This window comes from Dasypus novemcinctus, chromosome 2 (genome assembly GCF_030445035.2).
Source record: "Dasypus novemcinctus isolate mDasNov1 chromosome 2, mDasNov1.1.hap2, whole genome shotgun sequence".
In the NCBI taxonomy this organism is placed as follows: Eukaryota; Metazoa; Chordata; class Mammalia; order Cingulata; family Dasypodidae; genus Dasypus; species Dasypus novemcinctus.
In genome coordinates this window covers 75,313,426-75,385,028 of record NC_080674.1, presented here as the reverse complement: position 1 = coordinate 75,385,028, position 71,603 = coordinate 75,313,426, and the positions used below count along the sequence as shown (strand labels likewise).

Genomic DNA, 71,603 nt, shown 5'->3' with positions numbered 1-71,603 from the left:
TCCCAGAGCAGGAACCAGCTGGATTTGGCAACCAGCTCCCATGCTCACACTTCCTGAGTAGGATGCTCCATCCTGCTCTCTCTGTGTGTTCTCATCCTACTAAGTACTTTCCTGTCCTTACCTATCCCGTTTTCTTTCTACTTCCCTCTCTCCTGCTGATGTAGAGCTCAGGTTTCTCCTTATGATCCCTTTGAGTTCAGAAATTGCTCACAGCTTCCCCTTCATCATTTCTGTGATTTTCCCCTGAGGCGGACAAGTTCTCTCGTCTCTTCCCTCGGCAGCCCCTCCACCTGTGCTGCACTGGGAAGCAGGAGTTTTCATTGTGCTCCAAGTTTAATGTGATCTGGACCCTGAGCATGGTCTGCTGGGCAGACTGAGAAATCAGGCATCGCATGCTCTGTTCCCAGTTTTGCTATGAGCATTGTGAGGTCCTGGGCAGGTGACTTAATTGTGCTGAAAAATTAATACTGTACTGGGAAATCATTTTGCAATTCAATATTCTTAAAGAACCTTGGGATTTACTGATGAAAATATGACAAATACCAAGGACATGTTTTCTTCCTGTTTTACAAGTCTCTTTTCTTTGCAAAAGCTTTTAAATATGAAATAGAAAAATATTTTTAACTGATCAAATTTTATTGATACATATTAGTTATGCATACGATTCATCCAAAGTGTACAATCAGTGGTATTTGTTATAATCACACAGTTGTGCACTCATCACTTTAATCATTATTAGAGCATTTTAATTATTTCAGTAATAGTATTAATAATTAACAAAAAACAAACAAGAAAATTCTTCACCTCTCAATCTCTCTCTGTTGCCCCTGCTGTACATAGCTGCTATTTCTGGCTATTCTTGCACAGTTACATATTTATTTATTAAGGAGTTTTATTGGGATATATTCCTATACCACATATAACCAATGGCTTTTAGTATAATCACAATGTTGTGCATTCATCATCACAAAAAAATTAAGAATTATTTCATTACTCCAAAAAGAAAATCTCCATACCTCTTAGCATGCCTTCCCTACCCCTACATAACCACTATTCAAATTTCATCTTTATAAATTGATTTATATTTACATTTTATATAAGTGGAATGATACAATGTGTTTCACAATATGTTTAGTTCATAGTAACACAGTCGTAAAATATTTGTTCTTTCCTGTCTGGCTTGCTTCACTCAACATAATGTTCTCCAGGTTTATTCATGTTGTCACATGCTTTACAACTTCATTACTTCTTACAGCTACATAATATTCCATCATGTGAATACACCACAATTTGTTATTCTATTCATCAGTTGATGGACACCTGGGTTGTTTCCAACTTTTGGCAATCATGAATAATGCTGCTATGAACATAGGTGTGCAGATGTCTGTTTGTGTCCCTGCTCTCAGTTCTTCTGGGTATATACCCAGTAGTGGTATTGCAGGGTCATGTGGCAAATCTATATTCAACTTCTTTTGGAACTGCCCCCTCAACAGTGAATAAGCATTCCTATCTCTCCACATCCTCTCCAACATTTATAGTTTTCTGACTTTTAAGTAGCATCCAGTCTAATAGGTATGAAATGATAGATCCTGGCAGTTTTGATTTGCATTTTCCGAATAGCTAGTGATATTAAACATTTTTCATGTGTTTTATTGCCATTTGTATTTCTTCCATGGACAAATGTCTATTCAAGTCTTTTGCCCATTTTTTAATTGGGTCATTTGTCTTTTTATTGTTGAGTTGTAAAATCTCTTTATATATATGGCTACATAATATATATGACTCATCAGACATGTAACTTCCAAATATTTTCTCCCATTGAGTAGGCTGCCTTTTCATTTTTTTAATAAAGTCCTGTGAGGTGCAAAAGTGGTTCATTTGAAGATGTCCCATTTATCTACTTTTTCTTTTGTTGAGTGTGTTTGGGTGTAAGTTTCAAGAAACCACCACCTACCACAAGTTCTTTAAGATGTTTTCCTACATTTGTCTTCTAGTAGTTTTATGGTCCTGGCATTTATATTTAGGTCTTTGATCCATTTTGTAATTTCTTGTGTAGGGAGTGAGATAGGAGTCCTCTTCCATTCTTTTGGTTATAGATATTCAGTTCTCCCAGCACCATTTGTTGAAGAGACTGTTTGTCCTTTTAAACACTTTAGGTTTGTCAAAAACCAGTTGACCATAGAGGTGAGAGTTTATTTTTGGAATCTCAAATCTATTCCACTCATTGTCTATCAGTGGACGTGTCAATCTTTATTCCAGTACCAAGCTATTTTGACCACTGTAGCTTTGTAATATGTTTCAAGTTCAGGCAATGAAATTCCTCCCATGTCACTCTTATTTTTTAGAATGCTTTTTGGCTATTAGAGTGCACTTTCCCTTCCAAATAAATTTGGTAATTGCCTCTTTATTTTAGTAAAGTAGGCTGTTGGAGTTTTGATTGGCATTGCATTGAATCTATAAATCAGTTTGGGTAGGATTAACATCTTTTCAATATTTAGTTTTCCAATCCATGAACACAGAAAGTCTTTCCATTTGTTTAGGTTTTCCTTGATTTCTTTTAGCATCGTTTTGTAGTTTTCTGGGTATAGGGCCTGTACTTTCTTGGTTAAATTGATTCCTAGGTATTTGAGGGGTTTTGTTGCTATTGTAAATGGAATTTTTCCCCTGACTCCCTCCTCAGATTGTTCAAAACTATTGTACAAAAACATTACTGATTTTTGCATACTGATCTTGTATCCTGTCACTTTGCTGAACTCATTTATTAGCTCAAGTAGCTTTGTTGTAAACACTTTGAAACTTTCTAAATGTAGGATCACATCATCTACAAATAGTGAATTTTACTTCCTCTTTTCCTATTTGGATGACTTTAATTTTTTTTTCTTGTCTAATTGCTCTAGCTAGAACTTCTAGCACAATGTCGAATAACAATGGTGACAGTGGGCATCCTTGTCTTGTTCCCAACCTTAGAGGGAACGTTTTCAACCTTTCCCCTTTGAGAGCAATGTGGGCTCTGGGTTTTTCATATATGCTTTTTTCATATTGAGTAATTTTACTTCTATTCCTAGCTTTCAAAGTGTTCTTATCAAGAGAAGATGCTGGATTTTGTCAAATGCCTTTTCTGCATCAATTGAGGCAATCATGTGGGGTTCTTTCTTTCAATTTGTTAATGTGGTGTTTTATACTGATTGCTTGTCTTACATTGAACCAGGCTTGCATATCAGGAATAAATCCCACTTGGTTATGATGTATAAGTTTTTTGATAAGCTGTTGGATTTGATTTTCAAGTATTTTGTTGAGAGTTTTTACATCTATGTTCATTAGAGAGATTGGTCTGTAATTTTCTTTTCTTGTAGTATCTTTCTCTGGCTTTGGTATTAGGGTGATGTTGGCTTTATAAAATGTGTTAGGTAACTTTCCCTCTTCTTCAATTTTTTGGAAGATTTTAAACAGGATTGGTATTAATTATTTTTGAAATGCTTGGTAGGATTTACCTGTGAGCCCTCTAGTCCTGGACTTTTCTTTGTCAGAAGACTTATTTTTTAAAAAATTATTTCTCCCCCCTCATTATGTTTGTGCTATCTGCTTTCTGTGTCCACTCGTTGTGTGTTCTTCTTTGTCTGCATATCTTCTCTCTAGGCAGCACTGGGAACCAATCCTGGGATCTTCTGGAGTGGGAGAGAGGCATTCAAACTCTTGTGCCACATCAGCTCCCTAGTCTGCTATGTCTCCTATTGTCCCTCCCCTGTGTCTCTTTGTGTTGCATCATTGTGCTGCACCATCACTCCACAAAGGCCAGCACTCCATGTGGGCCAGCACTCTGTGTGGGCCAGCACTCCTGCATGGCCCAGCATGCTGCATGGACCAGCACTCCGTGCGGTCCAGCCCACCTCGTGGGCCAACTCTCTGCTCAGGTCAGCTTGCCACGTGGACCAGTTTGCCTTCACTAGGGGGCCCTGGGAATTGAACCCTGGACCTTCAATATGGCAGACAGGAGCCCAAGTGTTTGAGCCACATCCACTTCCTTGTTGGGAGACTTTAAATGACAGATTCAGTCTCTTTAAGTGTGATTGGTTTGTTATGTTCTTGTATATCCTGTAGCATCAGTGTAGCTTGTTTTTGCATTTTTAAAAATGTGTCCATTTCATCTAGGTTGTCTAGTTTGTTGGCATACAGTTTCTGATAATACCCTTTAATGATCCTTTTTCATTTCAGGGGGGTCAGTTATAACTTCCCCCCTTTCATTTCGGACTGTATTTATTTGCATCTTCTCTCTTTTTTTCTTTGTTTGTCTAACTAGGGGTTTGTCAATTTTATTGATCTTCTCAAAGAACCAGCTTTTAAAAAATTTTTCTCTATTTTTTAATTCTCAATTTCATTTATTTCTGCTCTAATCTTTATTATTTCTTTCCTTTTGCTTGCTTTGGGATTGGTATGCTGTTCTTTTTCTAGTTTTTCTAGTTGTTGAGTTAAATCTTTGATTTTAGTTCTTTCTTCTTTTTTAATATAGACATTTTGGGCTAAAAATTTCCCTCTCAAGACTGCCTTTGCTGTCTCTAATGTTTGAATAAATTCTGTTCTCATTTTCATTTGTCTCAATGTATTTATTGATTTCACTTGCAATTTCTTCTTTGACACACTGATTATTTAGGAGTGTGTTGTTTAGCCTCCACAGATTTGCAGATTTACCTCTTTCCTCTCTATTATCAATTTCCAATTTCATTCCATTATGATCTGAGAAGGTACTTTATATAATTTCAATCTTTTTATATTTATTGAGAGCTGAATTGTGCCCTAACCTGTGATCTATCCTGGAGAAAGATCCATGAGCACTTGAGAAGAATGTATATGCTGCTGAGTTTGGATGCAATATTCTGTATGTATCTGTTAGGTCTAACTCATTTATCATATTGTTCAAGTTCTCTATTTCCTTGTTGATCTTCTGTCCAGTTATTGTATCTAATGATGGGAGTGCTGTGTGAAGTCTTTAATGATTATTGTAAAGATGTCTATTTCTATTTCTCCCTTCAGTTTTGCCAGAGTTTGTCTCATGTATTTTGGGGCAACCTGATTAGGCGCATAAATATTTATGTCTATTATGTCCTCCTGGTGGATTGTCCCTTTTATTAATATATATAATGGCCTTCTTATAACTTTCCTGAAATTTAAAGTCTGTTTTGTCCGATATTAGTATAGCTACCCCTGCTCCATGCTTATTTGCATAGAGTGTCTTTTTCCAACCTTTCACTTTCAGCCAGTTTGTACCCCTGGGTCTCAGATGAGTTTCTTATAAGCAGCATATAGATGGCTCTTTTTAAAAAATCCATTCTGTCAGCCTATATCTTTTGATTGGGGGAGTTCAGTCCATTCGCATTCAATGATATTACTGTAAATACATTATTTACTTCCACCATTTAATTCTTTGGTTTTCATATGTTGTATCTTATTTTTGTCTGTCTTTTTACTCTTTTGGTTATTCTTTATGCTATCCTTTCTTCTGTACTCTCCTCCAAGCCTCTTTCTCCTGTCTTTTTCTTTCAGGCTTTAAGGCTTTCTTTACTATTTCCTGTAAAGGTGTATTCTTTTTAATGAACTTGCTTAGTTTCTGTTTGTTTGTGAATATTTTAAACTCACCTTCATATTTTAAGGACAGGTTTGCTGGATAAAGAATTCTTCGCTGGCAGCTTTTCTCTTTCAGTAACTTAATTGTATCATACCAATGTCTTCTCACCTCCATGATTTCTGAAGAGAAATCCACAGTAAGTCTTACTGGGCAGCCCTTGTATATGATGGTTTGCTTCTCCTTTGCTGCTATCAGAAATTTCTCTGGGTAGTATGTGTCTTGGAGTAGGTCTATTTGGATTTATTCTGATTGGAGTACAGTGCACTTCTTGGGCATGTAAATTCATTTGTGAGTTGGGAAATTTTCAGCTATTATTCACTCAAATACTCTTTTTGCCTCTTTCCCTTCTCTTCTTCTCCTTCCAGAATTCCCAGGACGCATACATTGTTGTGTTTAGTGTTGTCATTCAACTCCCTGCATCCCTGCTCAATTTCTCTATTCTTTTCTCTCTTCAATTTCAGCTATTCTGTCTTTGGTATCACTTACTCTTTCTTCAATCATTTTGTGTCTGCTGTTGTATGCCTCTAATGTGTGTGTGTTTTTAAAAGATTTATTTACTTTATTTTTCTTACTTATCCCCCTCCTTCAGATGGTTCTCTTGTCTGCTTATTGTTTGCTTTCCTTCTCAGGAGGCACCAGGAACTGAACCTGGGAATTCCCACATGAGAGGCAAGTGCCTAAAAGCCTGAGCTGCAGCCTCTCCCCACAGGCTGCTGTGTGTGCTGGTTTGTAGCATCTGCTTGTTGTAGCAGGGGTGGCATCTAATTCATTGCAGCAGGGTAGTGTGTGCTTGTCTTCTTTTATGAGGCACTGGGACCTGAACCTGGGACCTCCCATGTGATAGGAGAGTGCTCAACTGGTTGAGTCACATCTGCGTCCCTTGAATGTGTTTTTTTTTCAAATGTGTTTTTGACCTCACCTATTATGTCTTTCATTCCCATGAGCTCTGTTACTTTTACATTCAGGATTTTAAATTCTTCTCTGTGCTTGCTCAGTATCTTCTTGATGTCCTTTATCTCTTTAGCTACATTGTCTTTCAACTCATTAATTTGATTTTGGAATTTATGTGCATCACACTAATTAGTTGTCTCAAATCCTGTGTCTCTTCTGGGGCTTCGATGTATTCCTTTTCTTAGGTCATGTCTTCCATTTTCTTAGTATGGCTTGTAATGTTTTGCTGATGTCTAGGCATCTGATTAGGATGGTAGTTTACTCAGATGCTCAATTTCTCTCTCTTTTGTAGGGATTTAGTAGCAGGAGGCTGTGTGTTACTGCTGCTCTTTGATTCTTGTTTCAACCTGATTCATTAGGACTGTCCCTGTTAGTTGCTCAAAACTGGGCTCTGGGCCCAGTAATGGGTTGCAGATCTGCTTCCTAGGGCCTTGGGGAGAGAGGCTATAAAGGCCAGAAAAAGCCTCTCATTTTACTTTTAAATTTCTCATGGGCACATCCTTCATCTGCCAGCAGATGGCGCTCTTTGGCAGCCCTCTCCATTTCAATGCCTGGTCAGAGGGTGTTTGCTGCAACATAGACCAGATCTGTATGATGGAAGTTCCTGCCTGGAAGCTAAGAGCCTTATAATTCAAACTTTCTCAGAGATTGTTCTCCAGCCTTCACTGGTAGGAAATAACTCCACTCCCCTCTGCATCCTCAACAATCAGTCCCAGTTAGTAAAGAGGGACATTAGAAGGGCTGGATCTCTTTAGCCCTGTGCTGGCTCCCAGGGCAAATAATGGGGTGCCCCACCAGGTATAGAAGGACTCATGGGACACAGCAGACTAGACTTGTGGGTCAAAAGCTGAATCACCCTTAGGCTGTGTCCGTCTCTCTTCCCTTTCCTGGGGCAGTGGATCCCTAGAGCTCTCTTCTCCCTAGCCAGCCCAGGGGCCTTTAGCGTGCGGGAGGGTGCCAGCTGCTGGTTTTAACTCCCGGGTTTGCAGTTGTGATTCTTTTCCTTTGTCGCTCTATCTTCTGCACAGTGTTCAGCCTTCGCCTGGTGCCCTAAACCTTAGAAGATTTTTTTCCAGGCCATTTCTGCCTGTCCTCTAGCTATTTTTCTGAGAGAAAAAAGTCCTATGTCTTTCTAGCCTGCCATCCTACGGGAGTCTTGGGGAAAGATTTTTTTTAAGTAAGGTTAAATGAAAGAGGGAGACTGCATATTGTATCGAACTGAAACACCTTCGAAGCCCAAATCGTCTTGCTTTTTAACTTGCTACTGACATTGGTGGTGTCTCTAGGAAAGCGCAGTGAGAGGCCAAGGGATACCAATTTGTTAGTGGGTGCTAGTATCTAAGTATAGCGCTTCTGGGCCTATTTCCCTCCTCAGGAGAAATGCCGTGGCAATGCTGGGAAGCACAGGGGTGAAAGCGGCTTACAGAGGTCAGAGATGCCTGCGGGGGTGGGGTGGGGGCAATGGGCCACACCCCATTCCCAGAACCTATGGGTACTTCAGCATCTGGTTCCTGGGAGGTCACAGAGGGCTGACTTTTCTGGAAGTTGATGACCTGCCACCAACTAGGTCAGAATCTGAACGACTAAGCTGGAGATTTTGGAGAGCAAAAGCTTAGGGATTCAAAGAGACCAAGTGGCTTGAGTTGGAAACTGGACAGGAGAACCTGGATTTTACAAGACAGATGAGTGAGATAGGCTGGGGTGGGGGTGGGTCTGGATGGAAGGATACCACATTTATTAGAAAACATGTGACTACATAGATAACTAGAGTCACTTAAAAAGGAAAAGATTGGTGTTCTATTAAAATGTTGATGAAAAACTACTATCCATTTATTTAACAAATGTGTACCTTGCAAAATTCTAGGGGTTGAAGATTCGTCAGAGAACAAAATAGACCAAGTCCCTACCCTCATGGAACTTAATGGGAAATATGACTAATAAATAAATATATAAGGTGAGGTAGTGATAAGTGCACTGAAGAAAAATAAAGCAGAGGGATGGGGTGGAGAATTAGGGGATTAAACCAGGAGTTTAGGGACTACTTCATTTCACCAGGAGACAGCTGAGCTTTGAATAAAAAAGGGAGCTGATGATGCGGATATCTAAGGAAAGTGCTCGAGGCAGAAAGACAGTGAGTGCAAAAGTGCTGGTTGGAGAGTGCTTGGTCTGTTTGGAGGAAAACAGGGCGGTCAGTGTGGCTGGAACGAAGATGGGGCCAGATAAACAGGGCCTTGTTGAAGTCGGCCAGTGAAATAGGGAGTCGATAGATGGATGTGGAACCTGGCAAGAAGTCCATGTGGACCTCAAGAACCCCAAGACGGCTGCTGGAGGATCCTCCCCAAGATTCTGCCACTCAGAAGAAGACTTCCTCCAGAAGCCAGGAGAAGCCCCAGACATTCCCCAAGGACTTTATCATTGGGTCCTCCTGGGAGATTGATGGGGGAAATAAGCCATCAAAACAGTAAACAGCTGGAACTCCTCCCCTGCCGTTAGCAAAGGGGTGGGATAATCAACAGTTCAAAAAGGCAGGCACAGGCCTAAGCTCTCTCTCTTGTGTGCTCTCTTGCCTGTGGACCCCTATTCCTGTCCTCTGTGCACCGCTTTTGCATTTTTCCTCTGCCATGTGGCCAGGATTTATAATCTATAATAGGAAATTGTAGTCTGTAAATGAGCCCTCTTTATCACTTTTCAGCCCCTTCCTCTCTACCTGGGACCCCTGATCTGTTATTTTCTCCCATTTCTTGTCCCTCCCTACCTGAATAAATTACTGACCTAATTCACCCGACGTGCTCTTGAAATTCATTTTTGCAGCATAGTCAAGAACCTAGATAGAATCCAGTAACAATGTGGGTAATGGAAATGAGATGGAAGCCACTAGAAGATGCACCTTGTAAACCAGGCAACAAGGACAACAAAAATTCACACCTACTGCCTCCCCATCCTCAGCCTGGGAGGCTCCAGGTTTCCAGGTCCTGCTGTCCTCCTGCTGACCACGTATAACTCTGTGGAAGAGCCTTAAAGGAGCTGAGAAGCTACACCGATTCTTATTAGAAAGAATATGGAGTGACTGTGGAAAGAAGTGAAATCCGTGTATGTCAAAAACAATGCAAAATAATTGACCATGTTTTCTTTTAATTATCAATTTGGGTAATAAGTGCTTACTGAATATATGTGGAATAAATGTAAGAACTTATTCAAATGAATGATTTTGTACAATGTTAACTGGGTACAAATATGTCAGTAATTGACACGTTTGATCAAAGAGAAGTGATCAGGGTGAAGTAAACTTTATCAAATTATAGAATCTCTTTCTTATCCGACATGAGTAAGGAAAGACATAGTAAAAAACATTACTTCAATCTCATATTTCAAAATGTGTAGTCCTGAGAATAAATTTCCCTTACCAATAATCGAAATTTTTCTAAACTATAAAATATATACCATGTTATATAATAATTAGTAAAGTTATAACTTAGAAACAAACTAGTTAAAGCAATGGAAAAGTTCTAAAATTGACTGAGGTGAGGAAAGCTCAACTCTGTGATAAAACTGGGAGCCACTGAATGTATACTTTGGATGGACCATGCAAGGAATGGGACCATATAACATAGTGAATACTGTAGTGGAAAATGAACTCTGGTAATAGTACAAATATGAGAACATTCTCTCATGAATTATGACAAAATGGTGCTAACAACAGGTGGTTTATGGGAAAAATACACCAAATGTAAGTTATGAATTATAGTTAGCAGCAATATTTTGATCATCTTCTTTGATCATTTATAACAAATGATTCACAACAATGTAAGGTGTCGGTACAAGACTCCTGTATGTCATGCATGATTGTTTTGTAAACTCACAATTTCTTTAATTAAAAAAAAATAACAGAGGCTAAAAAAATAAAAAACAAACCATTAAGGTATGTATATCCACTGGAAAAAACCTATTTCTTCTATAGAAGTTCTGGAAAATAACACAAAGCAGCAAGCATAATCACTGGTACAAAACATTTCCTGTACAAAAGGGATTTGGCTTTTGTACTCCCTTTTTGGCTCCCTTAAAAATAATAAGCACTGATTTTTTTTAAGGCTCAAAGTCAATTGAATTTAATAATAGTGCAGTTCCTAATTATGTGAGTTAGCATTAAGGCCCAACACAAAAGACTGATGGCTGACTAATTCTGTCTTTGCAACACAATAGTGAATTTAGATTTCAATAAATTCTGAGACACTGGAATCAGTGGAAAAAAACTACATTCAAAGTTAAAACAGTAAAACTGTTAAGGCCTTAAAGGTTAGTATCTCCATGTTTATCCAGATTTAGTGAGAAGGTTGGCCTTCGTATCACAGCCCTCGTTAGTACCTGGTACAAACAATCACACCATTTCCGTCCTTATCTTAACAGATACTGGTGCCCTCCCTGAGAGGAAATACTCCAGAGGCAAAGAACCAGTGAGTGTGGCTTTCCCAGTGCCCACCACACCTCCCCGCCCACCTGGGAGAGAGCACAGAACACCTGCACCGGCTTGGGGACGAGAGGTTTTAACTGGGCCACATTCCAGAGACACTGGCTCCTCCCACTCAGTTCTGACCCCTAGTGTGAGTGGCTCCACTTGGGTCCACGAGCAGGCGCCCGTGGGGCCAAGGGAGTTCCCGAGGGGAGAGCTGGGAACGTCTCCACCCTGGAGACCCCCAAGCTAGGGTGCAACTTCTGTATCTTTTGTTTCACAGGAAAGTGAGGTGTTTGGCACAGGGTGGGCTTCTCACCAGTTTGGAGCCCCTGCCAGGCTGAGGTCTGCGAAGGTGCAGCTGCTCACCTTAACCCAGGGGTTCTGAAGCAGGGGTCCACAGGGTCCGTGGAAAGATTTCAGGGGGTCCGTGAGCTTGAATTGAAAAAAATCAACTTATTATCTTTTTCTCTCTGACCTCTAAATGAAATCTAGCATTTCCCTCACTTAGGAAGGTAAGCAATAAATTACAGTGGTAGTCATTTCATATCACGTTTCAGTTGTTGCATTTCTAAAAAAGATACATTAGAAACTAATAAATAGTTATAAAACTATCTGCCACAACATTCTGAGAAGGAGTCCGTGGTTTTCACTGAACTGGCAAAGGGGTCCTTGGAAAAAAAAGTTAAGGAGCCCACCTTAACCACACACAGTAGGTGTTCAATAAGCATTTTGTTGTTGTTACTGTTGTATTTTGGTGTAAATGCTGTAAATCTTAACTTCTTATACTTTTCAGGTCAGCACAGAGTATAAGCCCACTCACTTTAAAGGAAGAAATTCAGTCATGACAGGTTTGCATTTCCAGGAACTTTGTTGGGGCTTTAAAGGAATCACGTTTTGCCAAAATGAACTACAAGCCACAGCAATAGGAACGTGACAAAAACTCATGTGGAAGCTTCACTTAGTAAATTATAAAAATACAGGTGTATATCCAAGCAAAGAGAGAGGACATATTTAATGTTTTAAAATTTAAGTTCTGTAGGAAGAAATCTGAAGAAACCCTGGAGCACTGTTCTGCAAGGCAGCAGGTACACTTGAAGAGCAGGTAGTGGCATACCTGAGCAGCAGGAAGTGGTGCACCTGAAGGGCAGGTAGTGGCATACCTGAGCAGCAGGCCCTCTGTATGCCCTTCTTGCGGTGAGCACTCTAGAATGGGCTGGGCTTGTAGAGAATAGGCCACCAACCAATGTTCCTGAGAGTTAAGAGGGACCCAGGAGCAAAGGTGAAGTTCCTGAAACCCTGACAGTTTGCTCACCGTGACCGGGCAGTGTCCGCAGCAGTAGGGAACCTCCAGGGAGACTCGAAGTCCAGGGACGCCCACCTTTCTCCAGAAGAGCTTGTACACAGATTGGTGGGGTAAGTCTCCTAGGCTGCTGTAACAAAACATCACAAACTAGATGGCTTAAAACAACAGAAATTTACTCCCCCACAGTTCTGGAAGCTACAAGTCCAAAGTCAAGGTGTTGGTAGGGCCATGCTTCCTCTGAAACCTGGAGAGGAGACCCCTTCCTTGCAGCTTCTAGTTTGCTGGCAGTCCTTCGTGTTCCTTGGCTTATAGACGCTTTACCCCAATCTCTGCCTACATCTTCCATGGCCTTCTTGGCCTTGTGTCTCTCTCTCTTCCTCTTCTTGTTAGGACACCAGTCATATTGGATTAGGGCCCACCCTACTCACCTCATCTTAACTCGGATACATCTGCAAAGACCTGATTTCCAAATAGAGTCACATTTACAGGAACCAGGGGTTAGGACCTCAACATTTGGGGGGTGGGGTGGGGCACAATTCCACCCATAACAAGTGAAAACAGGGAAAAAAGATATTTTAGTAGAAGGCAGATCCAGAAGTACATTGGACGTGTGACTTTTTTACCTATAAAGAGCTGAAACATAAAAAAGAAACCTCAACTTCTAACCAGTCCTTCTATCCCCCCTCTCTCTTTCAACCAAAGAGCATTTGCTTCTCTCTTCACTGGGAATCTTCTGACAAACTTCTGCCACAGGACAGTGATATAGAGTGGTGGCTCCTCACCTTTTCAGGTGTGACCAAACAATGTTTGAAATAACTAATGCCTTCCCCCCCGACCCTTCCCCCTTTCTGCCAGCAGAATGCAGAAAACAAAGGAAGAATCTCAAAAGTTTAGGATTAAGGGCAAGAGAAAAGTTTGAGCAAATACTTGACATGTAAGTGAAGCTTCTGCACATCCCTCTTTCAAGATCAGAAAAAAAAAATCCCCAGACTCAGTTGGAGGAAGAGCAATGAGTGCATACCCGTGGTTCTCTGGGGCAGGCTCTAGGGGACATTCTGGAAATCTAATGAGGGTTTTTTTAATTGTCCCAGAGATTAAAGGAGTATGACTGGCATCTAGTGGAAGAGGATTCACATATGCGAAATGTCTTACAATGTGGATTGGGACAATCCCAAAAAAAGTGTCCCCCCAAAGGCTTTTGAAATGCATGTATGTGAAAAATGAGTTTATTGTTGTCCGAAACTAAAACCTACCTCTGCTTTTCTTAGAGTAATAATAACTATTTTGACATTCCTGTCTACTGATTCTACATCTGTGTTATTGCTGGGTCAGTTTCAATTGATCGATTTTTCTCCTTATTATGGATGGTATGTTCCTGATTCTTTGCATGCCTTGAAGACATTATGCCGACTGAGATAAGCCAGACACAAAAGGACAAATATTGTCTGATCTTGCTGATATGAAATAATTAGAATAACCAAACTCATGGAGTCAGAATCTAGAATACAGGTTACCGAGGAATGGGGCAGGGATAGGGAATAGCAAGCTGAAGCTCAAAAGGCACAGAGTTTCTACTTAGGATGATGGCAAAGATTTGGTAATGGATGGTGGGTGATGGCAGCACAACATTGTGAACATAATTAACAGCACTGAGTTACATATTTGGTTTTGGTTAAAACGGGAAATTTTAGGTTGTGTATGTGTTACTAGAATAAAAACTAAACAAACAAATAAAAACCATGGAACTGCATAACACCAACAATGGACCAGAAGTTAACCTATGGATTATAGTTAACAGGACAATTACAACTTTCATCAATTGTAACAAATGTATCACACCAATGAAAGGTATTAATAGTAATAATGTAAGTAAGGTATACCCTATATTTTATGTATAAGTGTTCTTTAAGCCCACAATTTCTCTAATTAAAAACAAAACAAAGGAAAATAAATATATATTAAAAAAAGACATGCAAAATAAGCACACACATATAAAACAAATTAAATTTCTAAAGAAAAAAGAGAAAAGACAGGGTATCTGAGAGGGGCAAGAAAGTAGGGATGGCTCAGTACCCATCTAATGAAGTGCAGAAGGGATGGTGGTTATTCCTGTAATAATGAAACTAAGACTAATTATAATTAATACCTAAATGTTACCTCCTGAAAAACTCCTTGTTACTCAAGTGTGGTCCCTTTCTAAGCCAAACTTTACAAATAACCGCCCCCCCCCCCCAACACACACACACAGTGACATGGGACATGACTCCCAGGGATGAGCCTTTTGGCACAGGGGTATTATTATCAAGTGTTAATCAGTGATGCATTTGAAGACAGACCTTGGTCAAAGTGGAGGTGGGTGGGGTGGATATGAAATAGGAGTTTTTATGATTAAGAGATTTCCGAGTGAGTTGGAAGGTCATTCCAGAGGTTATGCTCCTACAGGTCTCAGCCAGAATTCACAAACTCCCACAGTAAATAAAGCCTTGAACAAAAGTGCTCCTGAGGGTCCTAGGGATGTCTGGACACCATAGGCAAACCACATGGCCACATGACATCAACACCCCCTCAGTGGGCTCTATCTGGGAATATATAAAAGAAATGTCCCCAATATATCAAACTAATTTATAAATCCCCCAATATGATTCTTATGCTTCCCTTATTTGGACCTACAATTTTCAGTTTACATGTCAAATATATTTCTGAGAGACTTACAGCCTTTGGATTGTTCCTATGCCAGGTGAACCCTGAAACCCAACAGATAGGCAGCCAACTCTGACTCTCCAGTTCTTCAGGCCTGCCCTGGACAATTACCAAAACAATGATGATGGACCAGCCCCATCCCAAAGCAAGACACTTCCACTCCTCTGCCCCACAATATCTATGTCCCTTCTCAGCCTGAAGCAGTTAGAGCAAACATCATCCCAAATCCCTCAAGACTGAGGAATGAACAAAAATAAAGGGGGAGTGTAACTATGACTAAAGCAGATTTATTGTTATTGTAGTTATTCTCTTTGGTTAACTGAATGACTTGTAATACTGATACAAAAAATGAAATTTTAAATTAAAAAAAGAGAAGGGATGGCGGTTGTCTTGGTGGTGGCACTATGGGCAGACAGTGGGGAGGATCAGATGGGATTCCATTCCAGAACTTTTGCTTCTCAAAAGCACTTTGGAACTTGAACACAACACTGGGGAAAAGCGGGAGGTGAAAGACAGAATCCAATACATGACTTGAATTAAGTTTCCACCAAACCAGCAGATTAGGAACTACTAGGAAAAATTAAGCTCCGTTACAGAAAAATTAAGTTATATTTCTTGTATTTCTCTAAGACCCATCATTACTATCCACTTATAAGGACCCCTTTCAAGATCAAAAGTTTTGCACAACTCCCCTGTCATGGTTGCTGCAATTTTAGTATCAGTTGATTGGAATGAGGCAATACATGCAGACCAAAAGCTACTCTCTATTCAGGAGCTGCTTGCCGGCTGCACAAGCGGATTCGCTGATCAGTGGCCCACAGGTCCTGAAGCAACAGCATAGTGGAAGGACACAGGTTCTGAGCTGAATCCTGCCATTTACTAACTGTGCCTCTCAGGCAAGTTAAAATGCATGGCGGTCCATTTCCTCATCAGCAAAACAGGGATAATGACAGTATCTACTTCACGGGATTGTTGAGAGGATTAAACACACCTGTAAACCATGGCGTGACTATAAATGGACATTACTTCTTATTTACAGGTGTATATGTATTACCTATGAACATAAAAGGGAGCATCAATTTGATTTCTGGGTAGACTCCTTATGCCAGAGTTAATTATTAGACTAGGCAAAAAGAATTTAGGGTAGACTTTTCTGGTAATTCCTAGTTTGTGTAGGATAAGGGTAGTTTTGCGTAGAGGTGAATGGCTTACCACCTAAGCACAGGCCATGAGGATTTGTGCTGGCATGTCAGAATTAATAACCCACTACTTAGTGTGAACCTTTCCCTCCTGGGGGATAGGCCCTAGTTGCCCGTTACACAAGTCTCATCATTCTTAGCTTGGCCTCCTTCTAGCACCAAGAAATACAGACCAATTAATCACCAAGAAACAGAAATAAATGACCTTATCCTTTGGATGATTCACCCTTTGGGTGATTCAACATTTCTTATCTTCAGAGGAAAAGTACAGGGGTGCTAGCTAATTAACATTTGGAATGGTCCATGCTTCAAAGGAGACCTAGGTTATTTGCAAGGTTTACTTTCCATGTGCTTATGGCTGTCCTTGTTGGGAGGTTTAAGGGGAACTTCCTTCTTAAGTGATGCGTTTGAACATGGTCCTATTTCTTGAGGCATCCAATGAAGCCCCAACTAAGCAAAAGAGTCTGGAAATGGGGTTTTCCAGATAACGTAAGGCAAATCATTTGGGTCTACTCCAAGTTGAAAACCTATTTCAAATGCATTGTTTGATGTTCTTGCCTTAGCAAATATCGAGTAATGAACATACTTTAGATGTTTCTTTGCAAAGGAGTGGAAAAAGGCATTCATTCATTTGCAAAATCATTCACTTATTTATTCCACAAATATTTACTGTGTTACTACTGTGTGCTGGGCCAGGGGCTGGACACACAGTGGTGAAAAGAGAGGTTGTCTAATGGAGGCCAAAAAAACCAGTGTGCAGGCTGAAATGCCAGCAAATATGTGATCCTGGGCAAGGAGCTCTCAGATTCTGTTGCTCGTCACTAGCCTGTTAGGGATATTTGAGGATTACAAAATATGAAAGCTAGTTCAGAACTGAAGTCCTCAATGAAGGGTCGTGTCATCCGATGCCTGAGCAACTTGCATTGCTTCATGAAAATCATGCCAAATGGCCCAAACAGTAGATTATTATGAGATGAAGCCATTCCTACAGTGACTGCTATATTTAAAATAACTTAATTTTTATTTTTGTAGTTGAGCTTTTAAAATTCTGAATCTTAATCAAAGTAATAAATGCACATGGATGAGCAAAGAGTGCAAAAGGATAAGAAGAAAGGTGGCACTCAGCGGCCCCTTCCCTCTCCATCTGGCCCCACTCTGCAGAAGCAAGCAGCTTCATCAGATTACCCCACATCTGTCAATGTTGCCCTTGGGCTGTTAATTCTTATTTATCAATTTGAGGCATTACTTACTGATTTGTTGCTTAGGGGGATACCTTTTGCTTCAAAAATAAAATGCCACCAGAGGCACCTTTTCCTATGTTTAGCATCTTTCTTGGTTCAGTGCAGGAAAAATGTTTTATAAGTCATTTTAGTGAGTTGGCATCTAAACAATTGAAGTGTTCTGTGCTTGGAGTCTTCAAGGAGTGAAAAGCAGCATAATATGCTCAGCAAAGCTCTGTGCCTGCTCACTGACAACATCTTTCCCATCTGTAAGCCATTGTCCAATATAAAGATTTCAAATTTTAGAATCTTTGTATCTTGGATTTTTTTTAAATGTCACAATTGATGGATACAGCCAAGAAGTTAAACGCTTTCTTTATTTTCCATTTGCATTTTTTTCTTTCCAGATCCTTCCAGGAGGACACACAGACATTTGGACTGCAGACGTCCAAGTGGGCAGGAGATGCGACCCTCAGCATTTGGGATTTGATCACAGCTGGGGAGACGGTATTTCATTCCATAGTTAAGAAACTATGTCTGAACTAAATTTCAAAAAGCGATTTGATGAGGACAATCCTTTACTTGTAAATTGATGCACCAATCTCTAGTGTGTACATGATGCCAGAAGAATGACAGAATGATCTGGCCAGATACTCAATCAATTCTAGTTAAAAGTATAAAAGTGGATTACAGAAAACAAAACACCCACATAAATTTAGTCAATTGATCCCAGCTTCTCATTTGTCACACCTTCATCAGTCCTGTCAACATGAAGCAAAGTAAACCAAACAATTCATGTCTTCTACTTATCCTGTAAATCTACTGCATATGTGCCCCATATCCAAAACTGGCATCCTAGGGTACAGAAAAGCAGGGTCTAGCTAATCAGGAAAATCAAGAGGCAGGATAACTTTGGATAGAATAGCCAAAAATAGAGCTACGTACAGTAAGGGAAGCATGGAGAGATTGAGAGGAGAGGAATTTTCTTGTTTGTCTATTATTATTATTATTGAAATAATGAAAATACTCTAATAATGATTGAAGTGATGGATGTACAACGACGTAATTATACCAAATACCATTCCTTGTACTCTTTAGATGAATTATATGCTTTATTAATAGGTATCAATAAAGTTGATTTGTTAAAAAAAAAAAAAAAGAAGGCAGTATGCTCAGTGGTTAAGAACTCAGCTGAGGAGGGATAAAAAACAGAGTGCATTAGTCAGCCAAAGGGGTGCTGATGCAAAATATCAGAAGACTGTTGGCTTTTATAAAGGGTATTTATTTGGGTAGAAGCTTACAGTTACCAGGTCCTAAAGAGTCCAACTCAAGGTACCATTAAGAGGTACTTTCTTATCCAAAGTCTGTTGCCATGTGTTGACACAACATGGTGGGCGATGTCTGCGAGGGTTCAGCCTTCCTCCTTCCTCTTAAGGCTCCGTGGTTCCAGCTTCTTCCAAACTCAGCTGTAGGCTGGCATAAGGCTTGTCTCTTTTCGCCGGGCTTGTCTCTTTCCAGGCTCAGCTACTCTGGTCTCCCCACAAGGCCAGCTGTGAACTATCAGCAGAACAGCTTGGCTATCACCCTGGGGCTCCAGCATCAAAAACTCAACTCTCTGTGTTCTCCTTCTCCATGTGTTTATTTCCTTCTCTGTCTTTAATTGAGCGTACGTTTATATAGCCCACAGCTGTAGGCTAGCCATAGGCAGGGACTCAAACCGAGTCACCCTAGTGACATGGTCAAATAAAAGTCCTAATCTTGATTTAATATTGTAAAAGTGAAACTTCTGAATCTAATTCAATCTAATACACCCAGAGGAACAGATCAGTTTATAAACACAATCCAATATCTATTTTTGGAATTCATAAATAATATCAAACTGCTTCACAGAGTTTGGGTTCTGACTGCACCTTAGAACTTTATCCATTGGGTAGCTGTGGACATATAACGCACCCAGCACATGATAAGTCTAAATAAATGCTAGAATGACAGGTTCCAGTCATTAGTAGTAGTAATTGGTCAGACTGTGTGAGCATATAGGCGACCCAGCTGTGCCCTCTGTCTGCCGGTCTCCATGCAGCAGGCATGGTGCTGGACTGGCACGGCTCCAGATCATACTGGACATTACTTATTTGGACTTATCACTTCTAGAGCTACCAAGGCAAGTATAGCTGCTCAAAATGATCCTTGCGTTTATACATCATATTCTTTTCTTCTTGCAATTTGTTGGTCTTGAATTGTCAGAACCCCTATAGTAGTTGATTCTCAGTTGTAGCCAAAAGAGGGCACTATTGCTTTACCCAAATTCTGCACTGTGGTCTCCGGAGCGGAGCATCGTGTCCTGTGCTACAGTATCTCATCCCTGGCTTTCTTTAGGGTCACAGTTTCACTTCTTTGAAGACCAATAGGAAACAACAACAAAACCTTTGTTCTTTGTTCTGTAACAGGATATGTGCAGAAAATATTGGCACTTGACTAATTTTTAAGGTTTCTTTAAGCCATGGAAAATTTGGAATGTAAGAAATAGACAAATAAGACTGACAGTACATTCGAATGAAATTGATTTTTAAAAACTAGAAAAATCAGAGTGTAACTTGTTGTTCCCTCTCATTTGCAGCACTGCAGGTGTCCCAGAAAAGGTGCAGAAGTTGTTCCTGGTCAGGAACCCCGGCCGTTTTCTCCCACTGTGGTGAAACTCAGAACAACTTGAAAACAGGGGTTTCTAATAAGACCTGGGAGTCTGCGGTGCTGATTCTCACCTCCTGCTTCTGCCTGTGAGGTTTGCCTTTCCTTTCTAAGCCATTTTACTATTTCTAACATTCTGGTTTTGATAAGGCAATAATAGGCTTATTTGAAATCCTTGGGTGAAAAATGGCAATTGAAGAGCATTTCAAATCCCAGTAGGTCTGCCTTCTCATGGTTCTCTAGACTAGTTTAATAAGGGTGACAGTAATTGAGCTCCTTTCTTTCCAGGTTTCCCTATATATTCTTCCCATGGTTTCAGAGTTGGAAGGAGACACAGTCAAAATGCAAATACAAGTATGTTGACAGCAAGCCAAGCCTACACCCTGTAAAAATACAGTGGAAGGCTGGAAAAACCTAGTGGGACTAAGGAATATCCCCAGCGCCAAGTATTAATATAATTACTGTAAATAAATATTTGTTGGATGAATGAGATGGACTGACTGATTGAAACCTCAGATAATTGTATGATACAGATGTGTAACTATTTGAATACACAAAATTTTTTAAATGTTACTATTTCCTCCTGATATTTTTATATCTCCAAATATCATCAGATAAAGAGATAGCAAGTCTTTCAACTTTATTGGGGATTTTATAGTGAATGTTTTCTAAAAGTATATGCTAGCGCATATTCTTGCTCATGCTGTGCACTCAAAATCTCAAGGAGAAACTGGGGAGGTTTTCTTTAAGGCAACACACTCATTAGCATCTCTCTTCCCGTTTCATTCTGGTAATGTTAGCTTGCAGCTTCCTGATTTCAGGCTCCTGCCTGAGCTCCACTGTAGGCAGCCAGTAAAGTCTGTGTTCTCAGAGTGCCATAAAATCTTTTAATATTCATTCAAAGTTACAAGCTTTTGGACCACAAAGGTCCCTTCTTCTGGTCCCTTCTTCATGCCCAGACATGCTCAGGGATTTGGCACTGTGCCCTGGAAGTAAAGCGTATAGGCCAAACAAAACCTTCATTTACACGGCTTCGAACAACGGTCGATTCTTTAATGTAATGTAATTACCTAGAAAAAATTAAGAGTTTAGACCCGGGAGCCTTGGAGCATTCAAAAGATTAAGGAAAATGGGGGAAAATATGGTTCAAGATTCCCTGGGCTGTGAAAGGCCACATGCCATCGGGGCCTGGTGTGATTCTGGTAGATGTGAGTGAGCTTTTGCCGAGCGCATCCTCTATGATCTTCAGGGCATGGAAAATAATGGCAGCCTGTATTCGACGTATGCTCTGTTTTGGCTGGGCTGCCTTCTCCTAAATATAGCTGGCTGCTTATTATTTACACGTGTGATTTCTTGAACACTTTCCCATTTGCGGCAGCTTGTGTTGTTTCTTTTAGGTAACGGAAGGTGAAGACTTGTTTTGCCATCATTAACTTAAGACCAATGGTCCTAAGGCAAAACAGAAAGGCAGTATCAGTTAGGGATGGGAGGAGGCAAAGGCAGACACCAGGAATTTGAGCTTTAATTGCACCAAGCTATCACCTTACTGGTTGTGTAAGGAGAGCAGAGAGCCTCAAATAAACACTCCAAGAGAATATGTGAGTGTCCCTTGAACTAGTGCTATCGAGCAGATGTGGAAATAGGAGCTTGATAAGGATTTGAGTCTCTTTCACTTAAACAAGATTGGATGCCTTCAGGGTGATATGGCTGTCGACTCCTTTTACTTAGGAGAGCAACTCTGAAATATCGATGGGGTTGCAGGATACTATTCTCCTTAAACAGCTTACTATTTATAAAAGCAAACATGGTACAGTATTTGCCACAAGCCAGGCACTGTTGTTACCAGATTTTGTCTAGGTTCTTGACTATGTTGCAGAAATGAATTTCATGAGCACATCAGGTGAGTTCGGCCAGTGATTTATTCAGGCAGGGAAGGATGAGAAATGGGAGAAAATAACAGATCATGGGTTCCAGGTAGAGAGGAAGGGGCTTAAAAATAGATGAAGCGGACTGATTTCCAGACTACAATTTCCCGTTATAGAATATAAATCCCCAGGTTTACTTGCGTAGTGATCCAAGGGGGGGAGAATTAGAATGCAGCCAGAATGGGGGCCCAGAGGTGAGAGAGTGTATGCATTCAGGCCTTACGCCTGCTTTTTGAACCATTAATTATTCCAGGGGAGGAGCTCCAGCTGCTTGCTGTTTTGACTGATTACCCCACTTATCAATCCCCCGAGGGTGCCCAATGGTAAAGTCCTTGGGGAATATCTGGGGCTTCTCCTGGCTTCCAGAGGAAGTCTTTGTTCTGCATGGCAGAATCTCGGGGAGGGTCCTCCAGCAGCCGTCTTGGGGTTATTGATGTCTACATGGACTCTCGGCCAGGTTCCAGATCCATCTATTGACTCCCTGTCTTACTAGCCGGCTTCACTGTTCTATGTGCTTTACATATATTAACTTATTGAGTCCTCAGAACAATCCTCTGGTAAAAGTACTGTTATTATTCTCTATTTCAGATTAGGAAATAAAGGCACCAAGACACTTAAGCTAATAAATGTAGAAGCAGGAAGTCAAGCTTGGTTTTAGGGTCTCCACCCTTAATCACTTAATAACTAAAAATAAAGTATTATATAAACATAGAAAGAATAGAACTTAAATGCTTAGTGTCATTGTTTCCAAGTAGTGGGCTTACAGTTGATTTTGTTCTGCTGCTTTTCTGTACTTTCCAAATTTCTACAATGAACTGCTTTTGTCATCAGAGAGAAAATAACAAATGCTGTTTAAAAAGCCTGACCCTCTGTATTTTTTAATGTAACATTTTGTGTGATCTAGGGTATGTATCTTTTAAAAATAAATTTTAAAAATTAATTAAAAAAAAAAAGCCTGACTCTGAACATCTATAACCTCTGCTAAGCTCCACTGTTAGTATCTATGAACTTGTCTTGAAGGACCCTAGAGTGGAAACAACAGAAGCAGCCTAAATTGTTTGACTTGCTAATGACCAAACTTTATGGAATAATATCAGTGAAACTGACTCAAATGTGTCCCTCCACAGTCCCACAAGCAAGCAATAAACTGTCTACCCCTTGAAATGTCACTTGTGGCTCTATCAGGTAATGGCATCTCAAAGGAAGAATGAATTTCTCAACTAAAACAGCCCTTACTAGAGAGTTCAGTACTAACAGTAGAGCTTAGCACATGAAACTTTCCTTTAAAAATCATAATTGTACAGAAGAAATAACCAAAAAACAAAAAACAAAAAACAATTGCATTCAGTACAGATCAGCAATGAACTGGAATTTGAAATTTAAAAAAAAACAATTATATTATAATCCAATTTAATTCTCAAAATGCACATGAGGTGGTAGCGGGTCTTAGTGTCCAGGCTGCTATGACCAACTTACCACACAATGGATTGACTTAACAATAGGAATTAACTAGCTCACCTCTTCAGAGTCTAGAAAGCTTGCTTCCTCCCTGGGCAAGCAGTCATCTGGCTGGCTGGCAATCCTTGGGTTCCTTGGCTTTCCCTGGCTTTCCCATCACATAGTGATATCCTCTCCTTTCTCTTCTGGGTCCTGTTGACTCCAGGCTTCCAGCTCCTTCTTGTGGCTTTCTCCCTGGCCTTCACTATACGGCCTCCGGTAATAAAGTTAAGACCCACCCTGATTCAGTTAGCCACACCTTAACTAAAACTGACATCTTCAAAAGGTCCTATTTAGGATGGGGTCACACCTGCAGGTCAGGATTAGGATTAAGAACATGCTTTTCTGGAGTACATAATTCAACTAATAACAGCATGGAACATTGAGATAGAATGAGAATGCAATTTTAAAACCAAACAATTTGGATAAAATTTTAAGAATACCCTCAGGACCTGTTATGACAGATATGTAGCACGAACAACAATTTAAAAACCTAAATGCAAATGACAAAACCCAAAATTTTGAAAAGTGAACTTCAATTTTTGACTCCTTGTTCTTTCTCACAGAGAAAAAATAACCGACTTGTAAAGTATTGATAGCTACTTACCTTTCTTTTTTCTTTATCCTTCTTTCTTTTTTTCCCACCCCTGAGATGGCTTCCTTGTCTGTTTGCATGTTGTTTTTGCTCATTTTTGTTTTGCTCATTGTTTGTGCTTATTGCCTACTTGTTTTTGTTAGCTGTTTTCGCTGTCTTAAATTTTTTTTTTTTTCCTTTAGGAGGCACTGGGAACCAAACCTGGGACCTCCCATGTGATAGGTGGGCGCTCAAATGCTTGGGCCACATCCATTTCCTTGTCATTCTTTCTTTCCCCCTTTCTCCCCCTCCCCTCCCCTGCTGTTTTTTGCTGTCTTTGTCCAATTGCTGTGTGATCTTCTGTATCTATTTCTCTTCCTGTGTGATCTTCTCATTTTTCTGCTCTAGGATTCACCGGAATTCAATCCTGGGACCTCTGATGTGGAGAGAGGTTCCCTGTCACTTGCGCCACCTCTGTTCCTGATTTTTGCTCTGCTTCACCTTGACTCTCCCCTTCATCTCTCTTTTGTTGCATCATCATCTTGCTGCGTGACTCACTTGCCTGGGCACTGGCTCACCGCATGGGTACTTGGATCACTGTGCGAGCACTGGCTCGCCACGCAGGCATGCTTTCTCTTTCTCTTTTTTACCAGGAGACCCCAAGGATCTAACAGGGTCATCCCATATGGTAGACAGAAGCCCTATCACTTGAGCCACATCTGCTTTCCCCTTGTCTTTCTTGAATAGATACATTAAAAAAATTTTTTCTCTCCTTTTGAAAATAAGAGGATTACTTGCTGGAACTGAGGTCTCATCTTCCTCAGTCGGTACATCTGTGTTAGGTGAAAAGTGGAAGTGGGCACTGTGCTGCACCTCTCAGACCCTCCCTCAGGAGGCAAGGGCGTCCTACCCCCCACCCCGGCTGCTGGGTGCAGCCATCAGTCCTCTTCAGAAGAGCATCCACTGAAGAGCACCTCCTCCCGGGGGCAGCCCACATTCAGTGACACGATGATGCAACCTGTGATAGTTTTAAAAATATTTTATCCCAAAAGGAGAAAATATTATGTTTATAGCCTAATCTATTCCTCTGGGTGTGCTACCTTTATGATATTATTGGATTCATTTGAGAGGCCCTTGATTTGATGACCTGTTAGGGTTGCTGTGAGGGCTTTCTTTGATTCTACCACCTCATAGGGCGTGACCCAGATTGAGTCCCTGCCCTCTTGCTGGGTCTGATATAAAATGGAAACTCACTTGAGAGAGACACTCAGAAAGAGAGGCGCTGTTGTTTTTCATCCTGGGTCCTGGGGAGAGATGAGCCGTTCACCTGATAGTTTGCAGCTGACCTTGGAAAGGGACCAGAATTGAGACTGATCTAGAAAGAAGGCCTGGAAAGAAACGAGCCCTATGTCAGGGGAGAGGAGAGACAAGCCCAGTGCCAGGCTGCAGCCAAGAGGGAGGAAGCGCAGAGGGGAGGGCTGAGCCCTTGCAGAGATCAGCTGCCATCTTGATTCAATACGTGGCATCTGACTGGTAAGAAAGCAGCCTTGAGCTGGGCTCTTTAGGGCCTTGTAACTGCAAGCTTTTACCCCAAATAAATATCCTTTATGAAGCCCACAGATTTCTGGTACTTGGCATCGGCACCCCTTTGGCTGACTAATACACAGCCAAAGGTAGAAAGGGCCAACCTCCTCACCCCAACTGAGAACTTACAGGTCCTGCCAGCTCCAGAGTTCCCAGCGGGATTTGGCTGCATCCAGCCCAACTTCTCTGCCTACGCTGCTTCCCTCCCTCACCTTTCTCCCCACATTTAAGTGGGGCTGGAAGATGTGGTCCCTGGCTGGCATCCATGTCCTAACGCTCATGTGAAGCTGTGGGCGGCGCAAAGCCTTTGGAGGGCAGTTGGCCCCCTCCGTCACACTGACACAGGGCACAGCTTTGAAGCTTACCTCACAAATAACATGAGAGAGGAAAGCCGTGCCTTTGTCCTCATTCCGATTGGAGAAGGGGATCAAAGAACAAAGAGGGTGCTTTGGGAATACTGGCGGGGAACACGTCTGAAATTTGGGTGGGGCTCCAGTGGCCCACAGGAGGCAGGACGGCAGCTGCCGAGTGCCTGCCCCGCTGTTCGGTCTAATCCCGGCGCTGTCCTATCCCTGGTACCATGATTGCACCATGTTAATTAAATCACTCTCATTAATTCAGCCCAAGTGTAAATTAGGAAGAAATGAAGATAAATTAGGTTTGAAGGCAGCTAATACACTTAACCCCATGCTGCTTATTTTGCAGCCTAACAAAATAAGGTTGTTAGGGGAGATAACAAGGCCAAAGCCTTGGGCACAGCTTCTTAACAGCGTTCAAAATGAGACCTTCGTGTGGTGTCACAAGGCAGAGCCAAAGACCAGCTCCCAGAGGCCTCTGGGACTGGCCTAACATCTTGAGTGAGGTGGTGGCCATTGCATAATGGGGGTATCTGTTGCATTTCCTGAGTTTTTTTCATACTCCAGCTCTATTATCTCTATTGTTCAGCTTGATCAGAGGTCTGTCTAGAGATTTCTTCCAGTACAGATACAAGATTGGCTCACTTTTCTTCCCGGGAGTGAGGTGATAAGAGCTACCATTAGGATTGGCTGGGAGACACTGTAAGAATCACATAGTTTGAGTTGCTATTGTTATAAATATGCTAGCTTGCAATTCACTTGCAGTTGGGAAAGAAACATTAGAAACCGCCCACAGGTCCAAAAACTTTTCACACATTTGTTCAAGCAAACCTGTATACAATTTGTGGGAGGTCATTGGCAGCACATTTTCCAGAACTGCAAGTTTGCTTCCTGTGTCTTTCAGGGGAAAAGGTTTTCTAGTTTCTACCAATCTACATAAACTAATTTCTTTGCCTCATTTTGCTTATCTCCCTGAGGCAGATGAAGTAAATGTGTATGGTCACTGAATACATTTCAAGATTGGCTACGACTTCTCTTTTTCTCTTGAGGCCTAGAAAGGTGGCAACACTAGGTGGGGCACTGGAAAATGGAGTCAGTGGAGGCTGACAGTGGCAAGAGGATTTCACGCCTCTTTCCCAGCCCCGCCTGCTTAACAGAGCTCTGTGTAAAGGCAAAAGAAAGTTACTGTCAATATGTCCAGGACATTCTGCAGTTTCCAGGTGGTAAATATGCCGCAAAAACAGATGACCTGTTCCTGGCTCTCTGGCTTCAGGTAGCAAAACCAATTAAGCTATTTACACATTTCATTCTTTTCGGTCAGTTCATTTAGGAAGAGTACTACGTAGAGTTGGCAAAAGACTTAAGTAAAAGGAAGTATTATACTTTTCCTTAATAAGAACAAGGGTTACTGTCTTAAACAGAAAACGTCCGCAAAAGGTCTTCAGAATCACCCTGCTTGCTTTTGGCCAACAAGGAGACAAAGCATTCATTCTAGGACCCCTACACCCTGCCCCAGGCTACAAAAACGTCTTTTTAAGACTTATGGGCAACAGACACATTTCCACCTTCTGTCTTTCCAGCATCTATTCACTGTACACAGTGTTTCTGTCCATTTGCTCTTCCTCCAGAAACAGAATACTGCTCACAGAGCCGTGTTCTCTTCACCTCCGCGCGCCCAGAGTCGGTGATGCTTGTGAGTTGACCGGACCGCTTTTGGCTTTGTGAAGCAGTCCGGAGTCGAGGCTCTGCATTAAAAATCAAAATATGAAACAGATTTTTCAAGACTCGTGAGGCCGACGGAGTTCATGCTTAACAAAGGACTTCAGAGGGCACTGTTTTCCTTTGTTTGCAAGGAGTGAAATTCGCGCGAATACCAGAAGGTAATGCGGGTAAAGGAACGAGGGATTAGAATAAAGAACCGACAGTCTCCACTTCGGCCGTCTCTGGACCCTGGGAGCGCCAGCTGGAGCCTCGTTAACCAGTTTGGACCATTTCCGCGCAGTATTTTAAAGAAAGCTGAGGCAGGCGAAGGGGGGCGGGGACCGAGAAAACTACCGCGCGGAGTCTCTCTGGAGCGACAGGATGGGGATGCTCGCTAAGTAATTCACATCTTCCTGGGCCTCAGTTTCCTTATCTGTAAAATGAGGGGCTGAATCGGTAAGACTTCCTCTCTTCCCCCACGCCGACCTCACTACCGAATAAAAATAAAAAGGAGTTTTAGCTCCCAGTGGACAGACAAGCCTTTAGTGCAGAGATTAAAAAAAAAAAAAAAAAGGGATTCGTAAATAGTTATGGCTGTACGAGATTATTTTTCAAACCGCCTTCCTTCCTCCGGGCACGCCCGGGGCGCTCTAAACATGTGTGTACTGGACTTTTCTTTTTAAACTGAATTCCAGGCTAAGTCCACAGTGCGATAAAACCTGGGAAGGGCCCTGTCTGAGAGGGCGATCCAGGCTTTATCTCCACGGAGAGGAGACTCCGTGGCCGCTCCTCCGAGGAGTTCGCTTTGAATCAAGCGGCGGAGGGGATTGGCTGAGGAGCACGTGGTGCGCGCCCGGTGGGATCCGGGGTGGCGGCTGCTCCTGGGCGGCAGCCGGCAGAGCCCCAGGAGGGCTGCATCCGCCCGGGTTGGGACTCACGGGAAACCCCTGGGGCGTGAGTCTCTGGCCCTCAGCCTGCGAGAAACCTCAAGTCCCCAACCAGCAGTGTTCCGGGAGTGTCCAAGCCTATGCCCTTTCGGTCGCCACTGTAGCCTCTCCGGTGTCCTAAACAGTGTGTGGGCTCTGCACGCCCAGGGCGCGTGCCTCGGACGCTCAGGGCGCCCCCCATCCCACCCCTTTCCCGACTGTCTCGCGGACTCTGACAGCGCCGCCCTCACAGCCCCCAGTGCGCTCCCGCAGGGAGGGTCCCTCAGCTCCGGGGCTGTCCATTCACCGGCTCGAGCCAGAGAGGCAAGCCTCTGAAACTTGCTTTATTCTCGGTCCCTCAGGTTTTGCAGCTGCTGAAGGCTGAGATACTGCGCCCGCTTTGTCTGCTTCCACTTCTAGGCAGTGTCCCACCCCCGTTTCCTCTCTCGATTAACTCCCCCCATCGGCTCTCCTCCTCCTCCTCCTCCTGCTGCTCTGCCGGCCACGCTAATGCGCTTCTTCCCCTCCCCCTGGGTCACTTTCTTTGCCTGAGCGCCCCCTCCCTCTCTCCGCCTCCCCTCCCCCGGCCGTCGCCTCGCCACTTATAGGCCAGTGCACCGCGGCCAAGCGCAGACTGCTCCAGCAGCCGAAGAGAAGGCGGCGCGGCGGTGGCGCTGCGGAGACCAAGCCGAGACGCCAGGCGGCCGCCAGCGCGCACGGCGCTTGCTAGCTAGCTCCCTCCCCCGAGCGCACAACCCGCCTCCTTCCGCGGCCGCCGCAGCCGCAGGCTCGCTCTGCCTCTCCAGACGCGCTCCGAGAGACGCTCTGCGGGTCGCGGGAACAGGGTCCGCGGCGCGGGGGCCGTGAGACCGAAGCGAGCCGCCAGCGGTGACCTACCCCGCGAGCCAGCGCCCCCGGCGCCGTCTGCTCCCCGGCCGGCGTCCCATGCGCGTTCCTCCCTCTCGGGCAGTCGCCGCCGCTCCCTGGGGTTGAGACAGCCGCTTCTCCGCCTTCCCGGTGACCGAGGCGAGTTAACAAGCCCGCCGTGTGCCGAGGCCAGTCGCCACCGCCGTAAGTTTCCCCCCACTGTCCCGGACTTGTTGCAGGCCCGCGGGCTTGGCAGGGGCTGCAGGGGGTGTGTTCGCGAGGGGTGTGCGTGCACCCCGGAGCCACGAGCTCGGAGTTGGAGGAAGCTGTTCCCGGGCCGAGAGGGCGGTGCACGCCGCTGCCCTCCCACAGGAAGCAGGAGCAGGGGAACCCAGGAGGGGTCGGCGGGAGGTGCAGGCGAAGGATGCGCAGGAAACGGGGGACGGAATCGGTCAGATCGCCCCCGTTCTCCGCGGAAAGCAGCGCGTCCCGGCGGGTGCGTGTGGCGCTGCCTGCAGCCTCCAGGGCCGAGCGCGCTGAGTCGGTGACCCACATTGCTTCCTACCCGGCTCGCGGGAGACTTGGGGCCACGCGCTGACACCTCCCTTGTGGGCAGGTTCGTCAAGGCGAAGTATCTAGAGAGTGGATGAAAACTGGTTTCTGAACGACCTAATTTCTCCTCATGCAACCGGGTACCGGCGCTTTATTAACATTATCAATTTCAAAGGGTAGGAATTGGTGGGCGGGGTGGCGATGTAACTTTGAACTTGTTCGACCTGCAATATCGTGTCGCTCTCACCGGCAAGGGCAGCGTGTTAAAGAGTTGCAAGTGCTTGGAGGACTTTCTGTCCAAATGCTTTTTTTTTTTTTTTTTGTTATTGCGGTCTTTATAATGGTGTTGCATCGTCAAATAATGTAAATACCCGAGAAAACTCACTAGTTTCTAATTTGAGATCAAGTTCAAAATCTAGAGAGATGTGACAGGACGCTAAGTAAGTATTGGAGCCAGAGGGTGTGTGTAAGGTGCATGGAGTGAACTGAAGTTACTGTGACTGGGAGCCCTTTTGATGTAGTAGAAGCCCTTTCCTGGGTCTTTGTAAGCACAAGTTGAATGTGTGTGTCCATTTTCTTGGCCTCTTGGTATGCAGATATTTCTCTGGAGGTTTAAACAATGCCGGAAAGAAGATTCATTTTATATTGAAGTGTTTTTAATGACTATGTAAATGTTTTTTGCTGATATTTTAATGTTTGCATAATTTTTAATCCCCAAAATAAGTCCTTCCCTTGGGTCTTTAAGTTTACTTTTAATTTTAATTAAAATTAAAACATAACTGCAAGAATGTTAGATTTTGACTCTGGCATGCCTTTCGATCTGGCATGTATCCAAGATAACAGGCTAGACTTCACCTTTTCTAGCTTCCGTGCCAACCTGGAAAATACAGGAGCACAAACACAGGATGCAGAAATGCGGTTATTTCCTAGATCCTGAGGTTTTCTACTCAAACTGTTTTCTTTAAGTGCAAGTCTGGTTGTGAATGTTGTTTTACACCCAGAATCCAGTGTTCAGGGAAACGTGGCCTGGGGCCCAGCTTGATTCTAGTGCAGTGTGCAAGCACTTTGGTGTTTGTGCACCTGGTAGCAGCAGAGCCTCACTCTTCATCTTCAGTGAGAGCTGTGTTTGCTCTTAGCCTTGCCCAAAGGCAGCTTTTGAGGTTGCTTTGGATGCATTAGCTTTTCTTAAAAAGCATAGTTACTCATTTCCCATTTTTGTAAGTTTTTCTATTAGGCATGGTTTAGGCTTGAAATCTTCCTCAAAGTGCTTTAAATGGAATGTATTAATTAAAATAACAACTGGAGTGGTAGAGCCTTGGGGATGTTATTGCATGTGTTAGCGCTTTGGAAGCCTGGTGCATTCACATAGGTTTGCAGTCCTTTTTTCCAGTCCTGGGCATGGATTAAAACAGACCAGACAGTAGAGGCTTAGCTTGAGATGGGGGTGATATTTGGCTTCTCATCATTTTTATATCCCAAGTCACTGTAGAGATTCACAATAAGCTGAAAAGCTTCTTAATGCCAGAGCCCTAGGGTTCTCTACCATACTTTCTTCCACTAAGCCATGTTTACTCATAACAAGAAGTTACATTCCAAAATAAAAGGAAACAAGTTGCATCACCTGATGGTATGTGGCCTGGGAGTCAAGGGCAGGCAAGGCACCTGCGTGTGCTGTTTTCTGTGCTGTGCCACTGCTGGCCAAGGGAAATGCAGTTTAGCATTCTGGCCTGTGAATCTGGCAAACCGTGCATTTGCAATTATTAATATATCTGGGTTGCAAAGTAAAAAATACCTATCTGAATGTTGGAGGAAACACTGAGGCCATCAGTTTCAGCTCTGCTTTGAGCCCTGGCTGTTGCTGGGTTGGAATAGATACAGTAGCCACACAGTTTACCAACCTGGATGAACAGCTTCCTTAGGAATCCTTCCACAGGCAGGCTCTTGAGATGAAGTCACAGGGTAATGTAAAAGGGTGTTGTGTGTCAATTCCTAAAGATAGGTGATGGGGAAAGGGAAGGATAGTGACATAACCTGTTTTAGCTGACAGTATCTTAATGAAGGTCAAAAGATAGCATTAGGTCTGCTTTCGTATTATTTTCAATTCTGAAGAAAGCACTTTAGTCAGCAAATAAATTCCAGGGTGGCCCTCATTTACCAGTGGCTGGCAAAATACAATATATACATATGGGTGTATGTTTTCACGTGGGTGTATATGTATATTTTTTTAATTTAAATGCAGCGTTTGAGTTGTGTATTCCCTATATGCAGGTGCCAGCATTTGCAGGTACACGAGAACAGTCTTGGTGAGATGCCATTTAGGCAAAAAAGAAGGGTGGACAGTTCTTTGTTCATGCAAGTGGTTTTCCAAGAATTTGCATAAAGGAAGAAGAGAAAAATACTGCTCAAAATATTCTTGCTTTTACATGCCCACATCCTTGTCTTGGAAGGTGTCCAGAGCAAGAAAGGTTAGCAGTGGTTGTGGCTTGCATCTAGTCTGCATTATTCACTAAAGACCGCTGGCCAGTGTATGGTAATGTTTATATTGGGGGGTTTTTAGAACCCTGTAGTGGTAGAGTTGGTCATTAGAGAAGTGACCTAAGCTTGTGATTTTAATATTACACTTCCCATTTACTGTACATGCAGAGAGCCTGGTTCTTACCAAAGGAATTCTGAATGGAATTAATTAGTAGGCATTTTGTTTTACACATAGCTTTGTGTTGCACAGGGCATTGAAGCTGGTACCCATCCTGGCGTCATGAGAGCGGGTGGCCTGGCATTTTTTTTTTAAGTGATCTGCAGTGAATCAGCTGGACTCAGGAAAGGAAGGTGTGAGCATGAGACTGGGCTCCGCTCTTCCAGCCTTCTGCTGACTTAGGTTCTCAAGGACGTCAGGATCCTGAAAGTTGGCGATCAGGTTTTCCAAGATGAACTTGCTTTTGAGCAGAGGTGTTTTTTTTTTTTTTAAGTGTGTGGTTCAAGTAGTTGAACAGTATGAAAGTGAATGCCTTTCCTTACAGGTAATTGTCTCTGGCTATGTACTGGATGGCCATATGCTATTTGGAACAGTAGGCAGTGGGGCTGACAGCAGGGTGTTCTATATTCTTTGTCTAAATGGATTGTTGCTTTTGTTCTGCTGTCTTGAACATCAGGAGGGATTCTCACGTTCAATGGTTTTGTTTCGTTTGATTTTTTAGGAGTGGAAACAAAATGTCGGTCAGCGTGCATGAGAACCGCAAGTCCCGGGCCAGCACTGGCTCCATCAACATCTACCTGTTTCACAAATCCTCCTATGCCGACAGTGTCCTCACTCACTTGAACCTTTTACGTCAGCAGCGCCTCTTCACCGATGTCCTTCTCCATGCCGGAAACAGGACCTTCCCTTGCCACCGGGCAGTGCTGGCTGCCTGCAGCCGCTACTTTGAGGCCATGTTCAGTGGTGGCCTGAAAGAGAGCCAGGATAGCGAAGTCAACTTTGACAATTCCATCCATCCCGAAGTCTTGGAGCTCCTTCTTGACTATGCTTACTCCTCCCGGGTCATCATCAATGAAGAGAACGCAGAATCACTCCTGGAAGCTGGCGACATGCTGGAGTTTCAAGACATCCGGGATGCGTGCGCAGAGTTCCTAGAAAAAAACCTGCATCCCACCAACTGCCTGGGCATGCTGCTGCTGTCCGATGCACACCAGTGTACCAAGCTCTATGAACTCTCCTGGAGAATGTGTCTCAGCAACTTCCAAACCATCAGGAAGAATGAAGATTTCCTCCAGCTGCCCCAGGACATGGTGGTGCAGCTCCTTTCCAGCGAAGAGCTGGAGACAGAAGATGAAAGGCTCGTGTACGAGTCTGCAATTAACTGGATCAGCTACGACCTGAAGAAGCGCTACTGCTACCTCCCAGAGCTGTTGCAGACGGTGAGACTGGCTCTCCTGCCAGCCATCTATCTAATGGAGAATGTGGCCATGGAGGAACTCATCACCAAGCAGAGAAAGAGCAAGGAGATCGTGGAAGAGGCCATCAGGTGCAAATTGAAGATCCTGCAGAATGACGGTGTGGTAACCAGCCTGTGTGCCCGGCCTCGGAAAACTGGTCACGCCCTCTTCCTCCTGGGAGGACAGACTTTCATGTGTGACAAGCTGTACCTGGTAGACCAGAAGGCCAAAGAAATCATTCCCAAGGCTGACATCCCCAGCCCAAGAAAAGAGTTCAGTGCATGTGCCATTGGCTGCAAAGTATATATTACTGGGGGGCGGGGGTCAGAAAATGGCGTCTCAAAAGATGTCTGGGTTTATGATACCCTGCATGAGGAGTGGTCCAAAGCTGCCCCCATGCTGGTGGCCAGATTTGGCCATGGCTCTGCCGAACTGAAGCACTGCTTGTATGTGGTTGGGGGGCACACGGCCGCCACTGGCTGCCTCCCGGCCTCCCCCTCGGTTTCTTTAAAGCAAGTAGAACAATATGACCCCACCACCAACAAATGGACCATGGTGGCCCCACTCCGAGAAGGTGTTAGCAATGCCGCAGTAGTGAGTGCCAAACTCAAGTTGTTTGCTTTCGGAGGTACCAGTGTTAGCCATGACAAGCTCCCTAAGGTTCAGTGTTATGATCAATGTGAAAACAGGTGGACGGTACCAGCCACCTGTCCCCAGCCCTGGCGTTACACAGCAGCAGCCGTGCTGGGCAACCAGATTTTTATTATGGGGGGAGATACAGAGTTCTCTGCCTGTTCTGCTTATAAATTCAACAGTGAGACCTACCAGTGGACCAAGGTGGGAGACGTGACAGCGAAGCGCATGAGCTGCCATGCTGTGGCCTCTGGAAACAAACTCTACGTTGTTGGAGGATACTTTGGCATTCAGCGATGCAAAACGTTGGACTGCTACGATCCAACTTTAGACGTTTGGAACAGCATAACCACAGTCCCATACTCGCTGATTCCTACTGCTTTTGTCAGCACCTGGAAACATCTGCCTTCTTAAATGTAGTACACCCTAAAGAGGTGAGCAAGAGGTAAGAAATCAGGTTAGCTGCAGATGTGAGTATGCATCTAACCTGCTCTCATTGCATAGAGTTCAGTGTGTGGAATGAGACATTCATTTTCCATGTAGCCGGTATACAGAAGTACTGCAAAAAGCTGTAAAAATGAAAGACCTTATATCCCCCAAGCTTAAGTGCTTGTGTTAGTTACAGCTGTCACCCTCCTTAACTTAAGCTAGTAATTCTCAGCCCCCACTGAGCCTCAGAATCTCCCAAAGAGCTTTTCAAAAACTGCCCATCCAGAGATCTAGTTTCATGTGATCTGGGGTGAGACTCAGACATTAGTATCTTTATTAGAAAGTTTCCCAGGTGACTCTAACCCCTGACCTATGTTAACAATACCAGGTAATGTTGACTGAGCCTTTACTGCATGCCTGGAACTGTGTGTTTTACATGAACCATCTCATTTGATCCTCATAATAACCCTGTGAGATACTACTAAGAGCCCCATTTGATGGATGAAAAACCTGGTTTGTACCTAGAGGTTAAGTTGCCCAAGACCAAAAAGAGCTTAGTAAGTGATAGAATTGGTCAAGATTTGAATGTAGGCAGCCTGGCTCCAGAAATGTGAGCACTTGATCATCGTGCTACATTCCCATTTAAATAAACTTGGGTTTCATATTGGTATTATCCTAGGAGGCACTTTGTTAATATTCAGATTTTACCTCCTAGAAACCAAAACTTTTTTTGGAATGAAGTAGGAATGCTTTTCAATTCATTCCTAGTTTGTTCTCTCCAAAATTGTTTATTAGCTGGTTAAAAAAAAAAAGTTTTCTCTTAAAAGAAAAAAAGCCCCTTATAGGGAATCTAGGTCTACCTTGTAAAAGGTTGTACCTGCATTGCATAAATTTGTCTGATGTGCAGATATGCTGAGCCATGAAAATTGCCTAACTGCAGCCTTTCAGAGTTAATCAGGCTGATGCTATTGTCAGGGCTAACAAAAGTTGTATTTCTGTGTCATATATCTGAGTCCATTATGGTTGTGTTGTGTTCTTAAGAGTATATAATACCCTTGGCTCAAATAATTAATAGGCCTATACAGCTCAGTGTTCTCAACAAAGCAACTGCTTGATGGCAGCCCTGCTGCCAGTAAGCATTCTTAAGATTTGTCCCAGGAATCACTTACGCCTGTGTAAGTGTCGCACAGAGCCCCCCAAAGATGCTGTTGGTCTTATTACTAACAGTAACAGAAGGGGGAAAAAAAACCTTTCTGCCTTGAAGGAACCACAGTGAAAACTAATTTGGTGTTTGAAAACTTTTAGCCCTGTTTCCCCCAGTATGTATCACACATTTGAAGGGGACTTCAAAGGAAAGACAAGGGAATCTTAGGGGTGGTTGTAGCCTAAGCAGAGAGGGGCTTCGTCTCATTTGTCTTTTTTTCTTCTGTTAAAGCACATTTAAAAGTGCCACTAAAATCAGCCTTGCTTTCAAATATAATCTTCATGTTTTCCATTTCTTTTGCTCTGTCTTCATCCTATTAGTTAGCAAAGTTCTTAGTTCTGTAGTGTTCACTTGGAATGAAACCCCTCCAAAAAAGCAGGAATAGCCAGAAACCTCTTGGGGAGCTACTGGACTAACAGTGCACATACCAAACTGGTTTTTGCAGCCTCACTGGCATCTCATTAATCCTAAATAAACAAATGCACTGAAAATGGTAATTTCATTTGCAGTATGAATGTATGATTCAACACTAAGGCAGGTTTAAAGAATCTCCTAGGCAAAGGCATCAATTAACAGCACATTAAATTGGGTGTTAGTCCAGAACTGACTGTGTTTGCACAGAAGAGCCATAAAAAATTGCCAGTGATGGTGGCAAATTCATTAAAATGGCAACTGGTGGACTGGCTAGTATCCTGGGAGCAAGGTCAGGAAACTGAGACAGAAAGTGGAGACATATGCACTCTGAGCTGTGGACTGTGGACCTTTCTGGACTTCAGATTGGCCTCTGTCAAATAAATGTTTTGAGCAATACTTCCCCTAAGATCTGTCCCAGTTCAGACTTGGGTGGAATTGGGAAATGAGGATAGGAAAAAAAAAAAAGGTGAAAAACACTTAACCCAGTGCGTGGTGTATATTTTATGTTCAATATTCTTATTAGTTTTATTTTCTTCTTTCAATTTTTACCTAAGAGGTAGCAATAGAATTAGCTTTGTGTATGGCAGGACAATGAGGGTTTTTCGACTATGATATATCCTTGCCGTCTCTGTACTTCATTTTTGGTGCCTCCTTTTTCAGCCCAGAGTTGAGTATGTTAGCAAATACTTGAATTGACTCTAACCGGGTATTTGAGCCTAATCAGCACATCCGGTCCCTGGGAAACAGAGCAAATAAAGTATTAGGTTATATGTGAAACAACATCCTCCACCCTACCAGTGAGAGTCAAGCACATAAAAACTAAATTTGACAGGGCCAGGTTCGCTGCCTTTAAAGGGCGGCATAAGTGCCTGATCAAAGCCATTCTTCCAGTTTCCGCCAGGGCGAATGTTGGTCTAAATTTCTAAAGTTTTACTACACATAAGATAGTGTTAAAGCATTTAAGATGGATGGAGTGACCTAAGAGGGTCTGTGTAGGTGTCAGTCTTGAACTGTAGAAACTTTGCTCTCCAAATGTGAATGCTGACTAAATTAACGTGGTGTTAACAGATTTTTCCTGGGTCTAAAAGCTCCTCCACCAAGGAGATTTTAACCGTCTCCTGCTGCTCTGTCAGTGGGTGGGAGGGACAAAAAAGAAATTACTTTTGATTAGCCTCCATTTTCATGGTGCCACATGGCCCCAACCTGACCGTGCTTGGATTTTGATTGGCTTTGTTTCTTCCTTTTTAGTTTTCTTTTTTCTATTTGAAAATGCAACATCTTGAAATTTCATATTATTTCAAAATACATTCTTTTGGCCTAATGATACAAACATTACAAGGAGGTGGGGAGATGACACAGTAGTCTAAGGAATGCCTTGAAACCTTGAATCACTATTACGAAACAGCCACAAGAAGCAGCTAATGAAATGAATCAGACTTCTGAACACACAAAAGCAGGAAGAATTCAGTGCAAGTAATGAGTGGTCCTACCTGAATTCCCTTTGTCTATACTTAGGGCCTTAACAGTGGGGATACAGATTCCTAAACGAGGATGGATGGAAATGTGCTTTGCAGATAGGGTGAGTGTTTTTAAAAGACAAAAATCCTCTGCAGAATTTCCCTATATAAAATCTGAAGGGAACAAATGGGAAGGGTGAGTAGTGAGAGCAACACTGTAAAATGTGCGTACTTCATGGTTATAGGACTCTTTTGAGTTTATATTCGCATGTGATGTTGGTAGATTCTGTAGATAACAACCCTGGCATACCATAGCCCTTGTCTCCTAAGTACGAGCTAATGGATTTTGAGGATAAACTCCAGCCTGAGGCTGTCGAGACCTGGTATGTTGTCATGTGAAAGGAAGCGAGACTGATTTCTGCCATAATGAATAACGGAGATGCATTTAAATACAGGGATTAATATGTCTCCCTTCTCTATGGTGAATCCATTTAATGTGGAGTCTTTTATGGTAAATGGGCCAAGGAGGGGTCTGCACAGGACTCTTCTGTTTTGGCCCTTAGTGCTCACTTCACAGCGGCTCTATTTTAACCATGGAGAAGAATTTAGTCCTTCTAAATGTTGGAAGCAGAAGATGACATAACAGCACCTAGACACATGTAGAGATTTGAATTTGAACGTAATACGTGTTTTGGAAAGAGGTGAAGGAAGCCCTTCTTTGGTCATCATCGTTCTTGCCAGGCAAGCCTTGTGCACGTAGGCAGCATGTGTCTACGTATATTTACGGCGAACACGTTAAATATCCTCCTCGCACAGTTCCTGTTTAATGTGTAAGACGTACAGGAGCAATAGCTCCCAGCTCTGTCCTGAGTTTAATTTCTTTTTTTTTTTAAATTTTGAGACTGCTGACAATTTTTTTTTACAGTGGCATCACACAAATCCTTCATGCTTTTGTTTTATTTTGCTTTCTTTTCCTTCTATTTCAGCTCACTTCATCACGTGGCGAGGCAGTGTGAGATTTCTGCTTTGGAAAAGCCAAATTTGATGAAGAGAAAGAAAAGCGAAAAGGAGAAGTTGCTACAAGACTCAAGTAAAATCCACTGCACCTTGTAAATGCTCTTAACTGGACATGAAGGAAAAGGGGTGGGGGAGAGGGGTGGGGTTTTCAGTGCAAGCAGCACATGGTTTAAATATGAATGAATGAACCTGTGATCTAGTCCTTGTCTTGTAATTGTGGATTAATGTCAGCGTTAATCAGCCCCTCAAAGGGAGAGAAAAGCTGGACCTTTTCCCTAGCTGTACCATATTTAGCATGTGATTTCCACGGGCCCCGCCATTTATGTGTAAAATTTGAAATGGTTGTCACCTCTGCGGAGCGGGCTTGACGCGTCCACACCAGCTGCCGTGGGAGACAGGTTGGATTCAAAGCCAGACTGGGGAAGCTGGCTGGGCTGGCTGGAGAAGGAGCACGGCTTGGAACCCTCCCTTCATCTGTAAGGGGTTGTGCTCCCCAGCAGGCTTTCTGAACAATGGGGAAATTGTTGGTAGGTGTTTGATAGTCTTCCTTTCTATTTATAAGTGACTTTAAACTTTCCCTTGGCTGTTAAGAAATTTGTTATAGATTTAGCTATTTATTGTTTGATGCCTGCATGCTGAAACAATACTCACAGTTGTCTTCACGTGTACGGACATGTATGAACAGTTGTATGTTTTGCACATTTTGTGGCTGTTGGGGTGTGCTTTGCTGCACAAAAAATGAAAACTTTTGAGTTACAATTTGGAGTATAACTGGAGGGTGGGTAGGGAAGGGGTGGATTTTTTTTAGATGTCAAGACAGGGAAAGATTACAAGATGGAAACTTCGAGTACATCCAAAAGATGGAGAAACCATGGAGGTCACTTTTCTTGGACTCACCAACTTCTAAGGGGGTTTCATGGGGTATGTTTATGTTGGTGGCCGATGGGGTGAGGGGAGGCTTCTTTCTGCCCTTCTCCCTTCCATGTAACTCACCTGATGGAGTCTGCTGAACTTTGGAAAGGACCAAACTGCTTTACAGTTTATTTTTCTTTGTGTGATATCCTGAAATCCTGGAAAATTCTATGGACTAGTTCTGTGTATATAGGGCTCAGGCAAAGACATTGTCCACAGTTTATTTATTTATTTATTATCCAACGAGAATGCTTTGCCACAACCATAGTTCAGGGGAAAAACTGAAATGTAACAGATGTAAATTCCCTGACCAGATTTGCTTGACCTGCACTCATTGTTCTCTTTTCTGGCTCTACTATTTAGCAGGTGTGAGAAGCTCTGTCAAAGACAATATTCACATAGGGTACCATGTATATTTTAGTGCTCATCCTTAGGTAAGTCTCTAAAAGAACTCTTTGGTGCACAGAAATTACACATTTGGCTACAAAACACCAAAGAGTTGTAAGAGATTGCCCCCATTGAGAGGCTTTTTCCGGTCTAGTTGGAGTCACTTGTGAATACCTTCTTTGCTTGTTTGCGTGCTTGTTTACTAAACATGTGCTGTGATAGGTATTAGCACTAGACTTAAATAGGTGCTTCCCCAGGCGTGTCTGGGGAAGACCAGAGTTTGCAACTTGCTCGCTTTTGTCGATGTTTCTCACCTTTTACTGTACTTTAGAAAATAGGGTTTTAAGACTGATAACAAGCTTTTGCATTGTGAGTGTGTTTGCATTGTCTAATGACTGATAAATCCTTAGCATTTTCTTTCCACCTGAATACATTAGGCTAATTGTACACGAATAGCCACGTCTGTCCGTGCCATGAATAAGTGGGTTATACTTGGACCAAAATTAATGAGCCGTTAGAATAAAAGAATCAGAATACTTTCCAGCAGTCAGCCCTGTTTCCGAGATGTGTTCTAAGCAATGCAAATGTCTAATTGTACTAGCAGCATAGTCGGTGTCTTTATATTGTAGCAGTTTCAGCTCTGTAGTTTATGATGCAAATTGGGCTGAGATGTGTGTGTCACTGCATGGCTTCTGAGAGCAGGATGAATTTTCTGCAGCTGTTTCAAAGTTGTGGTCTGTCCTTGAATCCTCTATTAATTACTGTGTGTGAACCAGAGGGAGCCCCGGGAAGGGTGGGCCCCAGCCTGCAGGGAACTTTCTGGACTCCTGCTCTTTGAATTGATGTAGGCATTTGGACTCACTACTTGACCATTCTCACCCTGTGAAACGTCCCACACTTTGAAGCAAATACAATTCATAGCACAGTGCACACAAAAACCTTGGCATAAGACAGCGAAGGTTCTTCTTATTTTGTGGACTGGTTGCTGTAGAAACGGATAACAAAGGGCAGCCTTCCACTTCTGGTATAATTGTGTAGCCCCTTTTCTCTAGGCTTGACACCTGTCTGAATAAGAGTGATTAGAGCTGAATAATATCCCTCCCTGGCTATTGAATATGTGGTTCACGTACAAAACTCTTAAGTTGAAAAAACTGTTCATGTTCGTGTGTACTTGTTTGCTACTACTATGTTTTTGAGGTTTTGTAAAACTTATTTTTTTTCACAATGTGAAACTGAAGGTCAATAAATTATTAGACATTTTCTCCTCATTGTGTGTGTCTTGCCTTTGTTTGAATACAACATAATTTTTCGCACTGAAAACGTGGGTCATTTCTAGTTTAGTCAAAAGGAGAATCATTTCAAATGTTTTCTCATATCCTTTGTTATACTATTTAGTCACGTACATTTTTTTAAATAAAATTTTATTAAATTATACATATACGGACTAATTCATGCATATAAACAGTAAGCATATAGTAAAAGTTCTGAACTTAGAAAACAAACATGCATATACAGGACTCCATAAAATAATTTTACATTATATTAAAGAATTTAAAAATTTGACCTTTTAAAATATTCCTTTGAGCAAGGCAAAATGCCTCATTTATGGGTTAGACATAGCTCAGAATTCATGGAAGGTCTAGCTTATAATTCCTTACAAATACCTTCCAATGGAAAACTTGTAAACTCTATAAAAGTCATGTACCCTGTGATGCTCAGACAACATAATTTATATTGGAGGGAAGGAATTTAGTTTTTATTTTCCTCACTTGGGTTTTATTTGGCTAGAAAGCTATTAGAAAAGGGGCTGGAGGTCAGTCTTTTCATCTGCTGACTCCCGCCTTAAAAATCATTTAAAGCAAGTGGAAATGCATCCGTGCTACTTCACTATAAGGGCACAGGAAACCACAAGTTTAAAGCCTCCAGGTATGCTTCGACCCCTCCATTTGGAAGCTGTCACAGCTGGTGTGACTAAAAGCAGGCTGGCACTTTTGGCCTCACCCCAGGATGACTTGTGTCTCTGAGATGATCCTTTCTCACTTGAGAAGGACCTCTCCTTGTTTTAAAGTGCAGCACAATGTTGAGCATGATCTTTTCTTGGATAGAAAGTCAATGGTACGTAATTGGAACTCTGGGAGAGCTCACAAGTAGGCAGGATGCAATTACCTAGGCCCTTGGACTTCGACCAAGATGCCAGAGCAGGTGCTTCGTTTTCACAGAAGAATCATTCATTTCCATGCTGGATAAATCTGATCTAGAGCCAAGCCTTTGGGACTAAGTGTCTTAAGTCCTCAGATTCCAAGTGTAAAACCCTTGATGACCCAGGGAATCCCTGTTGACGCCCTATGTATGGCAGGGTAGGGGTAGAGTTGGGAATCAGCACATGGGGCTTGGACTCAGGAAAATTCCTGATGTTAATCCTTAGAAGCGTTGAAAGTAATTGACGTAGAGATGATTATGGGCAGGCCTTCCGTTCTCTGGAGTTCTTTTTATCATCTCAGATACTTAAAAATCTTAGTGATCATCAGACGATGGAGTACACGGTGGCCGTATTCGTTTGCATTGCCTTTGGCTGCATGTGATTGAAATCTGACCACAGTGGCTTGAAAGCACCTAGAAGCCTGCAGCCCAGGACTGGCACAGCACTTATACAAAGCCACTGCAGATTCGCAACTCTTTTTCTGCTTTTCCATCTGGGGCAGGGCCTTTGGTCTTCATGCTTATGAGATGGCCGCTGTACTTCTAGCATCACATCCATGTGCATACCTGAAAGTGGTTAAAACAAGGAGTTTATGTTACATATGTTATAATTTTTTATGCTAGATGAGCCGTCTCATTTATTAGAACAAGCGATAGTTTTCCCAATAGCTCCACTTGAAAGCCATATTCATCTCTCATTGATCAGAACTAGGTCACATGAACTTCCCAAGCAATAAGGGAGACGCTGGGCAGGGAAGTGCTTTTAACCAGACATGCCCCACCCCAATCAACAATGTGATTTTATTAGAAAAAGGACTAGGTTGACTAGGCAACCCCACAGTGTCTGCAACAGTGGATAGCCAAAGAGTCATTGTAAATAATAGCTGTTAATTGAGAGATTGCTGCCGGCTGGGGGCTGTTGATCAGGACATTACAATCATTTCATTTAGGTAATCAACAGGTTTATGTAAGTACACAAAGGTTTCCTAACATCTCTGGGCCTTAATTCCTTCATCTACAAAATGATGAATTTTCTCTAATAGAAGACATAAGATTAAAAATTTAAGAGAAAGCACTGAGCTCAATGCCTGGTACCTAGTAGGTTCCCCATCATTTTCAGCCATCATTTTTAAATGCCACTGGGGAAATAATTATAAATCTCAGTGTTTATCACGTGTCAGGGACTGTAAGGGTTTATAAGTCCCTTGTCTCGTTTCATCCTCACAGCAACCGCATAAAAGAAGACACTTGTTATGTCCATTGTGAGATGAAGAAACAGGTTTTGAGAGATTACACAATTTGCCTAAGGCAGCAGTAGAGACTGGATTTCAAGGCACACACTCAGAGCTGCTCCTCTTGGTCCAGGAATGTGGAGGAAGGTGACTCATGGGGCTAAGCCTGGCTGTGGGAAACCCGGGGCTGCCTAGGTCCACCATGTCCTGCAAGCCTTGACATCATGAGATCATTTGAAAAGGGCCGCTGTCAATGAGTCTGGCTCCTGGAAATGAGGATTGAAGAAGCCAATGGAAGGAGTCTATGCTGAGATTCAAAATGTTTCTTGATGGGGGGTTTCCAAAGATAAGCTCATGAAAATTTTAAAAAATAAGCAGGGGTTCTGGGTAGTAGTTACTGTCTTAGTTTGCCTGGGCTGCTATGACAAATGCCACATACTGGTTTGACTTAAAACAATAGGAATTTATTGTCTCAGTTCTGGGGACTGAAAGTCCAATATCAAGGTATTGGCAAGCCGTGCTTGCTCTGAAGTCTAACATTCTGGTGGTGGCTCAATCTCTGCCTCCATCACATGGTGATACGTCCTTCCTTCTTTGTCTGGCTTCTACTTCTGGCTCCACGAACTGTCCAAATTTCTTCTCTTTATAAGGACTTAATTCATACTGGGTTAAGGCCCACCCTTCAACTTGGCCTCATCCAAACAGGATCTTCAAAGGTCCTTTTTGCAATGAATCCACACCTCAGGACCAAGGTTGGGACTTGAACATACCTTTGTGTGGGGACACGAGTTGATCAACACAGTTACACTTGATAATAATACGTTGAGCTGTACACTTACGCTTTGTGTATTTTCTGTACGTAAAATGTTTTGTTGACAGATGTTTGTGTAATATTTCAATACAAAGGCTCATAAAAATGAAGTGGGAACCAAAAATTGCAGATTCTAGGCAAGCTGGATTTTCAGAAGGCTGCTGTTCTCATCCTGGATGTCTGAGTAAAATGACATCTACACAGTACATACAGCCTGAAAAAAAAAACGGCGTTTGAGTTAATGGAGTTGCAATTAGGGCACCTGGTTTGCCAAAAGGATAACAGTTGCTTTGTTTGGGAATATTTTGAACAAATTAAGAACACTTAAATAAGTTTTACAGCCATATTCATTGTACACATGCATGTATGAATAAATGCAAAAACGTAGCAGTTAAGTCCTGGTCTTGCCTGTCACAAATCTTAAGTGGTTTGCCTGTCTGACACATACTCAGACAAGCCATCTGTCCTGCATTTGAGTTTAATCGTAGACAATGAATTTTAAAGCTCTGTTATTTGTCAGACATTGGACAACTAGGTGCAAGGCCTAAGTTTCAGAGGGAAAAAATGTACATGAGACATGACTATGAATTAAAAGCAATTTGACTAAGTAAATTGTAAATCTACCATAATCTTGCCCTGCTCTCCTTACAGCCCAGTTTGTTTTGTGAGTCCTGTGGAAACCAAATGAGACAAAGTTTCTCTCTGACCTGTTTCCTTGGCAACCATAATCTTTATCTCTGCAAAGATGGGGGACTGCAGAGAAGGGAAGGCAGTTGAATTTCAGCAAAGTGGCTCACTAATCCTTTTTTTATGTTATCAGATGGTTTGTTTTGTTACAAAAAGGTATTTTACACCTACTTTTTAGATGATGCAGGGAGTGCTTATTGGATATCTTAGAAAGGCCAGGAGAGGTTTTTTTTTTGTTTTTTGTTTTTCCTTCCAGGAGATATGCTAATATTGTAACTGCAAAGAAAACTAAATCAGCCTCTTGGTGGACAAGGCACCTACAAAGTGAGAACTGAAGTGTCTTTCTTTCTGGGGTCCTACCTAATACATAAGCAGGCTCTACATCGCCAACACCCCTGCCCCGCTCAACTGCCCACGTACATTCAGCCTGAGACGTAGTTGCCGGGAGAACCATTTTAAGGGAATGAATCTTGGAATATTGAAATAATTTGTGTGCTCTGAAGGGCAGGAAGGAAAAAGAGGAAAACACGGAACAGACGTGGGGAGATGTGTCTGCTGGGGGGCGCTCCTGTTCCCGCCACTGAGGGGCTCCCTGAAAGCCCACCTATAAGAGATGGAGGAGGGTCAGCTCATGCCCCCCTTTTAAAAAGTTATGATAACATACAAAACATCCCATTTTAACCACTTTCACGTACACAGTACAGTGGTGTTAATTACATTGACAAGGTTGTGCTCCCATCACCACCATTCACACTGAAACGTCCAGTGCCCTCTATAAACAGGGAAATCCCTGAGTTACATTATGGAGCTGTTAGGCATTCCTGCCTCCATGGGAATCAGGCCAGAATGAAGGGTGGGTGGGGGTCCTGACTGGCTGCATCGGGGAATGCTGGGGGCTGCTGGGCCCAGGTACAAGGGGTCATAAGGAGGAATTAGACGGCCTGAGGTGGGTGGCATCAGGTGGGAGAGGAATGAGAAAGGCAAGATTTGACTTCAGAATGCTGCCGTGGCTGGATTCCATGCACCCCAAGGGGAGAAAACTCTTCCTCTGCACTGAATGTCCCAGGACTCAGAATCAGACTGGCACAGGTGCAGGCTCCAGAAATGGGGTCATGTTGGCTCACCAGGGAACCCAGCCACCAATATTAATACAAAGTGGCTGCTAGGATATGTGCCCACATTCCAAGCAACTGACTTACAACTTAAACACTGTCAGAACCAGCTTACTCATAAGTTAAGGGCAGTCTGTATTTTGGCAAATACCCATACACAAATATCTGTACTCAGTGTAAATGCTGATTAAGAAATTTATATTTTTATGCATTTTCCCCCTCCTCCATATTGGGTGTTTGGACTTTAATTCCTGCAATATAGTTTTTATTTTCCTTTTCAGGTATTTCCTTGGGGCAGAATAGTTTTTTCATGGCAGTTTGGGTGCACAAATGTCCATATGAGACTAGATATTCATTTCTTCATTCATTCGTCTATTTGCTGGAAAAAGTCATAAAAACAACCAGGGAATGGATAGTAATCATGGACAGAAATGTAAAAATGTTCAAGAGAGACAAACCAAACCATTTGAAGAGCAATGTCTCCTTCAAAAAGTTCTGCTTGAGCTGATTAAAGATAGCTGGGACATAGCTGGGAGGAAGGAGAGCAGTAAACTGGGGTAACAGCAGACTCTCCTTGCTGGCGTGGGCTAGGGCAGCGTTCCTCAAACTCTTCACGTGAGGCACCTTCAGCCCCGGGAGTCTTGGAGGTGGGGTGGGGTGGGGTGAGGACAGTGACAACAGGGGTAGCAAACCAGAGAGCAAGGCTGTGGGGATGGACACAGGGCCGTGCTGTCTGGAACCACCTCCAGAATGGCACATGCAGCTTCTCTTGCCCTCTCAATCATGTCCACTGGCACAGAACCATGAGGTCCTGAGGTCTCTGGGTCGGCACTGCTTACAGTCGGGCATTTGTCATCTGTAGGGTTACTGAAGGCTGGATGGTTAGCTGTCATTGGCAGATCCTTTTCCACCCCTGAGAACAAGGGATGGGCACGCATCTTCTTTTCTCACCTCTGAGAATGTTTGTATGTGCTCTCTCAGAGCCAGAGAAGAAAGGAGCCACCTGGGGGGTGAGAAGGGGCACCGGGGCCCAGGGCCCAGGCACTAGCCCTCGGTGGGGAGCCAGAGACAGAGAAAGGGGAAGGTCTGCCCATCTCGCCTGGGTTTAGCCTGCCCCAGGGACATCCCCGCTCAGAGCTGGGGCTAGAAAGGCATCAGAGAGTCTATGATGGGCGTCCCAGATGGGAAAAGTTAAGGAAAATGTTCACCATCCTCTCCCCTCTCCTTCACAGGGGTCAGGCCTGTGTTGTGGTCTGAAAACTCTCCCTGCCTCCTCTGGCCTCTCCCCTTGTTCTTCACAGGCCTTCCTCCCTAGAAATCCCTTGCACGTGTAATCCCATCTTGGCAACTGCTTCTTGGAGGATCCAAACTCACATGGGAGGATGACAGCTGAAGATGAAGATTGCAAACACCCCCTATTATCATCTTGCCCTATGGTCTCATGTGTGGGCGAGGCAGGTGGAGGTGCAGGTGAGGGCAGGTGTTCTGAGGGGCTGAGGTCACCCCAGGGGCCCAGCTTTGAGCATCCCACTTTCAAAGGGTTTACCATTTCTTAGCACTCAGTACAAGCTGCCTGAGCACAGAAATAGGATTGCTTTGTTCACAATTAAGCTGCAATTTTAGGGAGAATTTTCAGAGCATCCCAGCATCTAACCACTCATGAAATCTTTGTGGTAATTTCAGGGCACATAATATCAGTTTATTTCCTTTTGTTACAAGTCACCTGGGCAAGAACTCTTCCTAAGGCTGACCCATAAATGAGCTAATATCCAATTAGAACACTCTAATAGCAGTAGCAATCATCCTGCGACAGTTTATAAAAAAAGCCTTAAAGGTAATGGTGCTTCTCTGTGTTAACAAAACAAAACCATTATTTTTCTTCGTAGCTCAGATGGGCAATTTGCTAATGTCTTACCAGCTCTAACAGCTTATTCTCAGAGGAGGAAGTAGTCTTGGTTTCTTTGAGAATTAAACTACTTTTATCTGGGGATTTTAAATAAAAGGATTTGGGAACCATTTAATGTGCATTTTAAAATAACACGGTTCTATAACAGCATCATAGCCCAGCACTCTCTGATCGTTTTAAAAGCAAGACTATTACATCTATTCAGAAATTTCCAGTGGAAACCTTTGAGCATTGTTATGAAATAGATACCAAGTACACCGAGTTCCATGGTTATTACTAGTCCTTTTTTTTTTTTTCTTTTCTAACAGCTATTATGTTACTCAGAAAGAAAAAGTTGATTGAATGCATCTGCAAGGACCTTCCTGCTTTGGAAGCAGCAGGAATCCCACCTTCGTTACCTTCAGTTTATTATATCTTTGACCCTCTAGCAAGTGTGTTTCTTCAAGGTCCATTTTCTGGTTCTTGTATATAGTTTTGGAAAATGACCAAAGGACAATGTCTTGGAAAAGATTACAGATGAACACCAAAAGCTTGACGCCAAAAGCCAGGGCCTGAGATGAGCTTGAACTGGGCAAGCTTTGCAGGCTGCAGTGCTTATCCCGCCTCAGAGTACCAGGGCGGACCTTCAAGAGTTAGGAAATGACTGAAAATAGTCTCTGAAATGGCCCTGATCCTGTCTCTAGCAACTTTCCCTCGCAGTCACCGCTCCTCACGGGGTTTGTCCAAGATGGTTCTCTCTGCACCCTCTCTTCCCTAGACAGAGTGCTCCCTGTTTCAGGGGATAAGAACTGATGCCAGTCTAGGAATTATAGTCGGCCTTGAATCCTGATTCTCAGCCTATGCTTAATTCTCTGTGGTGACAAAGCTCATTAATAAGCTGACGCGTTGTTTTCAGCCCGCGGCCTGCTCTGTGATTCACTTAGATGTCCTAAGGAAGGAGGAGAGGACACCATATTAGTACTGGGGGAAAAAATAAAAAGTTTGGGGTCTCTCTTTCTTATAAAGTTCTTCGTAATTTGAGAGTTATCAACCATTTTCCGCTAAGAACCCTCACAGTTGAAATGGTAAAAGAAAGAGATGAAGTTAAACCTCATCAGTTTGTTTTCCTTCCTCCAGCTGAAAGGCTATTGAGCTGAAATAAAATCTCTGACAGCCACATGTCTTGTTGCAAATTCATCCTTAGTATTTAACTGAAGGAGAAATGACAGATGATGAAGAATGAGTTGGGGTGTTTTTGTTTTTTTTTTGCTTGTTTTTGTTTTTCTCCTGAAAAAGTTGTCTGGAGAGTTTTCATGTTTTAGCTTGTGAGAAATAATTTCAAACTTCTTTTTACTAAAACTAAATTATCTAAATAACGTGGGCTTCCTATCATAACCCACTGGATGGACTGGGGGAGAGCGTGAACTGCCATGTAAACTATGGTCCATGCGGTGTGGCAGTGCTCCAGGGTGCATTCACCAAATGCAATGAATGTGCCTCACTGATGAAAGGGGATGTTGATGAGGGAGGAGAGGGGGTGAGCGGGTGGGGGTACATGCAACTTCTTATATTTTTAACGTAATGTTTTGTGTGATCTCTTTATCTTTTTAAAAAAAGACAATTAAAAATTTCTAAAAATAACGTGGGCTATTCAACTTATAGTGTGTGCATAAAACTATATATTTTAAAATATTAAGTAATATTCAGCTTGATTTTAACTTGATAGTCATTGTTCTAGATAGGAATATTGCCCCAGGAATTTGAAGAAATATTTTTGGATCTGAGGCTTCAGACTTTATGCCATGTCTATGGTGGGAGGACCCACAAAACTGCACCAAAGGTCCAAATGAAAAATGATGACAACATGTTAGCTTGCTATTGGAAGGTAATTCTTTAAGCCACGCAGCTTTTGAAAAATAAGACTCAAGGTCAATCCTTGGCTAATCTATTTATATCTAACAAATTTTGAAAGCCCGCATGCTCCTGAGAAGTACTGAACATCTTCTCTAACTCACTGAAAAGACCAATTAATTCATTGTGACAGGAAACACACTGTTCTATTTCACATCCATGAAGGTCATGGGCCAGCAACCAAGTACAGGCTGATGGAGGTGGGCCAAATGGGTTACCTGTCTGGACCAGTGGTTCTCAAGATCAGAAGCTTCTCAGCCCTCATGTGTCTATTAGGACCACCTAAAGAACTTTAAAATCTGTGGATACCCAGGCCTCTACCACTTGCCCACCCCAGGTTCTGATTTGGTTGGTCAGGGGTCAAGTACATGCATCTGGAAGCTTTTGAAGCTTCTTAGGTGAATGAATCTTAGTGCTTTCCCCCCAAGCAATCCAAGAAGGTAGTGCCAGGATTACCGAGAAAAGTGAGGAAAGGGAATTTTCTCTACCTTTTGTCAGTTAAGCACTAGTGTCCTGGGTTTATGGGTATAAAGTTCAAGTTTGTGTGCATATGAGTATGTGTATTAGGTGGGGGGTGGATAGTGTTGAACAGTGGATCAGTTATTTTAAAAGCTGGGTCTTCTTTTGGATATTTGCGGTTGGAGAGGTCCTTCTTCTATCCCTTTCCTTACTACAGAACTTATGGACTGGCTCTTTGGGGACATTCCACAGAGAACTAGTTTTCTGTAGTTCAATTTAAGAGAGCTTGCTATGAACACCTCAGGAGAGCATTGCAGAAATACTGTTCAATCCCCCATTCTCCCCTACTTTGGGCCAAGACAGAACTGGAGCTAGGTTTTTTAGTTTTAACTAGTTTAACTAGTTTTTAAAGGTTTTTTAAAATTTACTTTGGGGAAAGAAAATGTGTTCCTTATTACTAATAAATACATCTCCTAGCACGTGGCCAGATCCATAATAGGGTGTATGTTCAATGGACTGAGGAGTGTACTTCCACCATTTGAGTCAGTCCCCACCTTGGGGATGGCTTCTGTTTAAAAGCTGATAAAAAATAATTGTGGGAAATTTAGGACACATCTCTTCACAGATCAGGTGTTCTCTTTGATGGGTGGAGTTCCTGTGATGACCTCCAAAGTTTTGTGGTCCAGTGTAGCTGACCCGTAATAGCAAGCTTGCTTGGGTTCTGAGCTTAGGTGAGTTTGGTCATGGGGTAGAGCAAGGAGGATCAATCATACTGCATTTATTAATCTGCAACTTGCCTTTTTCTCTTAATATGGCATTGCGTAATTTCCATATAAATGTTTTGTTAATCTTGTTTTCTTTTCCCCCAAAAGGTGTTTCTCCATCTGAACTTTAGGAATAAAGTAGGCATCCTGGCCAAGCTTATATTTCCCTCAATTACTAAATATTTCCAACCAGGAACAGTCCTTGTACTTTCCTGTTTTGCATTATATTTTGGCCTAGTCAATACAAATTGTCTAGTAAACATTTGGCACTTCACTTTTAAATGTCCTCTTTGGTTCCTATGCATCCATTCAAACATGTTTGAATGGATGGTATCAGAAATGCAAGGTGGCTTGGCTATGGACAGAACTCAGCATAAACTCCCATAAGCATTATTTTACAGAAATAGGGTGTGTTGGCAAAAAGCTCACTTTCTTACTACCTTGGCAATGCATTTGATACCACCATTGTGTGTATAGACCTGGCCCTGATGAACCTCTCACAATGATGTGCCAGGTGCTATGGCAATCAACTCTGTCTTGGAGTGTAAGATGTTCAGCTAAAAGCTGATGCATTGGAGCAGCAGAGCAGGTGAGTAACAGGATAGCATGGCAATTATATATGGGGATGCTATCTCAGTAAGAAAATGCTTATCTCAGTAAGAAAATGAACAGGCAAAGCATTTACCCAGTTTAACTGGTATACCTTGCATAGCCTTCCTGCCTTTAAAAACAACATTAACACTTGTAAAAAGCTCTCTCTGAAGCACAAATGACACCATGAACAAATAGATGTGCCATTTATTATTAACTCTATTATAAATGCCTTGAACTAAGTGACTATGGAACAGAATGTGTACACATTTGTTTACTGATGAAATGAAAGTTGAATGAATGAAAACCTTTCTTTCTCAACCTGCTGTCTTCTTTTTGGGACTAGGACTTATTTTACATTTGGGCAGGCCTTAGGTCATGAGAGCAAGGCAAATGGCATTGTTACTCTAGTAAGGACACCTGGCTTAATCTTATTTTCCTAACTTGCAATTACATAAACCTATGTCACTGGAAGCAAAGTGTCCTCAATTTTGCAGTCTTTAATTGGAATGTCTCTGTACATGAAAAACATTATTGCTTTAATTATCACCACACCCTTAGGTGGATCTGTAGGTAGAAACTCTGACTAGCATCCCAGGATTACAGGTGAAAGAGTTGAGGATGCGATACCAAGTGACTCGACTGCTTCTGTTACACCCAAATAGCCTAGAGGCAGCTTGTCAGTCCTATGGGGTTTGGGTCAGTTTCAGATGCTGATCAGCCACCACAGTAGATGACCCCATGGCACACTGAAGCATTACATCCACAATTCATTTGAATGGAGTGACAGAAACAGACAAAATGTCCTCATTTCGGCTTCATTGAATGTAAAAGAATACTTTTCTGTCATGAGAAGGAAATTATGTACCTTCAAGGAGTTTGTTTTTTAAGATTTATTTTTTTATTTTTATTTATCCTCCCCCTCCTTGCTGCTTGCTTGCTATCTGTTCTCTGTGTCCATTCGCTGCATGTTCTTCTGCTTATCTGCTTGTCTCCCTTTGTTGCGTTATCTTGCTGCACCAGCTCTCCACAGGTGCGGGCCAGCCTGCGTTCACAAGGATGCCCCGGGACGTGGAACCCAGGGCCTCCCAAGTGGTAGACGGGAGCCCAATTGATTGAGCTATAGTTGCTGCCCACCTTCAAAGAGGTTTGAACCAGGTTCGTGGCAGTCTGATCAGAAAGTTAGACCAGAGAAACAGAATTGTATACTCATGAGGCCAAGTTCATTGGTCTTGTTCTACCAGCCTTTAGGCCAGCAAGCCCTCTCTCATTGCAGACAGGTATTCTACACACATGCATGCACGCACACACACGCACACACACACACACACACACACACACACCACTGTAGCTCCACTCTGGCTTTGTGTATCTTTTTCACCTGACAGTTAAAGGAGACTTGCAGTGCTATGATACTAAGAATTAAATTAGAACTGTGTTTTATCTAAAAAAATCTCAAAGAGCAAAGCACCTGACTTTTTATTGGGCCAGTTTATTATCTTATTAGCCAACGAGTGTCTCTCAAAGAGAGATAAAGTATACACGTGGTCGTTTTGATGTGCGACTTCAGGGAAGCAATCTATGGATGAGAAGTGGCAGGCACTGCTGGTTTTTGCTGGCTACATCCCCTATTGCAATTACTTACCGAGGAATACACTGCAGGGGAGATGGATTATCTGGTGAGAAGTGCTGATGCTGTTGAGGGCTACTTATTTTTTTCAAGTGGTGTGAAACAGTAACATAAGGTGTCATTTTAAATCTCGGTTACTTGCAGCCCAGTCTAGAGCAAGCAGTGTTCCTGCCCTAAAGGAAAAGATCCTAAGGCAGAGGGACCCTGATGAGATCACCTCCTCCAGTAGTTCTCAAGTCCCAAGGACCCTGTGCTTCTTTTTAATTACAAAGATTTTGTCACTTGCCCCCTTTCTTTCCTAAATTAAAATGGCTAGATAGTTTAACACCCAATGTCCCCAAGTCATTCTTTTTTTTAAAGATTTATTTTTTATTTATTTCTCTCCCCTTCCCCAAGCCCCTGCCCAGTTGTCTGCTCTCTGTGTCTGTTTGCTGCATGTTCCTCTGTGACCGCTTCCATCCTTATCAGTGGCACCGGGAATCTGTGTTTCTCTTTGCTGAGTCATCTTGTTGTGTCAGCTCTCCGTGTGCGCGGCACCATTCCTGGGCAGGCTGCACTTTCTTTCACGCTGGGCGGCTCTCCTTACGGGGTGCACTCCTTGCACATGGGGCTCCCCTACGCAGGGACACCCCTGCGTGGCAGGGCACTCCTTGCGCGCATCAGCACTGCGCATGGGCCAGCTCCACATGGGTCAAGGAGGCCCGGGGTTTGAACCGCGGAACTTCCATGTGGTAGAAGGACGCCCTATCCATTGGGCCAAGTCTGCTTCCCATCCCCAAACCATTCTGATGCTCTGTTTCACAGGTCAGGTCTCCCAGGAAACAGAACCTGAGATGACATCGGCAGGCAGGAAGTTTATCAAACACGCACTCAGGGCGGGCACTGGTTGGAGAGTGAATGAGTCAGGCTGGGCAGAGGGAGAAGCTGGGTTGTACTGCAATGCAGTCCCACGAAGGCCTGAGCAGATCCCACAGGGAGCTCTGCGGCTGGGGTGATGCTGAAGAACTGTCCCTAGTCACAGCTTTGTTCCCCACCCCCAGTCAATGGAGGCAGGCCTGTCGTGGGCTGGGACCTCGGGAGAGGTGGCTCTCTTCAGCTAAGAGCAATTACTGGGGCTGGGGAGGAGCCCCTCAATTTTGTGCCATCAACAATCCCAGCTGCTGGGGTAATGAATGTTTCAGTCCTGAATCTGGGGGTCTGAGTGGAGCACCACAGGTTTAGTACAAACTGTAATGCAAAGGGAAAAAAAAGAAATGTGTAACAAAAGCACATGTACTTCAGGCATGTCTAAACTAAAAGATATTATAAAATAGAGGCTTGCAATCATTTATAATGAATAGGTTTGAGCTTAAGAAAAAGTGAGACAATATTCAACTGAATATTGTCAACACTTTTTCTTTATATTCAGCATTGTGAAGCAAGGGCAAGGTAAGTAAATTTGTATCTATACATGAATGGAACAGTTAGATATGTGGACAGATCTGTAGTCATCTGTGAGTTATCAAAAAGGTGATCAGTTCTTGGAAAAATGTCAAAGTTTTTACACATAGTGGTTGCATTCTTTAAAAATCCAACACATATTAAAGCTAATGTGAACTATGACCTGTTGTTAACAGTACAATTTAAATATTCTTTCATCAGTTGTAACAAAGGTGCCACACTCACACAAAATGTCAACAATAGGGGGTATATGGGAGTGTTGTAATTTTTACTTGATTTTTCTGTAAAGCTACAACTTTGCTGGTCAAAAAAATTTTAATTAAAAAATACTTTATGTTTACATGTTAAATGGCATAAGATATTAGGCTCAGATAATTATATCAGATTTTTTACTTACTTGGTTGTCCAGGCATTTGAAACTTGGATGGAATATGGAAAAAAAAAATTCTTTGTCATGCAAATCATACCCTGCACTTTGCAGGGTGTTTACTACCCCTGGCCCTGCCCATTAAATGCTAGTGATGCCTTCCCATCTGGGTGAAAACCAAAAATAATCCCACAAATTTCCATATTTCACCAGGGGTATCGGCCGTTCCTTTGAGAACAGAGTCGATCCTCTGCTTCTTGCCTACGCCATGTTCTAAACAGAACTTTTTTTCTCTTCTTAAGACTTTTTAACAAGTCAGAGATGTGGAAACTCCTTAGGTCCCTGCTTCAACAATGGAGTCCCAATTAAGGCGTCCACATGGCCACCTGCTCAAGCGATCAAGACCAAAGTCACACCAGCTGACGGCGCTTGCTGAGGCCTGGGGTTGCAGCCGGCGGGTGATCTAGAGGGCCAGATCTACAGCTGGGTTTCTCGAGGACGGCCTCCCTTGCCCACTCACATCTGGGAAGGGCTGTGTGCTTCTTGGCTGCCTCTGCCTAGGTTACAGGGGTTCTTAACCGTTCATGTTCCATGGACCCCATTCCAGTCATGTAAAATGAATACTACTGTAATTTATTTATTGCTTACATTCATAAGTGAAGGAAATGCCAGATTTCAGTTAGAGTTCAGAGAAAGTAAGTGGATTCTTTTCAATTCAAGCTCACAGTCCCCCTGAAATCTTTCCACAGATTCTCCCCATCCCTCGCCCTCCCATGTGAAGAACCCTGGCCTAGAAAATTTTTATTGCTTATTACATCTGCTCACCGACTTTTTGCACAAAATCAGGTTTAAAATTAGTGAGGCTGCCCAGGTTCAGGGTCACAGGATTAGGGTTCTCTTTAGGAGAAGCTATGGACCCCCGGGGGGGAATCAATCTACCATACCTGTGTAAATACGAGCAGGGCAAATGGTAGTTTTCTCACGAGGTTTATTTGACCCGCGTTAGCAGGGCAGAGCCTGCGTGTTCCGCCCCCCTCCCCGCCCCCCAGGTCATCTCCAGCAAACACAGCCCACCTGACAGGATCAAGGAGGGATGTCAGGCCAAGACCCTGGCAAGGGAAGTAGTGAGAAAGGAAGGTTTCTAAACCTTCTCAAAATACAAGACAACAGGAAGGCCAATTGGAAAAGGAAAAGCTGCTAATGTGAATTATTTTACACAGAATGTTTTATGCAAATTCAGATGTTAAAATATAATCTTCAAGTGCTTAGGCAGGCAAAACTGCCGACGCCAGTGATGGTTCAAGCTGCACAAGGAATTGCAAGAAGCTGGAAAGGACTGAGCCTGAGCCGTAGAATAATTTGCATTTGGAAGAGGTGAGGGGATGGACGCGTTTTATCTGCACACCTGAACAACATACAGACAGTGTTACTCATTTGTTTATGAATATTTTCCATTACCTCTCATTCCCAACATATGGCAAACATTTCCTTTTTTTTTCTGTCCCCTCTTTAACAGGCTGCCAGAAAACAGCTGGCAACATATCTTTTCACGTTTCTGCTGATACCTTTTCTGATACGCTGGGTTTCTCCTTGTGATTAGACTGGAAAAGTATTGACCCACCAAAGGCATTAATTTGTTGTTGCTGAGATATCAACCACACTGTTGATTCCACTGCGGAAAACGAGCATCTTAGGAATTTTGAACAAATGTATATTGGCATAAGTGTCATTCTATACTCCAAGGACCACAATGTGATCATGTTCTAGATGGTGGTTTCATACCTTTGTAGATTTGACTAGTTCACATCTCATCAGAAAAAGCTGTGCTCAAAATTGTGTGGACAGTTAATTGTAACAAACCTTCTTAAATCTGATTCAGGACAGTCTTAGTCATTTTAATCTTGATTTTATGGAAGTTTTCTGGTGTTTTTGGAAAACAGCAATAAGAAAAGCAGTTCTGAGCATGTGCACTTTGAATAAGGGCTCAAAATGTATTTTTCATGTACTGCTTCCAGAAGCAGGCTGTCACTTCGGGGGCTCTGGGCTGTGGTTGTCGCCCAGGCTCACAGAGGCCCCAGCAGAACCGACTTGCACATGAACGTGGACGGCATCGAGGCCAGTACCTTCAGATGGCTTACGCTTATTCAAGGACATTTTAGTGCCTCAAACTCTTCTGAACTTCATGTTTTAGATTCGCCTTTACAATCCTGGGACTATGGACTAAGTATCTGTCATTGCATCAGTTTGGCAATTCTCCAGTCTTTGAGAGGAAAGAAATTTTACCACTGGAACCCTCCCAAAGTAAGTTTAAAACAAAATAAGGGACTAAGGATTTTGGCCAACCTGAGTCTTCTCATTTGGGGTAAAAACTAAGGAGACTCAGAGATTATCTTTGAAGGCAATTCCAAATGAGGATTCTAAAAAAAGTTTTCTGTGAAGTCAATGCATTATCTTCAAGTAGTTATTTTTTTTAAGTCTAGCTGATCTCTTTTTAAATAAAAAGTTATAAATGCTTAATATTTTCATTTTTACATTCAATTCTCAATTTTCTGTGCTTTTTGTGGACAAGATTAGGTATAATAATCAAATACTTAATCAAATACTTTATTGAACTGGTGACTGAAACAAGAGAGTAAATTAATTTTATCTCCTCTTCTTGTCTCTCCTGCATGTTGTGTAAGTATGTATCAACGTGTTTTTTAAAGTGAGCAGGCAAGCTATAAGAATATAAGTAAGAAAAGACATTAGGTCTGTGACAAGATACATTGTACAGTCAGCCTCGGAGCAGTTGAGTTAATCTGAAAGAAAAATGACTTGTGTAAATAGCACCTCAAATGAAAGTCCTATTCGCTGTATTATGGTCATAGGTCAGAAATAATTTAAAAAAATAAAATAATTTTAAAAAATAAAATCTTCAAAAATTTGAAAGGCCAAAACTGAGCTATATAGTTTTTTCAAAAATATCAAAGAAGGCTAATTGGAAATGGACAAAGAACATGAATAGATAATATGCAAAACAGGAAGTATGACTAATAAAACATATGGGGAAATGACCAACTTCACAGAAATGCAAATTAAGACAAGATCCGTTTTTTTGCCTAACAAATTAGTAATGATTTGACAGAGAGTGAAAGCCAGCCTGTCCTGAGCCAATAAGTGTGTGATAGAACAAGTATTTTCATACATTGCCAGTGGGAGTATAAACTTGTACAGTATTTTAAACTGTTTAAGTTGGGACTATAAGCTTTAGCAGTCTTTAAAATGTTTGTAACTTTGACCAAGCTATGCTACTTCCAAGAGCCCTTACTATGGAAGTAATCTCAATTATTGAAAAAGCTTTAGGTTAAAAGGAATGCTCACAGAAGACCTAACTGTCCAACAGTAGCACAGTGGTGGAGCGAACAGTGACATACTTGAAGGGAGATTGTATAATCATTAAACATAACCTTTAGAAAAGTGATATCATAACGGGAAAATGTTTATGATAGAGTGTTGAAAGAAAATAAAACAGCACTGAGAGTCCTATGTGGAATATTAAGTCCTCTATCTTAAAAGGAAGAACAAGCAATACTCTGAAACTATGAATTTTTTTAAAAGGCTGAAAAGAAATAAATCCAAATGTAAACTATGATATTATTTGGATATGATAGAGCTATGGATCATTTATTTTCTTTTTTGTGCCTTTTCTAATATTCTTTAGAAACCAAAACTACTTCTGAAATTATAAATTGAAAAACCATCAAATAACAGATATGACTGTAGGCTGAAAAAGTGAATGGTGTGGGTCCTATTCTGGTGTTAGATGAAAAATCCTACCATTAAGGGAAATGGGTGAATTTTCCAGAAAATTTGAATATGATTTAAGCTGAGCCATTACATACAACATGAGATATAAAACTGACAAGTATCTAGTTACATTTATCACTTTGGATATGTGACACTCCAAGGAAAGGGTTTTATTGTAAATTGTCCTTTCGGTTGACTGAAAGGTTCTGTTACTAAGCACCAGCGAGCCTGCATTCACCTGTTCTGTGTGAGCTCAGTTTAGCTCAGTCCGACCCACCAGCCCCTCCGTCTTTGGCTTGACCACGTGTCCCCTTCTCTTTGCTTGGGAAGCCAGACTGGATACTAAAACAAGCCACTCCTGAGCCCTTGCGAGTGTTCATTTCTAGTGACTCATTATGACCTGTTTACATAAAGGCACAGTTTCATTGTTGGATATATCCTGTTCTCTTAGAATTGTGCCTGCAGCTATTAGTAACATCAGAATTTACAGCTGGAAAAACTAAAGAAATCTGAGCTGCATGAGCAAGCTGCGGTGGGCATCTTCCTGGCTAGTTTGGAGGGAGAAAGGCATGAAAAGACCATGGCTTTGGACCCTACTTTTGGATTACTTAACTGGAGAAGACTGCCCTTCCCCCACATTCTTGTAGCCACTGATGCCCATTTAAATCTCGGATTTTTTTTTTTTAAAGATTTATTTATTTTTTTTTTTCTCTCCCCTTCCCCCCACACCCCGGTTGTCTGTTCTCTGTGTCTTTTTGCTGCGTCTTCTTTGTCCGCTTCTGTTGTTGTCAGCGGCATGGGAATCTGTGTTTCTCTTTGTTGCGTCATCTTGCTGTGTCAGCTCTGCGTGTGGGAGACGCCATTCCTGGGCAGGCCGCACTTTAGCGCTGGGCGGCTCTCCTTACGGGGCACACTCCTTGCGCGTGGGACTCCCCTACGCGGGGGACACCCTGCGTGGCAGGGCACTCCTTGTGCACATCAGCACTGCGCATGGGCCAGCTCCACACGGGTCAAGGAGGCCCGGGGCTTGAACCGCGGACGTCCCATGTGGTAGACGGACGCCCTAACTGCTGGGCCAAGTCCGCCGCCCTAAGTCTTGGATTAAGCATCACTTCTTCATAGCTGCTTGGCTCCCAGCCTAGGCTTGGACCCTGCCACACAATCCCTGACCTCCTGCTCTTCTTCCCAGGACTTGTAGTTCGTTCTTATTTTTAAATCTTTCTTTCCTACTATACTCTGAGTTCTAAAACAGCATAGACCTGGCCTATCTTGCTTATCATCATGTCTCCTGTGTCAAAAACAGGAACTGGGTGTATTTTGGGTGCTGAATTAAATATTTGTGTAATGAATGGATTCTCTCCTAAAGGCAGAGAAAGACTGTTGCCACCAAATTTAATAGTGGCAGAGCTGGAAGCATAACCATTTAAAGCCTCATTGTTTTTCTTTTCTTTCATTTAAAAAAGCTTTATTTATCCATTATTTGTTATTGTTGTTGCTGTGGTTGTTTTGGTGAGCTCACATCATTGCTGTATCACCGAGTTCAAGAAGATTGCACGGGGGCTGGAGGGTATATGGGGACCTCATATTTTTTTAATGTAACATTAAAAAAAAAAACAGACAAAAAAAAAAAAAAGAGGATTGCACGGGCTTATTGTGCAGAGAGAGATGAAAGAATACTCTGGTTGGCTTTTCTTTTGTGAGAATATAGGCATTTGGACTCCTTCTCCAAGGATAGGCTAAGGGCTCCTAAGACAACTTCATCGACTGGAGCAGTTCTTGTCTGCAAATAAAGTTTAGCACAACTTCAGAGATGCAAGGGAAGGCATTCTACCTTACCTCTCTGGTAATTCTGAGACCTCTAAATCCCTTTTTCATAAAGTTCACAATCAATTGCTCTGCTTAGCACATCTGTTATTCTGCCACCTCTACTTCCTTGCCTTTGGTAAAAGCAAAATTCTTGGAATTCATTTTTACAGGCACAAATCACCTTGTAATTCTTTGCACTTAGTAGCTACAGAATTTAACAATTACCATATACTGTAATCATGCAAAGATTTTAATCTTTCAAATTAGATCTCACCTCCACACAGGGAAGCAAAGGAAATTTACAGGATAATTAGCTCAAGGGCTAGGGCACTTCTAGTCTTTGTCAGGAAGTCATGTGCATGAATGGTTTTAAGGTACCACTTATTTTTATTAAGTGCCTTTCATTAAAACTACCCCAAATGCTTTGAAATGAAGAAGCTGAAGAAAAATGCCTTTTACAAGTTGAGGCAACCCTTCTTCTCTAAAGAACTTGGGGCAGAGCCCATACATAGGTGGTCCCCCCTTTGGCAAGAGGCCAAAAAAAAAAAAAAAAAGCCAATTTGTGCTTATCTCTGTGAATTGGTGGCACAGAAACCTTGGGAAAGAGAATTTTGAGCCGCTGACCTTTCTATCTCTACCCCGAGCCAGTGGTGTGTAGGAGCAGCCTCTGGAGTGGACTGTGCACTCCATCTCTTTGTCTCCAAATTCAGGGCAATCCCATTCTTCACTTGGAACCGGCCCTAGTGGAACTATTTACACCAGAAAAATGGGCAATCAGGGCTCCCCACCCCCTGCCCTCAGACTGCTTGTTAGATTTTGGCCAGTGCAGCACCAATCCAAGACTACTTAGCTTGAACTGCAGAGAGAAGGAAAGGGGAGGGAAGGGAGGGAAGAAGATGGGGAGAGGGAGAAGGAGAGGGGGAAGAGGTTTGGGAAGAAATACACACACAAAAGGAAGACATTTGTAAAGCAGCCTAGTGAGGAGCCCTTGGCCCAGAGCAGGTGTTCAGTAAATGTGAACTTCTCCTGTGGCCTCAGAGGCCAGAGAGGGTCCCAGGGTGGCTCAGCAGTGGGGGGTGGAGTCAGCCAAGCCCGGCGTCCCCTAGGTTTCAATTGTCTCTGTTCAGTGTGACATTTCCAGGAGTTGATCTCCAAATGGGAGGAGGCTGTGAAGAAATTGGCCAGGAAACGTGGGTGAATTATGCTGCTGCTCTGCATTGACCCTGGAGAACGTAAAACTATGTAAAACGGGAAGGAAATCTGTTGAGAAAAATCAGCTGGGAGAGCAGAGAGAGAGTTAGGGACCACCTTCAGGGCTTTGGGAGGACTGGGAGCAATTTCATTTCCAAAGATACTGAAAAAGGCACCAAACAGTGACTTTTCAACTTTGCAGTCCCATTAGAAGTCATAAACCATTCCTTCTTTCTTCACTGTGATAAAGAGAATCACCATGAAGAAATTATAGAGCTGATCAAGTGTCCTTGAGGGAGCAGATGGGGTTCAAGCAATTGAGTGCCTGTTTCCCACATAGGAGCCCCTGGATTTGATCCCCGATGCCTCCTAAAAACAACAACAACAACAACAAGCAAACGCACAACAAAACCAAATCAGGGGAGCCAATGTGACTCAGTGGTTGAGCTCTGGCTTCCCACATATGAGATCTGCGGTTCAATCCCCGGCCCTGGTACCTAAAAAAAAAGTTTCCTCAAAGGCTTAGGTGACCTGTCCTGAAACTGGTCCTGCAGAGCACCAGGAGGAAGATAAGACATGAGCCTGGTTCCTAAGGGTCTTTTTTTTTTTTAAGATTTTTTATTTATTTCTCTCCCCTTCCCCCTCCCCCCCAAGTTGTCTGCTCTCTGTGTCCATTCGCTGTGTGTTCTTCTGTGACCACTTCTATCCTTATCAGCGGCACTGAGAATCTGTGTTTCTTTTTGTTGTGTCATCTTGCTGCGTCAGCTCTCCGTGTGTGCGGCACCATTCCTGGGCAGGCTGCACTTTCTTTCGCGCTGGGTGGCTCTCCTTACGGGGCGCACTCCTTGCGCGTGGGGCTCCCCTAGGCGGGGACACCCCTGCGTGGCACGGCACTCCTTGCGCGCATCAGCACTGCACATGGGCCAGCTCCACACGGGTCAAGGAGGCCCGGGGTTTGAACCGCGGACCTCCCATGTGGTAGGCGGACGCCCTAACCACTGGGCCAAGTCTTCTTCCCCCTAAAGGTCTTATAATCTCATCAGGGACAAAGTTAACCCACAGAAATAGTAAGAAAACAATTAAACACTGGACAGTTTGACACTGGCTAAAAATCAGTCAAGAGTTAGACAAAGGAGGGAGCCCTGTTGGCAGATAATTTAATTCTTAAAGCACATGAGTATAGAGCCTTTCCGAGTTTCCATTCCTGCTAATATATTCTTTGCATTATTATGAGCACCATTACCATCATTAGGAGAATTATAGTACTGCTATTAGAGGTCCATAATAATAAATTCTTTACTATGGTTAGAGATTCATTCATCCTTAGAGCTACACTCCAGAGTAGCATGTATGCCAAGTACTTTAAATCCCTGCTTTATACTTACTGAGAGAGTCAAGTTCAATACCTTGTCTCCAGCTTTTTATCATGTCAGTAGCAAAGCCAGGGGGAAATCAAAACAAAACAAAGTAAAAGTCAAGTCTCCACATGTGATCACTGACTCAAATGCAATAGCTTGAAGACTGATATGAGATTTGAAGATGGAAGCTAGCCTAGAGAAGTCCCTAAATGTCAGGGAAGATGTGAACAACCAAGCAAGTGAAATATGCACCTCTTGGATGCAGAACAGATGCCAGATTTCCATCTGTAGGCCTTCAGACAATAGGGAGTTATGTGGACCATAAATGGAAAAATTGGAACTGTCAAGATAAGTTTAAATTAAGGTATGCACAAGGGTTTCTGTCTCAGCAAGGAGCAATCCTAGGAATGTTTTAGAGCTAGTGCCAGGCAGCCCAGCTAAGGAAGTGGCTGTTGTCATTCAGTGGAAGTTCAGAGGTTAAGGATGACTTTAGGGCTGTGAGGTCCTGGGGGGAAATTACAATAAAGGAAATAAAGAAAACAAAGAAGGTCTGTTTTTTCCTAAAGAAAAAGTTTAAGTAGAACAGTATCAGGCAGTTAAGGCTGGAAAGTATTGGTGAGTTTTAGAAGTGACAGAGAGAAGAAATACGGGGAAAATATAAAGGTAAGGAAGGTCATTTTCATCATTAGAAATAAAGTATTTAGTATCTGGAAAAAAGGGAGGTTAAGTATCAAAGTACAGAAAAACTCAGCTAAGCTTGGAATAGTTCCAATATTAAATGGGCTATAAATTTTATCAAAGTATTCAGAGAATATAGGGGAGAGTAAATTCCCAAGACCTGGAAATGTTAGTTGTTGTCTGCCACACTGTGGTGCAGACAGGTCAGGATAACGTGTTTGACCAGAAGATACTGTCAGTGTGGTTCTTGAATTCACTAGACTGCTGTGTCCAGAAGATAGGGATTCAAACTTTTAATATGTTCTTTCGTTCATTTTTCCCACTCATTCATTTAGCCTTCATTTGAGTATCTACTTCGGGGCAATCTCTTCTCTGGCTGTGGTGGATATGAAGATACTTAAGGCACACAGAGCCCATGCCCTGGAGAAGCTCTCTGTCAAGCAGACAAAACAGATGGTTTAGAAAATATGTAATTACAAAATCATGTAATGATGTAATAAAAGAAAGTTTGTAGGCAGCTGCATTGCCTCTTGAAAAAGGACTCCCATTTCATTTTTAAAATTACATGGTACTTATCCTGCATAAGAGAATTGGCCAAGTCCTTTACCTTGTTCTATGGGGACTCAGGGCAATGGAAGGCTACATCAGAATCACTCGTCATCATGCAGAGAAAGCACAGATGTGACAAGGAGATATGAAGCTTTTGTCTGAAGGGCATTTTTTGTTGGAGAAGCTTTCATTTATATAGCATTCAAATAGTTCAATATTAAGCATCACTGCTATAAGAATGCTTATAAAACAGAGCAGTTCTTGCCAGGTGGCCTTTCTATTTTGTGCAATGGCACATGTCATCAGGAGATACAAAGGCAAAATACTCAATTGAAAAGTCAAAGGTTCAGTCAATCAATAGGTTCCTCTTGTTAAATTGATATCAAACAAGAAATTTGATTAATTTTGGAATTGAAAAGATCCTTTTTTAGAGAATGCACTAATTTGGAAGTGTTTTTGGCATGATACAGATAACCCAGTTTGCTTTTGTTAAAAAAATTGTATTGTGGTAATTTATATATTCAACATAAACCTTCCCATTTTAATTACTTTCAGGTATATAATTCAGTGTTATTGATTACATTCATAATGTTGTGTTACCATCACCACCATTAATTACCAAAACTTTCCCACCACCTCCAACAGATACTCTCTTCCCATTAACCTTAATTCCTTGTTCCCTGCCTGCTCCACCTGTGATTACCAGGACACTTTTATAATTTTGTTCAAGAAGGACAAAGACGATATTTGTAAGCATTCTGCTTTAGGTTAGAAAGATATACCAAGTGAAATATACATGGGAGACGGGATTTGACATGTAGCATGTCTTCATGATACGGGAAGAACTTCTTTTATCATGGCGTCTGTTTCAACTTCTGGCCCATACCTCTAGGTATGGTAGGAAGAAGAGACCATAAATAAGCCCCAAATCAAGAAGGTTCTAAGTAGCCAATGAACAGAGACTGTGTGTATTCATACAAATGATGTTAAGAACTGAAGTGAATTACAGATAAGTCAATGGGATAAATATCCAATTTGTACATCTGAATATTATAAAAGTAGTTCATGGACATTTTAGGGGCCTAGAATTATTCTCACAGTTGCTTCAATTGTCTATTCTCTTATAGGTACAGAGGAATGGTCATGGTTGTTTTGGACAACACTCCAGAATCTTTTTCTCAGAAGATATTTTGACTGTAAATTATACCCAAATTTTTTATGTAAACCCGTATGAGGCTCTGGAACACCATTGCCTGAATCTCATATTTATAGTAGTGTATTAGTTTCCCGACTGTTAAAACAAATACCATAAAATGGGTTGGCTTAAACAATGGAAATTTATTGGCTCACGGTTTTGAGGTTAGAAGAAGCCCAAAAAACAAGGCACCAACAGTGCTACCTTCAGTAACACAAAGGCAAATAAGTATCTTCTTTTGTTCAAAGAAAAAAAAAGAGTCTGCATGCCCAAAGTATTTTAGATAACTGAAGACCTCAATTCCCCCTAAAGTGCCTAACAAAGGATTTCAGTCCCTGTTGTCAGTTATATCTTTGCGGCAGGTCCCTAATCTTTTTCTTTTTCAAAATTCTTTCAAAGGATGGCTAAGGAGTCTTTAATTATTAAAATGTCTGTCCTAACATGGAGGACAAGATTTAGAAAATCCCTTTAATTACTGGAACCAGATTTTCTCTTGATTTGTAAATACCAGTTTACTCCGCAGCCAAATTGGGCTTAAATCAAAGCTGGGTGGGGGCAAGAGGAGGATTTGAGTGCTGGAAAGTGCTTTAATTTGCATCAGCCCCCAGTTTCAATGAAATTGGCTTAAGGCTGGGCATGAGGGGCTCCTATGGTTTATTGTTTGAACTGGAAAATCAAGCAGAATGGGGTTTGCTTTCCATACAGGAACACATGGAAATGAGACACACCCTTGCCACCTCGATTTTTTTCAAATGCCATCGCTATAGGATTACCACAGAGTCTCTCAGTGGTATGAATCTAGGAACCAGCCATGCATTTGTTTTTTCCCTTGATACGTTAATCAGGCAAAATGAGGCTTATGGTTCTACTGACAAGGAAAGAAAAGCCAGAGCGTGCTATACCCCTCTCTCGTTTTAATGTTTAACATTCAATATGGTGCACAGTTTGTTGAGAAAATGAGGTACATGTTTTGTCATTCCCCTTATGGATTTCAGTCAACACATGGAGGTGTTTGAAATGATCTGCTAATCCAGTTTCCTTTCCTTGAACCATCTGGTTCGAATTCTGTCTACCTGCTTGGAGTGCACCAGTCTCGCCTGCATGTTCATATAAGGAAGTCACAACTCATTAACAGTTTAGGGAAAATCCCTGTGGAAATATACAACTTTACTATTGTGGTAGGTTTCCTCTTGGGAGCAAATTAGATAGGACTTTGATGTAAACCAAAGGAACTTGAGGGTTTTTGGAAGACATGAATAGTCCTGAAAAAAAAATTAAACCAATAAAAAAGACTTATCATACTGACAAACATTGATATTTTCCAAAATAAAAGAAATGTATACATTTATAAAAAAAAAAAAAAGACTTTATTTTAAATGGGTACCAAGCTATTCACTAACACCTTAGCTCAATTATAAGAGGGCAGGGGCCATGATGAGCAGGCTGTGGCCTTGCTAGCTTCAGGTTGGGATCCCTGATCTAATTTACCCACAAGCATCTGATAATGATAAAATTAACGGATACTAATCCTGTGGCAGATGCTTGGCATTGGCTATCCCAATAGATAAGCTCGTTCTTCTTCTTGTTGCCTCTATTTTCAAAGTTGGAAAAGGTCAGTGCTTTGTTTTCCAACTTCCCTTGAAGCTAGGGATGTCCATGTCATATGGTTTTAGCCAGTGAGTTTTAAGTCAATGCTTGTTGGGGGCTTCTGGGAACCATTTCTCTTTCTAATAAAAGGGAAAGCATCACTGGATCAGCTTCCTTCCTCTTCTTACCTGGAACGTAGTTGTGGTGTTGGAGCAGAGGCAATCATCTCATGACTATAAGGGCAAGGCTATAAAAATTGCAGTCATCAGCCTGACTTTCTTGAGAAACCGAACCAACCCCAGCAGCTGCCTACGTCTAGATTTCTTCTTATTTATTTAAGCCTCTTAATTAGTTCCTTATAGTTGAAAGTAATCTTACTGATATAAACTTTGCACACTTGTATGTGGGTTGAGCAAGCTCTTCTTGAGTTAGGAACTTCAGTCAACCTTCCTTCCCCCACTGAGGCCTGTAGTAGGCACCTGGGGCATTCGGTGGGTGGGGCCGCCTTGAGGTGCGTGGGCAGCCTTTGGGACGGTGTGCAGGGCACATGACAGAGTGGAGTTGAAGGAACAAGTCAGGACCCAATAAGAAAGATTAAAGATTAGTCCGGGGCTCCACTACACATATGGGATGGGATGCAATAAGAAGGTTCCAGTCTCACTCTGTTCTATTTTGTAAGTGAAAATGAAAAGTCAGCTATTCATAGAGCATTTGCATCCCACACCTAGCATAGGTCCATTCTCTGATTCCCTCAGACAACCTCTTTTTTCCCCCAATTCTTTCTTCCTGTTTCTCCTGTTTCTCCTGAGGTCTATGGAGTTGTTTGCTTAAATTTACACGATCCTCCCAATTCCTTCACGCTCCCTCCTACCTTCCCATTTCTCTCAAGCACGGCATTTCCTCCAGCACCCCAGGTCTCCTCTTAATCAAAGTTAGTTTGAGGGTGCAACATAATCATCAGAAGTTACAGTGCTTGCAAATTGATAGTGTCTGACATTTTAGCAAAACAAAAAAACCTTTGGTGATCAGAAACTAAAAACAGACTCCTTAAAAACCCATGCAGATGTTGAATTTCCTGATTTAAAATAGGATGTAATATCTAAAAGAAATGTGCCATCAAAAAATCCTTTTACTTTTCCTGAACTGGATTTTATTTTTTAAAGAGTACTTACCACTGACCTTATAGACAGAATAGAATTAAAAACAAAAACAAAAACAAAAAAAGCTAAAATTTCTGAATGTGTTCATTTCTGGTTTTCCCTAAAAGTGCACTACTCAAGGACAAAGGATCTTTTCTATAAGGAATTTTTCCTGTGCCCTGGAAAAATCCCAAAGACAGACCTCCAATTCAGCAGGTCAAAGGCCCACTCCACCAAAACCTTGTATGGGCCCAGAGGCACTGCTTGGGCAGGAAATGGTGGATTTCCTCTTCAGTAGGAATCCCTCCCAGAATGGAGCAGGCTTGGGGGAGGGAGGCAGCTGCTTTGACCACTCATGTTCAGCATTTAAATGGGGAGAGACAGCTCAGAACTGAAAGCCTGTCCTAGGTCTGCAGGGATGGGACCATGTGCCCCTTCTTTTTACAAATATCAAGTTAGGAGGGATAGAAATGTCATGTGGGAGGTTCTGGAAATATTGTACAGAGCGCAGAATTTCCCAAAGAGAGAGCGCATTTTGGTGTTTCATAAGATGTTACTAATATTAGATGTTTATAAGAGTTCCCTGAAGTGACGTTTCCTTGGCCAAATACATTTGGGACAACACCGACTTAGATTAAGTCAAATCCGTTTCTTTACTTTTGTGATTCTCTGAGGGGATTTAATGTCCAGTATTCCCCAAGTTTGCCTGATGGCAAACTTCCTTTTTATTTGATTGTTTTCCTTTTTTGCTGGAGTAGCAAAACGTTCCTCGAGCAGGTGAATGCTACAGTGAGAAATCTGCTGCTAGGACCTACCTCACTGTCCTTCATCTACTCCAATGCTACAGGTGTCACAACTGCTCACTCCATTTGACTGCTTTATACTTGTGTTCCTTGCCCAGTTCTTTAGTATAGAAGCAACTGAGGTTCACACCATTTGGTTTAATATTTGAAGAATCTTCTGAAAAAATCTGAGTACGTTGTTCTGCCCCTCCTTATTGGCAGAGCGAAATTTACCTTTTAGAAGGGGGGAAAGTTTCAGATAATATGGTGCTGTTTACACAGACACAGGAAATTATTGGCAAAACTGCAGCTGTCTTTTTCATAACCTCATGAATTACCCATTGCATGTATGTGGAAGGCAGACTTGCTTCCCCCTTTTGTTTGCTCTTGAGACAAACCCTTGGATAATTCCTTTGCTGGGAAGAGAAAAGAAATTGGAAATGTTTGTTCATTTTTAAAAAGAAATTACTTTCATCTTCTTTTTTTGCCAGCTGGAATGATCCATGATTAAAATCTTCTTTTTAATATCCCTAAAACACTACATGTGCTGACAGCTTGTAAACTGATCTCTCCAGCCTTGAACTTTCTTTTTGAGCTCCAAACCAGTGATTCCCACTGAACAGCCACTCCCAGAATTACCACAAATTCACCATGATTACTTCAGACCCTGCTCTCCTCTTCCTCTATCTGCCCATCCCAACAACCAGTTCTCCTGTCCATCCACCAACCCAGAGCCAAACCAGGGAGTCATCCTTGCATCCCTCTGTCCCTATCACTTTTTGTGTTCAATGCTCAATTCCACTTCAAAGGAGCTCTCGAAAGGTTTTCTCCATCTCCATTGTCTTTGCCTTAGCTTTCACCCTTGTTGCTCATCCTAATCAGCTCCCTCACTCTTCTTTGCCTTCTCTGTATAATACCATGCTCCAGACCAGCCTCCCCAACACTCACAGCCAGAGAAATCTTTTAAAAACAAATTTGACCAGGTAACTCTCCCACTCAAAAGCCTTCTTCAGCTCCCCATTGCTGAAGGGATAGAATTCTAACCCTCAAGACTGGATTTAGAACCATTCTGTCTCATCGCCTCGCCCTCCTCCCCCCCCCCCCCACCCCCCGCCCCCTTACCCTATGCCTAGTCACTCTGGTTTCTGGTCAGCCCTCCAAACTTGAGCTATTATTTTAAACTACTTGACATTTCCTTCGTGGTTTTCTTTTCTTTAAATGGCCTTCCTTCCTTCTGGTCTGGTGAACTTCTATCCCAATGCCTGAGACCTCCATCAAGGGCTTCTCTCCATCAAACTTTCTCTAAGCTCCCCAAGCAGAAATGACCACTTCCATCATTATGCTTCCACTGTCTCTTCATCAGAATCCTTGATTTAAAATTTTTTAAAAAAATTTATTGACGTATATCACTCATAAACATACCTAAACAATAAGTGTATAGTAATAGTTGTGAACTAACAAAACAAACAGATATAACATCATATAGGACTCGTGTTCCTCACCTTACCACTAATACCTTACATTGTTGTAAAGAGCTTTAGCTAATGATTAAAGAACATTGTCAAAATATATCTACTAACCAAAGTATTTTCCCCATCCATCCTATTATTATTATTATCTTTATATCATTTATATATATGAACATACATAAACAATAAGTATATAGTAAAAGTTGTGAACTTACAAAGCAAACATGCATAACAGCATACAGGGGTCCCATACATCAACCCTTCACCAATGCCTTGAATTTTCATGAGACATTTGTTATAAATCATGAAAGAATATTGTCAAAATCCTACTACTAATTATAGTCCTTATCTTATATTTGGTGTATTTCCCCTCAACCAATCCTATTATTATTTTTTAAATATATTTTTTATGACAGAAGTTGTAAACTTATAAAACAATCATGCACATGTGCAGAATTCCCAAACAACACCCTTCTATCAAC

General features: G+C 42.4%; 2 protein-coding genes across 5 annotated transcripts; one reads left to right on the top strand and one right to left on the bottom strand.

Annotated features, from left to right (window-relative positions):
- Positions 1-24,648: 24,648 nt before the first annotated feature.
- LOC131273048 (uncharacterized) lies at positions 24,649-33,160 on the bottom strand. Its single transcript, XM_071218420.1, has 3 exons — positions 33,126-33,160; positions 29,589-30,193; positions 24,649-27,809 (listed from the first exon to the last, which is right to left on the bottom strand). Exons 1-3 carry the CDS (start codon positions 33,158-33,160, stop codon positions 27,652-27,654), a joined length of 798 nt encoding a protein of 265 aa, XP_071074521.1. The 3' UTR covers positions 24,649-27,651.
- ENC1 (ectodermal-neural cortex 1) lies at positions 28,660-41,761 on the top strand. Of its 4 annotated transcripts, XM_058274800.2 has the most exons (4): positions 29,937-29,969; positions 30,175-30,250; positions 33,305-35,118; positions 39,164-41,761. In XM_058274800.2, exon 3 carries the CDS (start codon positions 33,318-33,320, stop codon positions 35,085-35,087), a length of 1,770 nt encoding a protein of 589 aa, XP_058130783.1. In that variant the 5' UTR covers positions 29,937-29,969; positions 30,175-30,250; positions 33,305-33,317; the 3' UTR covers positions 35,088-35,118; positions 39,164-41,761. The 4 variants fall into 4 exon arrangements, with proteins under 4 accessions (XP_004447141.1, XP_004447142.1, XP_071064690.1 ...); XM_004447084.4 differs by lacking the exons at positions 29,937-29,969; positions 30,175-30,250 and adding an exon at positions 28,660-29,762; XM_004447085.4 differs by lacking the exons at positions 29,937-29,969; positions 30,175-30,250 and adding an exon at positions 28,663-29,762 and having other exon boundaries at positions 33,305-35,107.
- The last annotated feature ends 29,842 nt before the right edge of the window (positions 41,762-71,603 follow it).

Bases quoted from the DNA above. Each gene is read 5' to 3' on its own strand.
- ENC1 (XM_004447084.4), top strand. From the start codon at position 33,318: ATGTCGGTCAGCGTGCATGAGAACCGCAAGTCCCGGGCCAGCACTGGC.
- LOC131273048 (XM_071218420.1), bottom strand. From the start codon at position 33,160: ATGGCCATCCAGTACATAGCCAGAGACAATTACCT. The intron at 30,194-33,125 runs GTAAGGAAAGGC...TCCACTCTCTAG, and splicing joins ATAGCCAGAGACAATTACCT to ATACTTCGCCTTGACGAACC. The intron at 27,810-29,588 runs GTAGGTCACCGC...TTTTTAATGCAG, and splicing joins CGGGGGCGCTGGCTCGCGGG to AGCCTCGACTCCGGACTGCT.